General features: G+C 39.3%; 1 protein-coding gene and 1 pseudogene across 1 annotated transcript in view; both read right to left on the bottom strand.

The window, feature by feature from the left end:
• The window catches only part of Zfp950l14 (zinc finger protein 950 like 14), a 22,562-nt gene extending 15,752 nt beyond the window's left edge, over positions 1–6,810 (bottom strand). Inside the window, exon 1 of the mRNA XM_063280780.1 lies at positions 6,006–6,810. Coding sequence (XP_063136850.1) covers positions 6,006–6,008 — 3 coding nt within the window. The 5' untranslated portion in view covers positions 6,009–6,810. The remainder of the gene's footprint in view (positions 1–6,005) is intronic.
• A 41,826-nt stretch (positions 6,811–48,636) lies between these two features.
• Positions 48,637–57,270, bottom strand: LOC134484841 (vomeronasal type-2 receptor 116-like; annotated as a pseudogene).
• Positions 57,271–72,089: the final 14,819 nt, after the last annotated feature.

Genomic DNA, 72,089 nt, shown 5'->3' with positions numbered 1-72,089 from the left:
AGTCTATATCTGTGAAATCAGAAGTTGTGTTCTCAGCAATGTGAAATATATATCACGCAGGAAACAAAAGCAATCACTTTCTTGTGTTAGCGTTCACTAGTTTGGAGTGTGGAATTACAATGCTTTTCATTTCATTCCAAAAGAATACTCATAATTGTTCTTAAGAAAAACTAATTTTTCAATAACTATTCAAACAGAAATAAATGAGATGTTGCACAAAATCGCTACATTAACTATATTATGCATTAAGCCTAAATGAACCAATGTATAAAAATATTAAATGTTTAAACGCTTTCTCCAAAGCAAAAATGAAAGTGTTACCATCTAAGTTACATAAGGCAGAGAAAACAAAGAGCCGAGTCAGTTATCTAAGACTTGTACATGTTTGTTCAACTCTAATTTATCGTTAGTATTTAAATTCAAACAAAACAATCAATGTGGTTCTTTTTTTCTTTTCATTTTTTCAGAGCTGGGGACCGAACCCAGGGCCTTGCGCTTGCTAGGCAAGCACTCTACCACTGAGCTAAATCCCAAACCCCTTCAATCTGTTTCTTAACCTCGTTTTTACTTCTTCATGCAGTATGACTCATTGGCAGAGGGCTCTCATGCCATCCAAATAAAGCCACTTTCTGCATTTTTATAGCATACTACAATAGCACATTTGCTTCTCATCTATAACAACTCTTGCTACAGAAAACTTGATATTTCATTTCTCTTCTCCCCATAATGTTCTAAATAAACATTAGGAAAAAAAAAAAACCTTTGAAGGAGATTGTTTCAGCTGGATTCTCTGCTTTCTGCCCTTCTATACGAATTTGACGGGAATTTGACCATGGACTATGACTTAGGAAGTAGGTTCAGGTAAGAATATTTACATTTGGGCTAGTAACATTCCTTTTCTCTTATCAAACTGATGAGCCCCTAGAAACAATGATCACAGGACTTTGTGCCTTGTTTGTTCCTTGACCTATAATTGACCTTATTATTTGCTTGTACTAAAAATGGTAGAAAAGCAGACTAGGAAAAATAAACCCGCTTCAGCCTCAGCACTGGCTAGAATCATGCTATATATTGTCTAATTTTCTATTTCCTTCCAATCCTCACTCCCTCCCTTGAGACCCTGTTGACTGACTGAGTTGACTTGGTCACCCTTCATTTTCGAGTGCTACCTACAATGTTGACAACATGGTTCAAGCTCCCATATCCATCTGATAATAAGAGTGCATTAAAGGTTAAAATTATATGGGAGAAAGAAATGGGTTGATAATGCTTAAGCTATAATTACATGCTGTTTTATGACCAATAAACCACTGACTGTGAGAGTCTTTACAAGTGCATAATCCTTTATCCACTCCTTTAACCCAAGGCACCCTAGGTTGCCTAGAGGCACCTAGCTGGTCCTCAACAAATGAGCATTGATGTTATTTTCATATTTAGGCAAGTATGAATACAACTGCAAGAAACATGAGCATTCTGGTGCTTTTTAAAACTAATTTCAAGTGCATGGAAACTATACTGAGAAGACTGCTGGGATCCATGGCAATTCTGTCATTTTTATGAGAAGTTAGTGTTGGTATGAGGAACCGGCTTTATGGTTGCAGGTTGTCTCCAAACCCAGCGATAGCAGTGACATCACCCAGAGGTGAAAGGGACCTGTGCATCTGTTGTCATATATTTCCAGTGTCCTCCTAGTCCATCTCCCACCCTTGTTTGCAAGAAGTTATGTCCCTACCCAAATAAAAAGCCAACCCCTCCTGACCTTCACCCCTTCTTTCTCTTTTCCTCCTTTGTGCATCCCCCATCCCCAGCACCAATGAAAGTCTCTCCCGTGGAACCATACTGGCCAGGTGTGGTCTGTCTAGGCACGGGCCTCAATTCCAATACAACACTCCATAGGATGGGGATTGCTTGAGTGTAGGTATTATGTACACATGTATCAGAATACATATGTTAAACATGCACAATTTTATATCAACTATAGAAACACAGTCTTAACTAGTTTTAGTAGGTATCTATGGAAAATCCCAACCTACTGCTATCAGAGTTTACTGCTAAGACACAAGCCTGTGTCACATCCAGATTCATTGTCCAATTCTGGACCATGCTTTATTTTCACTCTTTTTGCTTTCTCAATTAAGTCATACTTATAAAGATCTAGTCTATGTGAGCCTAAGGATGAATTCTGTGTCACTAAAGTCTACACTAAATTCCTCTTTCTATGGCTTTGTACATTATTTCACATCAGTTTCAGTTTTGCACACATACTATATAGCTTGCTAAATGAATTATTATGTAGAATATCTTTTACCAAGTTATATAACTGTAAACAACACCATTATAGTGATGTTAAAAAAGGAATGTTGGGTATGTTCAATTTGCAGCAAAATTCAAAATTTAAAGAAAACGTCTAATAATATATAACAGGACAGCTGATTTCAAAGCTATTTGTCATGTGAAAAAAACCTCAGAATCATCAACAGGATTATGAAGAAACAGTACACATTTTGGCACAGTATAGATTCCATCTGTACTTATCAAAGAGCTACAACGATCAAAAGTTTTAGCACATTTGTGAAAAAAGGAGATGTAGAGAAAAAAAGGCAAGAACATAAGCCCCAAATTATAGTCAAGTTTTAATCAAAAGACCTGAGGAAACTCAGCCAGGAAATGTGTGAACTTGACCAATATTACCTATGATTGCATGTGTATTCAAATAGAAAAAACACAGATGTCCAAACTCCCACAAGAATAACTCAAACTGACCCCTAAACTGCTATATTTCTGACCCTCCGGCCACTACTGACCCCACGCTCTAGAGCTCTCTATGTGGAGGTGGTAAGAAAGGAGGGTTATGGCTCTGCAGCTCCCAATGCCCCGTGTGATCTCACACAAACCCAGCCCCCCAAACCCACACACAAACGAAGGTTGAAGAATAACTTAATGTCTGCTTCTACATGATGCCATGTGGATTTTAGTAATGATGTAGAATCTGCCCTGCCTACCTACACCCCACCCTGCACACCTGAGAAACCTCTGCATCTCAGAAACTCCTTTTGGACTCTGGAACTGAATTTCCCTGAATCACTCCATTCACTGTGACTGCTGATAGTGGAAAGGTAAAAGGATTTTAACCAAGTATTGCCAAAGGATGATTCTCATAACCTCATCCCTATGTTCTGTACGTATTTTGGAGAATTGTTTGTTAACTTGTAGCTTTGCATTCTATGGCACTGTGGGGAATAAAAATTATGAAAAACAAACTTGAGGCAGTTGTATTAACCAGCAGTCCCCCCAAATCTAACTCTTGGCTTTGCATATTCACTGCCCCCAGCAGAGACTGTTCGACTCATGCTGCTGGTTCGAGTACAAGGAACTAGATTCAAGGATCTTTTTCTCCTCCATGCTTGTTTCTCTCTTATCTGGTATTAGGGGGTGAAACGAGGTTGGGGGGGAGGGGGGCAGAGGAGGGGGATTAAGAGTGGGGAAAAAGAAACCACAAAGTAGCAAAGACTAGCACAGATCCAGTTAGCTGGGTCTAAAATGCTAAAAGAGGATCTAGCCTAGGTAGATTTTACAGTCCATGTATGCTGTCACCCTTAAGTTTCTTTTAGTTTCAGGTTCCAAGTTAAGTTTTTTTTTTTCTTAAGATTTATTTATTTTATTTATATGTTAGTACACAGTGGTTTTCTTCAGACACTTCAGAAGACAGCATCCCATTACAGATGGTTGTGAGCCACCATGTGGTTGCTGGGAATAGGATCTCTGGAAGAGCAGTCAGTGCTCATAACTGCTGAGCCATCTCCCCAGCCCATTTTTTTTTTTCAGGTTAAGTTTTGAACAATTTAAATATAAACTGGAGGCTACAAGTCTGGCCACTTAGATAGGCCATTTACACAGCAGACATTTCCAGGATGTTTCTTAAGTACACCTGTGCCCTAAAACAGTAGGTTAGCGACAGTGTCCTAAGTGGAAGGTCTCAGATGAAGAAAAACATAGGAAAAGGAGAAGCTAGAAAGTATAAAAACTGGGGTGGGGGTGGAGTGGTCTTAAGCTAAATAAGCTTAAGAAGAATAGCACCTTGCATATGGTTTAGAAAAGGTAAATGGAAAGAACCGGGAGACATCTATGAAGTCAGCAGAAAGATTAAACTATGAACTTAGCAGAAACATCATATTATGGGACACACTCAGGAAAAGTCTAATAAACAGTGCTGCACAAGGAACTCAGTGTATTTCAAAAATATTCCTTACCAAGCCTGTAGTGGCCTTGGGAACCATAGCCCCATAAGGTGGGAAGGGATGTTGTAAAAATGTAAAAATAAAGAGGGTATTGTTGGTCTTTTATCCCGCTAGGTCCAGCACAGCAGTGCTCCAAGATATCTGCTATGTATCTTGGCAGAATCACATCCCAGCCCCACACTTTCCTACACTGAAACCCCCACATAAAGAACACACAACACAATAATGTTAGATCCAATTGGTAAGATATAATTGCCGTCTTAAACATACACAGCCCCGGACCAACCATCCCTTAGGAACATTGATAACAACCTGTAAATACACAGAGCAGATTCTTAACATCACCTGCCATGGCTTTTCCCTCTCTCCTCTCTCCTGCCTCTTCCTTTCTGTCCTAGTCTCCTCCTCCTCTTTCAAACCTCTTCTGCCCATCCTTCCTTCTCCTCCAATGACAGGCCTCCTTCTGTCCTGTACCTGCCCCTCACCTGTACTTTACATATTCAATGGGGAGGTGGATCTGGTGAAGTCACCTGAGTTCTGAGTAGGTGACTAGGCAGCTGTCCTTGGGGCAGGGGAATTAGCATCAAAATACAGAAAACTTCAGGGCAAACCACAATAGGGAAGACTTGTTTTCTCAGAATCTTAAGCAGCCTCTCCCAAATGCCCTGGCACCAAGCATATTCCTGGTTTTAGGGAAACTGTTTTATCTCTATACCCAGGGGCCCAGGGAAAGCTCCCAATAACTAGGCCCTAGATGGTTACTGGCTCTGGCAAGCATGTCCCTGAGTCTCAGAAGGAGCTCCAACATGGGGATCTCAGGAAAAGGAGGGAAAGCTTAGCTTGATCAGGCCTGCACTCAATAAAACAGTGTTTTGTTGTTTTACCTTTTTTTTTTTTCTTTTTTTTTTTCGGAGCTCGGGACCGAACCCAGGGCCTTGCGCTCCTCTACCACTGAGCTAAATCCCCAACCCCTTGTTTTACCTTTTCTAATGGTTGCACCCAGTATCATCCTGCCCATGTGGCAGAATTATGCTTTTTTTAAGAAGAAAACTGAACCTTTATGGCACACCAGGCCTTACTGTTGATTGTGATCCTGTAATGCCCCACTGATCGGCTTGTTAGATGCCTGCTCTTTGATATGGAGATGGGCCTAGTGGCTGGTTGCAAATCAGGGTCTGGTGCCATATTTCTGGACAATCCTGGTGAACAAACTTGTGTATCCTAGCATCCTAATCTCTAACAGGCCTGGTTAGCTTACTACTTACACGTGAGGTGTTTGCAGGCAGTCCTCTCTCAGCTAAATTCTACTTGGTGTGCCTTGCTATCTCCTAACCTTTAGCAAATCCTTTACATCATCAATTCTACTCTTACATTACAGCTTGATATTGGATTGCTACCCAGCACATGAGATGCCTTCCACAACCTCCACAAAATAACTCCAAATGGATCTTACACCTTAATGTTAAATGCTATGAAGAGAACTTGTAGAAACCAGGCTTCTGAGTTTGGGATCATGCAAAGGATCTTTCCATACACAAGCCAAATGCTCTGCACAGTTCCACCCCTACAGGGAAGTTATTCAGAAACTGCCTCTGGGTCCAGTGAGTGGCTAAGACCCCACAGGTAGTGGCCAATTCCCACTCAGCCCCAGGAAAGACCCACCACACCAGCTCCCACTGCTCAGTCCCTGCCCGCCCCCGCCCCGGCGCCCGCCTGGCTGTCCCTCCATGTCTCCTGCCCCTTTGTGTGCCCTGACAATGTGCTCACCATGTCGCAACTTTGGAGCTTGCCTGAGCATGCCTCACAGAATCCAACCGAGGGACACAGAGCATAGCAACCAGGACCATTTAAGAAGGCTTGAAAACTAAGCGAATCCTGCAACAAGGCACCCGGAAATGCCCGCCTTCTATTCTGATTGGCACGTCCAGTGAAGACTCTGATTGGCCAGTAGTCTTGAGTGACTTAGCTCTCAGCCTAAGCTTCAAGCCCAGGGCCAGAACATTTCCAGATCTACAGGGATTTGCATTTCAGGAGCACTTGTGCCTGTCCTCCAATAGCATTCTCATCTGTCTCCCCCGCCCCCCCAGCCCTAGGAAGTACCCACCAGGCCACCTACCACTGCTCAGCCTATTGCTCCTCCCTTTTGTGGGCAGTGACCCTGTGCTCACCAGGTCCTCACTTCAACCTGAACTCAGCTCACAACACTCAGTAGGCTCTTTCCCTTCCTTCTCCTGGAATCAAGGTATACAGCTTTCATAACCTCCATACTCAACTTGCAGTGGGGTTATTAATCTGTCCCACAAGTGGAAGGGTGCCCAAGAGATTAACAATTAAAGAGAGATTTGAGGAAACAAGAGTTTTGTTTTGTGGCTGTTGGGATTCAAACCCGACAATCAGCTGACCTTCATATATTTAACACACCAAAGCTGTCTGGGCCTCCAGGTTCTCCCAGCACTCCTCAGTCCCCACCTGTAACAGGGCCTGTCTGGCATAGCCCACCTTGTACCTTGAACTTTACAGCGCAGGGGCCAAGCTTTCCCTTCCCCAGAAGCTCTTCCTATATAATCCAGAAATTTTGTACTCTTTGTCTTTCTGTTTCTCTGCCTCTCCCTCCCTCCCCCTCCCCTTTCCATCCTTCCCTCTCTTCCCTCCACTTTCCCTGTCACCACCCTCCATTACATCATTTTTCTCTCCCTGTTTGCCTTGCTTGCTCTTTCTCTCTTTCTCCCACCCTTCGTTATCCTTAATCCCCAATCGACTTTTATGACTTCTTTGGGACTAGTGAACTCTATCCTTGGGATCAATGAGCCCACTAGAGAATTGCCCCCAATAAATCTGAAAACACTCTAATTTGGCATGGGTTGAATCCCTAACCCTAACTCTAACCCTAACCCTAAGCCTAACCCTAACCAACCCTAACCCTAACCCTAACCCTAACCCTAACCCTAACCCTAATCCTGCTCTAAACTGTCCCTGTGTGTTAAAATAAAATTAATACCTTTTAAAGAGTAAAGACAGAGCATAACCATAATTTTTGGAAGACAAAGACTAACTTCTAATAACTGAAAACAATGTGATGCCTTCACAATTAATACCAAGTGGGTTACTATTATGTGACAAGATTTGGCTGTCAGGGCCACCAAGCGAGGTCCATTGTTTCTGCTTTTGTTTTTTCCGACCCATAACAGAGACGGCTGCCAGCCATGTGGCTGCCCTTAAGTCAGTGAAGCTATGACTCCCCCTTCTTTATCCCATAGTCAAGATGGCAAACAGCCCTGTGTCGTTTAAATCATGCCCTGCCAGCCTGGGCATAGCTGTCTGCCCAAGGTCTATGGCAAACCCAACTGGATTAATGTCTCAGCAGACACCTGACGGCATCTGGCAATCGAGGTTTAAACCCAAAAGTGTCCATTTTCTAGTCTTAGCTGGAACCCGAAGGCTCAGCTGCACATAAGCCTGGGGCTGTACAGTTGGGAATGAGGGTAGCCCGGGTCAAACATCCAATCATCTTGCCTCTGACTCCTGAATGCTGGGATTACAGCCATGAAAACCACCAAGCACAGCTCAAAAATGGAGTCCTGAATTTACATTTTTGGGTTTGCACATTTTCTTCTGCTTTTTTGTTTGATTGTTGTTTGTTGAGACAGGGTTTCTCTGTGTAGTCCTGGCTGTCCTGGAACTCTCTCTGTAGACCAGGCTGGAATTCACAGAGATCCTCCTGCCTCTGCCTCCCAAGTGCTGAGATTAAAGGCTTGAGCCACCACCACCTGGACTCTTTTTGAGGCTTTATTCCACCTCCTTAGAAACTCTCACATTCCATGCATTTACTGTTTGGATTGCTATATATTCCTAGTAATTAGCCTTTTCCTCCTGAGTAACATCATTCTTCATAATTTTATCTTCTGAGTTCTACTTGGTCCCACATTAGTATAGCGACTTCAGAATTCTATTGGTTAAGGTTTGCACCATAAACATTCTTGTAAACAGTACAAAGTTTAATTTGCTTTTCAACCAGTTCAATACTTGCTGTCTTTTAATTGGTGTGTTTAAACAATTCCTGATTAATGTATTTTTATGTGTTGAATATTAAAATCTGTGGCATTTCTAGTTATAAATTGGACATTTTTATTATTCACTTCATCATTACAGTTGGATTATTACTCATTCCTAGTTATTCTCTTTGAAAAGCATTTTGTTAACATTTAATGAATTTCTCTACATTAGACTTCAAGCCACCAAGAACCAGTGACTTAGGCTTACATTGCTGTGAAGTGATCCATGACCCAGGCAATCTTACAAAGGTGAACATTTAACTGGGACTGCCTTCAGTTTCAGATAATGTTCAGTCCATTATCATCTTAGCAGGAAGCATGACAGCTGGAGAAGGAGCTGAGAGTTCTTGATCTGAAGGCATCTAGGAAGGGACTGTCTCCTGCACTGGGCAGAGCTTAAGCATAAGGCGTCACAGCTCAGCTCTACAGTGACACATGTCCTCCAACAAGGCCAGACCTACGTCCCGGGTCAGCTCTACTCTGACTTCGCTAGAGGCTCCAGTGCTGTCCCTGCAGTAAAGGACCTCATGGTTCTAAAACCCCAGGTCTTCCTTGTCCTGGAGGGCATGTTGTGTTCATATGAAATCACAATTATGTTTAATACTTCTAGTTGTCCCAGGTTTTACAGTGTATGCTTTAATGAATCAGAGTCTACATTCAAATTATATGCACTATGAAGACCTTAGCACAATAAATTCTCAATGTTCCTTCCTAACTTTGTGGTGCTGTTATTAGCGTTAGCACATATTTTACCTCTGAGTCTTCTGTAAACAAATAGACTGTTGATACTATTTTTACCACTGCTAATTTTCTTTTAGAGAATGTTAAAATAGAAGTTATTTAAACGTTCATTTATGTGATTCTTAATATGTTTTCTGCACAGTATGGATCCTGGTTTCTCTCTGGTGTCATAGTCTTTCCTTCCTGGAAAACATTTTATCACGAAATTGATCCACTGATTGAATTGATTACACAGATGATGTGCACTCAGCATTTTTCTGCCTGCAAAAGTCTTCATTCTCTTTACTTTACTTTGTGTGTAGAATTATGGATTCATAGTTTCTTCCCATAGGCCAGGTTAAAGATACCTTCAAGCTACTACAAGTTCTGGTATGACAATGACTATAATTTTTATCTTCACTTTCTGCATTAATGTTGCTACTATTTCTCTGGTTGCCTTCAAAATCATTTCTTCTCAGAAATTCAAGTGTGACACAATGATGTGTATAGGTTTTTGACAGGCTTATTGTTTTGGTTACAGATGTAGCTGGTTGGAGTTATGATATATAAGGCTTTATATTTTTAATTTCCAGATCTATTTATCTTTTTAATATTTTATGAATTTTAAGTTATGTTGCTGGTATCAATCAATTTTTAAAATTTATCAGGAATTGCTTCTTCAAATATTTCCTTTTTTATATTAAAGTTGGCTTTATTGGGAAGATGCTTTCTGGTGGGCAAGTTCACTGGCCCCAAGGACCAAGGCCAAGGAAGTTGCCATGGGGAAAGGGGGTGAGTAGGAGAGAGGAAGGGGCACTGAGAGAAGAGAGGAGAAAAAGAGCTCTGTTTTTTTCAAATCTTTGTTCTGTTCCTTGTTTCTGCTCCTATTGTGACTTGTGTTATTTTAAAACATCTTCATCTAAACCAAGGAGATTACTGTGTGCTTTCAGCACCTACGGGGTGGTAACGAGCTGCCCCAGGTTACTTCCTAATGTCTTTTTAAGTGTGGATTTTCCAGTCATTCATGTTTGTCTGTATGTATGTGTGTGTGTATGTATGCATGTATGTATGAGTGTATGTTTGCATGTATGTATATATTATTTCTAAATTTTTATATAACTATAATCTACAAGAATATAAACTGAAAACACACTTTTGATAAGTTAATTGACCAATCTCTCTCTCTATTTGGGGAGGATGAACAAGGGACAGACTGACACCGGCCTCACCTCTGTACGCGGATCTGTGAGGAAGCAGCTCAACTCTCAGACAGGAGACCCGAGTGGCTTGTCACTCACTCTCATCGCCATGAACTCCTCATGCCTGATTCTGTCTTTATAATATTCCAACACCATCTTAAGTCTTACACAGAGCCTTCCATGTACAACAATTGTTCAATGTAGACCAGGTCACCTGTACTTTGGTGATAGGATAAACCTTACATTATGCATATTAAGCTGCCTCTAACTCTCAAAAACATTAATTTTATGTGGCTCAGTGTAACACTAAGCTACTAAAAGATATTATAAATCCCTTCTTGAAAGACTCCCAGGCTTAGGTCCAAGAATACGGAATTAAAAATGAAAAATTTAGTACTTATGATTGGAAGTTAAGAAATCAGATTTCCACCATCAGTTTATTCTTCAGAATTTTTTTTTTTTGGTCAACATTCATGTTCTGGCTAGTTTTATGTCAATTTGACACAAACTGGAGTCATCTCAGAGGAGAGAACCACAATTTAACAATGTTCTGTAAGACTGGGCTGCAGGCAAACCTGTAAGGCATTTTCTTCATCAGTCATTGATGTGGGAGGGCCCAGACCATTGTGGGGCCATCGCTGGGCTGGGGGTCCCTTGCGCTATAGAAAAGCAGGCTAAGCAGGCCACAGTGAACAAGGCAGTAAGCAGCACCCTTATTATATTATTATTATTATTATTATTATTATTATTATTATTATTATTATTATTATATTACGTTACCACTTAGGAGACTTGGTCAGCTTCATTTTCTCTACCTATTAGATAATCAAAAGGCTGGAAAAATCTTGACAGCCTGCTGGTGTAAGAATGTGGTATGCAAAACCTTTGTTTTAAGCTGCCACGCTTTTGTCTAAGGTCATCAAATTAGAGGGACAGAAGAGATGGCTCAGTGGTGAAATGATTTTTGTGCAAGCATGAGGACCTGAGTTCAAATGCCCAGAACCCACCTGCAAATTAGGCGTGGTGCCGATGTGTCTGTAACCTCAGTATCGTGGAGTATGAGGGAGACAGACAGATCTTAGAGCTGGCTGGACACCAGTCTCACAGAATCAATAAGGTGAATACAGGTGTGAGTGTGCAAGAGGTGTATGTGCTTGCCTTTCTGTATCACAGACACAAAGCTTGTGTTGCTTTTTGCACTGGCCTTTTTGTCCCAAGAAAGCTTCCTCATTTGTTTAGTTGTGTGACTGAATGCTATTTATCACCTGATCTCGTTGTTCCACCAGCTCTCAATGGGCCACCCTCTAGCTTTCTTGCCTGGCCCCTTTCTCCTGTTCTTAAGAATTTTATCACCTAATACACTGTGTTGTTTGACTTATAATTGCTCCCGTCCTACTAATATACATGTCCCAGATTCCCGTTGTAGAGGTTCTAATTCTAAAACAAGGGAACGGTGCATTCCCCTAAATATTAAATTTACCTCCACCGTTTGAAACCAGGATTGGACACATGGATATACTTGGGTCTTAGAATGTTTCAGTCAGATGCTGATACGAGGATTATATTTACCATAAAATTGTTAAAAGAGCCTGTACATTCCTACTCTCTGGCTTCTGGTCCTCTTTAAAACTTCAAAGCAGAAATACACAGGAAGGAGGTAATAAACATGCCTCATTTCACTAATCATGAGGCACATCATGATTTTGTGGATGGTGGGATTTCTTCTGGAATTGACCATCAATAGTTCAATGATGACCTTAAAAAATAAATGGAAACATAAAAAGGAATGCTAAAGTTTGTGGTGCTTGATAATCTGCAGTTTCACACCTGCAAAATACTTGCCGCAGAAAGCTGAGATCCTGGCCACCTTGAAGAACAGGAGGACCCCTAAACTCCATATATCCACAGGGTAGCTCTCATGTTCCTGTGCTTGCTAAAATTCTGGGGCACTGTAAGGAAGTGTGTCCCAGAAATCTGCTAGCTTCTGCCCAGGCCAAAATCACACAGCTTGGTGTTCCTACTGCTGTCGATTAACAGCTTGCTGGACTTTATGTCTCTGTGGAAAATTTGATGGTCATGGCAGTACTGCACAGCATGTACTATCTCGGCAAACATCTTTGAACCTTGCATAGAGACTTTCCTCTAAAGACCCCACCTTCAATGACTTGTTCTAGTATCTCTCCATCCGAGGCATTATCCTTCAACTGGTGGGTGTTTTCTCTTGTCTGACCATGTGAAACAGCTTGATAAAGTTAGGATGGTCAAGTGATTTCACATTGCTGATTTTCCTGCAGAAAAGCAAGACATATATCTTGACATTTTGGAAAATTTTTACAGCCACACAGGTCAGTGTGAGGACATGGAAAGCCAGTTAGACCTCTAAAAAGTTCCCTTCAACCAGGGTGGCCAACAACTTATAGTTAGTTGTGACATTCTCATCAATACAGGAGTAGGCCAGCTGGTCCTGCTCCATGATCACGCCCTTCATGATATGACTGGAACCAAAATTGCAATGAGGAATTAAAAATGGGACATTTTAAATCATGCACAAGACAATGTTTGTAGCTACAAATACCCAACAAGACAGGAGAAACAATTGAAAATACCTTTGATATGATATTTTGGAATCTTCATCGGACTATCCATAACAAATATTTTCATTTAATCATTACACACCATTATAGTTTGCAGTTAAAAATTGTGGTCCTTATATTTCATGCCACTTACAGTCCCTTACCATGATATTGCAGAACACTGTAGCAGTATCAAAAGAAAACTTTCTTGGAAAGTGGGGTAGTTGTCACAGCCACAAATTAATAAATATAATAAAAAGTAAAAAAAATGTCAGACAAGCTAGTCAAGCACATTGAATGCTTGAGAAGACAATGAAATACCTTCTAAAGCAGTAGATACAAACTGAGAGCCAGATCATGTTGACAGGGATCAACTGCAAACAAAGGCTCACAGACACTAAGAACTGTTCATTGAAAAGGACAGCCTTCCTCTCCCCTGATCTCAGCAATCACTGTGAACCAACACAGCAAGAAAATCAGGTTCAAGAGGAGTTGATGATACAACAGACACTTCAAAACTCACTGGGTCCAGGCTGGGGAGCTGGCTTTGGAGTCCACAATGTCTATGATTTCTGCAGAGGACCTGTATTTGGTTCTCGGGATACAGGTCAGGTAGTCCACAAGTACCCTAAATCCAGTTCTAGAAGGTCGTATACTTCTGACCTATAGGGCATCCATACACAGCACAGTCACAGGCACAATACGTCACTTTAAAAAGTTATACAAACCTTTTTATGTAACATTATTTATGACCTTTGAAGGACAGTACAGGGCATCAGATTTTCTGGAAGTGCAACTACTGGTAGTTTTAATAAGAGTTTGGGTTTGTTTAAAACCCCGATTATGGTAAGTGAACATGTTATTGTTTTAATTCTAGGTGTGGGATAGGAACTCACAACCATGTCCTATTCCAGTTCCAGAAAATCTGATTTCCTCTTCTGACCTACACAGAAGACACCAGGGACATGGTGCTCAAACATACATAAAGGCAAAATACTTATACATATAAATGAAAACAAAATTCTCTAAATTATCAAACATAACTTAAATTAAGAAAAAGTAGTTTGGAAGATAATAAAGAACATGGAAAAATGAAATGCATAAATCAAGACAGCAAATATGCAAATCACTATGAAAAAGGTAAATCAAAGTCACCAATGTGGAGATAAATGCACTATGTCAATGTGTAAAAGCTCCTGGAAGTTCCAGTAGAATCTTCCAGCAGCATCGGACTCTAGTAGTTTTTCAACCAAATGCCAACTTGAGTACTGTAAGGACAGGAGACAGTCGCAGGCAGATCTGTAAGTGAACAGGTATCTATGATGTCCTACGATGCTTCTTTGTGATGTCGGAGCAAAAATGGACCAATGGTGGCTGGGCAGAGCCCACTGGTTCTTCTGGCTTTCTGTTTCCAAGGTTCTTCCTCAGTGGGGCAGTAGAGGGCTGCTTACACTCAAATGTTTGTCTCCAATATTGTCCATTGATCCATTGTTTTTTTTCCTGTTAGGCCCACAGCCCAAGGCCCTTAACTTTCCTCAAAAAGTGACACTGGGTGGGAACAACATTCAAACACTGGACACTCTGTGGGAACTTTGACACTGAAACTTTAATACAGACAGTTTCCATGTTAAACATCAAACCGGATATCCTAAGAATGTCAATGAACTCCAGAGCTTTGTCTGTCCTCATGTATGGGCTCTGGTACACACTAGCTAGTAGATGGAGAGTGTTTTGTTTTCCACTTGGAATCCAGCTTTTACAACTTTTTAGTAATTCATGTCTATACTCAAAGTATTCAGTTTGTTATTTTTAAAATAAGATTAATGGATGGTAAAGGACGTTAGCTCCTTACTAAGTTGGGAGTTATGACAAAATATTGTTTTTTTGTAGTGCCCCAGGGTGTGAAACCATAATCTGTGGGGCTGCAAAGAAGAGGACACCATTCATCCCATGTCCTTATTAGGCCTGAGCCTTCTCACCAAAGCCCATGATCCATGGACAGGGGGCTGACATGTTTAACATGACCAAGGAAATACCTGTCAGCCAGGACACTATAAACAAGAGATGTGAAAGATGGAGCAGTATCCTGGCAACATAGGCCCTTCTACTCTCAAAATATGCTTTAGTTGTCTCCTTACAAACAACAGAAATTGCTTGCTTGTGCATCTTAATGTTGGCATGGCAAGAGCAAGGTAGCAGATTGCATAACAGAGTTGTTTTTAATTGGCACTGTAGAGGTATTCTAAGATAGTCAAAAAATAGCATGAAATCATTCTATAGATCCCTTTGCTAAAGGCCACATGTTCTGCACTGTAGCAAGTCTCTACTACTTGTGAGTTCCAAAATCTTGCTATTGCTGTATTGAGGTTGAAGTTTGACAAATCAGTTGGCCTAACACAGACATGCATACAACACATCTAGACACAATCAACTTAGCTGTGCCCTGCCTGATCAGAGCCCTCCAAAGTCAGCTTACACACATTTTTTAAAGGGGAAAATCAATAGAATCTCATAAAGATGAGCCCATACTAATTATAAAATTTTTGAAAGTGGCAGCATGATGAGCAACATTCAAGCCAACTTTGGCTATATAGTGATGGTGAGGCCAGCATGTGCTCCAGAAGAGCCTGTACCATGAAACCTAGAAGAAAAGCAAACAAAAGAAAAGAAAGGAGTGGAGTGCTTTTGTTTTGTACATGATCTATGTTCCCAATGCTTCAAAAATTATTGGTTGCTGTTATACATGGGCATAGCCACAGATGAGTGTCACATCAATGACTGAGGTGCAAGAGCTGTGGTCAACCTTTACCATGTACTTGAAGTTATGCTGCCAACAACTCCTATCACACGTCTTTAAATTTATACATTAATGGTACCTCAATGGACACACCCAGAACCAGCTACATGATAGATGCCAAGTCACTGAACTGTAGTGTATCAGAGTCCTAGGAGAACATTCTCTCTTAATAAAATGTTCACCGTCATTTAGACAGAGAATATGTTGGCAAATTCCACACTAAACAGTAGGTAGCAATTATAACAGGCAAAATCATTATACAATAAAAGGGAGACAGAGGTACTTTTCACCAATGAGCACCAAAGCCTTTCTTTCCAGTAGTCTAATCAGAAAGTCATATAAGATAGAAACACCCTCTCATCAACATCTTGGAGAACAGGAAGGAACCTGAAAAGGGATTTGCTGCTGTACCATGAAGTTTTTGCTCCCCACTCTCTCCCTTCTAACAGATGAAAAGCCTAAGATTCGAGGAAGAATTTTACTCAAGCCTAGGTTGTAAAGTTAGGGAGAATCATTGACATTATAATTTCCCTGTGTTTTTCCAAAGAGGCAGATGTTTGGAGGTGGATTCAGTGTAGTGCTAGGCAAATCATTCCAAAATTAGGCAATTTTTGTTCCTGGACATGTTCTTTGAGCTCCTTATCTAGTAGGAATCAAGAGCACAGGCATGATACTTTGGTTTAACAAAATCATTATTGCCTCTACCTCCTGTGCATAAAAACATACTAGCTTTAGTGCAGCATTCACCCTCCTTAAGGCAGACTATAGTCTCTGGAATGATAGCTACAGACAGATGTACCCATATAGATAGAGGGCCAGGCTACGGTGGAGCACCAAGGAAAGTTCTTCCTGGAAATAAAAAAAAAGGCTCTTTTTAGATTTAACTTTCTTCTGTCTTTGGATTCTTTATAGATGCCCACTTCCATAATTAGCATCAAAATAATGGGATTTGAGCATTGCCTTTGCCCCTTACATGGAATCATGCCTTTTGCCTTTTTGATCCTACAATAACCAGGTAGGAGGAGGCATTCTTCTGAAGCATAGAGACACAATGGTGACCTTGCTTAAGAGACCATCTAATAGTTCCTGTCAGTCTTCTGAGCAGGAAGACTTGGAGTAATTTGTATTGTACTTGGAAACTAAGTGAACAAAAAGAGGGAAACACTGAGGGAATTAGAAGATCTGGTCAAGAGCCAGTGTGATCAGGGATTGGAAGTTGGTCAAATTTCTTCATGTGCATGTATGGAAAAATCACTGTGAAATTGCTCATGTTGTGTAGTTAATATAAACTCATGTTCCTACAGTGAAAGAAATAAAATCAAGCAAAGTAACACATTTTAAATGGAGTCAAATTCTAATTAACAAAGAAAATAAAAATGTCTATATTCATACTTTAAAGTAAGAAAGGACAGGAAGAGAAAGGTTGTTTAAGTCCATAAAACAAAAACCTCCAAACTGAAACACAGAAATGTCAAGGAAACTCACTATGTTCAGACTCAACAATTCATGAAGAACCATATGCTGTGGCTCACGAGCCCAGAAATCCAAGTACTCTCCAACCAACAGCAAAAGCATTCCCTGTAAGGACAGGAAGTGTAAGTTGGAAGGTCAATGACCTCACAATGGTACTCTTTGAGGTTAGAGCTGAAATGGAACAATGATGGCTGGGTACAGCCCACAGTTTTTCTTTACATTGAGTCCTAAAGATCTGAAAAGATGTTCAGTGAAAAGGTAGAGACCTGAGCAAGATGGTTATACCTTGTTAGCAATCCCTAGATTCCCTATGACCAATTTCTTTCTGATAAGCTATATTTCCCAGATTTCCTACAACTTGCCCAAACAGGGCCACATGCCAGGGTTCAATCTTCAAATACATGACCCTTTCTTGGATAGTTGATAACCAAACTCCAATAAAGATTTCACCTTTAATAATACTAGGTGGAATCATTTGAATTGCAACAAGCTGCAGACTATTATCCTTCATTGTATAGTCACACAGTATTGTGTGCTTTCTCTTGCTGGAATTTAAAACACCATGACCAAACAGAACTTGCTAAAGAAAGGGTTTATTTAGCTTAAATATCCCAACATATTCTACCATAAGTAGAATTCATGGTAGAGTCATGGCAGGACTCTTGAGGCAAGAAACAAGGCAGTCACCATGGAATAAAGCTGCTTACATGCTTGCTGTCCTTGATGTTGCCTGTTTATGTATATATACATATATACAGCCATGACCTTGTACCTAGGGATATCAATCAATCATGATGCTCCACTAGAGACTATAAGCCAATTAAGATCCTTCTGCTTGGTCAGATTTCTGTAGTTTGTGTCAAGTTGCCAAAACCTAAATGACAAAAGATAACATACATATATTAGTGGATGGTTCACTTTCACTTGAACCCTAACATTGAGTTTTACCTATTGGTTTATAGAACCTACTTCATCCATCCTCATAAAAATTGGTTTATTTTTTTATTAGATCCAGAGTAAAAAGAGTAAAACGGTAGCTTCTGACTGACACTGCGATGCTGTGACAAAACATTCTGTTGCTTGGGACACTCCAGGGTAAGTGGGCTGAGACAGAGAGACTTTGTCACATTTTCACCATAAATTCTTCATCCATTTATTCAGCGCACAGAAAGCTAGCATCCCAGAAGGCAGTGGATTAATATGTTTGAAAAGATAGAGAAAAAAATATTTTGAACGATGTTCATTCTGGAATCTTCAACCTGGAAGGGAAAGTCACATATGATTTCCTCGATGAAACCTACTCTACTCAGGCACATTTTGAGAAAGTAGAGCAAAGCAAAAAACCAAACAAACAAAACATAACAAAACAAAAAAACCAATACACCTCAAACCAAACAGCAACCAAAATAATTGAGAATGTAAAAGATTTACTGTGTACTTATTGGCTCACACAACTCCAAAATGGCTTGTCAGGTCATATTTGGATAACTTTAGTTCCCAAGGCCCCTTTTATGATTTTTATCTCAATTTGTTCTTCAGTTATCCTGGAATATAAATACTAAAATAGTTTTTCTTTTCTCATCCTAATCCCTTAAAATCATCATGTTACTACTTCAGAATTATTAGTCATTGCCTTCAGCATCGATGCCATCTCCCACTATTAGGGCTCTTCTGGTTGTAATTTCTGATCTCCAGCCTCTCACAGACACTCTTTACCTTATAATATTTCTTATGCTTGTTAGGCACTGTCATCTTATGACCAATCAACAAGATCCCTTGTCTATTTGCAGCTCTGAGGAAGTTCTAGAGGATGACGTTTGATTCTGGTCAGTGATTTGACCCTGACTATCTCTTAGTGGTGATCTGTCAGATAGAGAGCATTAGTGAATGAATGACTGTTCTGAGCCATACTCATCTTAGAACAAGACACCTTTGAAGCCACCTCACAGAAGGCTGGATTTACCCCAAGACCCGGTCAACTTTATGTGTGACCAGAAGGGGTTAAACTTAACAAGACTGGCCCCAAACTATCTAGGGTGGTACCACCATTGTATAGAGTTAGACCATCTTGAAAACAATGCTCTTTATTGTGATAGCCAAGGGAAGAGTCACTTAAGGGACTGAAGGAGGTGAGTGGTCTTTTCTAACTTAGGGTCTTTCTTAAGTTAGGTTTTCTGAAGCTGTGGTAAACACCATACATAAAACTAAGTCAAGAAGAAGGACGAAAGGGTTCATTTCCTCCAACACTTTCCATGTAAAGTGACTTTAAAATGGGGAGCCAGAGCAGAAACCAAAGGTCAAGAACTGTAGCCAAGGCCACAGGTGAAGGTTGGTTTTTGGCTTGCTCCCTCTGGCATTCTACCTTCTTTATACTAAGATACTAGGAACTACCTGCCCAGGGATCACCCATAGTAAAGAGGCAAGGCATTCCTACCCCAATTAATAGTTAGGAATGTTCCCTATAGGCATGCATTCAGGCCAGTCTTGTAGGCAACTTTTCTTATTCTTATTCTTATTCTTTTATTCTTATTCTTATTCTTATTCTTATTCTTATTCTTATTCTTATTCTTATTCTTATTCGTAGTAATAGTAATCATGCCTGCTGAGTCCTGGGAGCCTCATTTACCCTGGTGTCTGGGAACCTCTGGTGGCTATCCCCAGTTCCTCATTCCTCCCCTGCTACACATTTTTTATTCGATTACCTGACCATCTGTAACTCTCGCATATCTCCTCGAGATCCTGATGCTGTGTAGCTTATTTCCCCCTCTATTCTCCTTCCCGATTCCACTATCACTCTACCTCCTACAGTCATCCTGTTACACACTCAGTGCAGGACTGAAGCATTTACACCCTGGTCTTCTCACATTTTATGCACAAAATGTTCTGTGGGTTGTATGTTGGGCATTGTGGGCTTCTGGATTAACATTTACTTATTAGTGAGTACATACCATGAATATTCTTTTGCATCTGGGTTACCTCACTCAGGACGATATTTTCTTATTCCATTTATTAGCCTGTGAATTTCATGAAATCATTGTTTTTATTGCTGCATAGTACTCCAATGTGTATATTTCTCACATTTTTCTGTATACATTATTTTGTTAAGGGACATTTGGGATGTGACCAGCTTCTGGTTATTATATATAAGGCTGATATAAGCATAGTAGAACATGTGTCCTAGTTATATGTTGGAGCATCTGTTGCGTACAGTCCAAGGAATGGTATAGTTATGTCCTCAGTAATAACTATTTCCAATTTTCTAAGGAACCACCAGACTGATTTCCAAAGTGATTTAACCAGCTTCCCGTCCCACCAGCAATGGAGGAGTGTTCTTGTTTCTGTGCATCCTCTCTAACATCTGCTTTAAATGGATTTTTTAACTTAGCAATTCAGACTGGTGTGATTTGGAAATTCAGGATCATTTTGATTGCATGTCCCTAATAATTAAGATGTTGAACATTTCTGTAGGTTCTTCTCAGCCATTTGAGATTTCTTGGTTGAGAATTCTCTAAGTATGTACTCTAATCTATAATAGGATTATTTGGTTCTCTGGAGTATACCTTCTTGAGTTATTTATTTTGGATATTAGCCCTCTATCAGATGTAGGGTTGATAAATAGCATTTCCCACCCTGTGGGCTGCCATTTTGTCCTATTGACAGGGTTCTTTGCTTTACAGAAGTTTCAGTTTTATGAGGTATATTTGTTGACGGTTGCTCTTAAAGCATAAGCCATTCAGGAAGTTTTACCATGTGCCCAAGTACTCAAGGCTGCTCATCACTTTGTCTTCTATTAGATTCAGCATATCTGGTTTTATGTGGAGGTCCTGGATATGCCTGTACTTGAGCTTTGTATAAGGATTTAAAAATGGATCAATTTGCATTCTTCTACTTGCAGACCACCAGTTGAACCATCACCATTTGTTGAGCATACTTTTCCCCCCACTGGATAGAACAGGTGACCATAAGTGTGTGGATTCACTTCTGGGTCTTCAATTCTATTCCATTAATCTTCTTCCCTGTATCTGTGCCAATTTCATGCTGTTTTTATCACTATTGCTCTACACTATAGCTTGAGGACAGGGTCTGGAGGATCCCAGAAATTCTTTCATTGATGGGAATAGTTTTTGCTATAATTAGATTTTTCTTATTTCAAATAAATTTGAGAACTGTTTATTCTAACTTTGTGAAGAATTGAGTTGTGATTTTAATAGAGATTGCATTGAATCTGTAGATTGCTTAGGTAAGATGACCATTTTGACTATATGAATCTTGCTAATCCATGAGCAGGAGATATCTTTTCATCTTCTGAAATCTTTTTTGAATTCTTTTTTCTGGGATTTGAAGTTCCCTTCCTGAAGAAATTTGATTTGCTTTGTTACAGTCACAGCAAGATATTTTATATTATTTGTGACTATTTTGAAGACTGTTGTTTCCTAATTCTTTTCTTTTATTAACTTGAGTATTTCTTATATACATTTTGAGTGTTATTCGCTTTCCCGGTTTCCGGGCAAACATCCCCCTTCTCCCTTCCCTTCTTATGGGTGTTCCCCTCCCCACTCTCCCCCCATTGCCGTCCTCCCCCCAACAGTCTAGTTCACTGGGGGTTCAGTCTTAGCAGGACCCAGGGCTTCCCCTTCCACTGGTGCTCTTACTAGGATATTCATTGCTACCTATGAGGTCAGAGTCCAAGGTCAGTCCATGTATAGTCTTTAGGTAGTGGCTTAGTCCCTGGAAGCGCTGGTTGCTTGGCATTGTTGTACATATGGGGTCTCGAGCCCCTTCAAGCTCTTCCAGTTCTTTCTCTGATTCCTTCAACGGGGGTCCTATTCCCAGTTCAGTAGTTTGCTGCTGGCATTCGCCTCTATATTTGCTGTATTCTGGCTGTGTCTCTCAGGAGCGATCTACATCCGGCTCCTGTCGGTCTGCACTTCTTTGCTTCATCCATCTTGTCTAATTGGGTGGCTGTATATGTATGGGCCACATGTGGGGCAGGCACTGAAGGTGTTCCTTCAGTCTCTGTTTTAAACTTTGCCTCTCTATTCCCTGCCAAGGGTATTCTTGTTCCCCTTTTAAAGAAGGAGTGAAGCATTCACATTTTGATTATCCGTCTAGAGTTTCATTTGTTCTAGGCTTCTAGGGTAATTCAAGCATTTGGGCTAATAGCCACTTATCAATGAGTGCATACCATGTGTGTCTTTCTGCGATTGGGTTAGCTCACTCAGGATGATTTTTTCCAGTTCCAACCATTTGCCTACGAATTTCATATAGTCATTGCTTTTGATAGCTGAGTAATATTCCATTGTGTAGATGTACCACATTTTCTGTATCCATTCCTCTGTTGAAGGGCATCTGGGTTCTTTCCAGCTTCTGGCTATTATAAATAAGGCTGCAATGAACATAGTGGAGCACGTGTCTCTTTTATATGTTGAGGCATCTTTTGGGTATATGCCCAAGAGAGGTATAGCTGGATCCTCAGGAAGTTCAATGTCCAATTTTCTGAGGAACCTCCAGACTGATTTCCAGAATGGTTTTACCAGTCTGCAATCCCACCAACAATGGAGGAGTGTTCCTCTTTCTCCACATCCTCGCCAGCATCTGCTGTCACCTGAGTTTTTGATCTTAGCCATTCTCACTGGTGTGAGGTGAAATCTCAGGGTTGTTTTGATTTGCATTTCCCTTATGACTAAAGATGTTGAACATTTCTTTAGGTGTTTCTCAGCCATTCGGCATTCCTCAGATGTGAATTCTTTGTTTAGCTCTGAACCCCATTTTTTAATAGGGTTATTTGTTTCCCTGCGGTCTAACTTCTTGAGTTCTTTGTATATTTTGGATATAAGGCCTCTATCTGTTGTAGGATTGGTAAAGATCTTTTCCCAATCTGTTGGTTGCCGTTTTGTCCTAACCACAGTGTCCTTTGCCTTACAGAAGCTTTGCAGTTTTATGAGATCCCATTTGTCGATTCTTGATCTTAGAGCATAAGCCATTGGTGTTTTGTTCAGGAAATTTTTTCCAGTGCCCATGTGTTCCAGATGCTTCCCCAGTTTTTCTTCTATTAGTTTGAGTGTGTCTGGTTTGATGTGGAGGTCCTTGATCCACTTGGACTTAAGCTTTGTACAGGGTGATAAGCATGGATCGATCTGCATTCTTCTACATATTGCCCTCCAGTTGAACCAGCACCATTTGCTGAAAATGCTATCTTTTTTCCATTGGATGGTTTTGGCTCCTTTGTCAAAAATCAAGTGACCATAGGTGTGTGGGTTCATTTCTGTGTCTTCAATTCTATTCAATTGGTCTATCTGTCTGTCTCTGTACCAATACCATGCAGTTTTTATCACTATTGCTCTGTAATACTGCTTGAGTTCAGGGATAGTGATTCCCCCTGAAGTCCTTTTATTGTTGAGGATAGCTGGGTTTTTTGTTATTCCAGATGAATTTGCAAATTGTTCTGTCTAACTCTGTGAAGAATTGGATTGGTATTTTGATGGGGATTGCATTGAATCTGTAGATTGCTTTTGGTAAAATGGCCATTTTTACTATATTAATCCTGCCAATCCATGAGCATGGGAGATCTTTCCATCTTCTGAGGTCTTCTTCAATTTCTTTCTTCAGTGTCTTGAAGTTCTTATTATACAAATCTTTTACTTGTTTGGTTAAAGTCACACCGAGGTACTTTATATTACTTGGGTCTATTATGAAGGGTGTCGTTTCCCTAATTTCTTTCTCGGCTTGTTTCTCTTTTGTGTAGAGGAAGGCTATTGATTTATTTCAGTTAATTTTATACCCAGCCACTTTGCTGAAGTTGTTTATCAGCTTTAGTAGTTCTCTGGTGGTACTTTTGGGATCACTTAAATATACTATCATATCATCTGCAAATAGTGATATTTTGACTTCTTCTTTTCCGATCTGTATCCCCTTGACCTCCTTTTGTTGTCTGATTGCTCTGGCTAGAACTTCAAGAAGTATATTGAATAAGTAGGGTGTGAGTGGGCAGCCTTTTCTAGTCCCTGATTTTAGTGGGATTGCTTCAAGTTTTCTCTCCATTTAGTTTAATGTTAGCAACTGGTTTGATGTATATGGCTTTTACTATGTTTAGGTATGGGCCTTGAATTCCTATTCTTTCTAGGACTTTTATCATGAAGGGGTGTTGAATTTTGTCAAATGCTTTCTCAGCATCTAATGAAATGATCATGTGGTTTTGTTCTTTCAGTTTGTTTATATAATGGATCACGTTGATGGTTTTCCGTATATAAACCATCCCTGCATGCCTGGGATGAAGCCTACTTGATCATGGTGGATGATTGTTTTGATGTGCTCTTGGATTCTGTTTGCCAGAATTTTATTGAATATATTTTCATCGACATTCATAAGAGATATTGGTCTGAAGTTCTCTTTCTTTGTTGGGTCTTTGTGTGGCTTAGTTATAAGAGTAATTGTGGCTTCATAGAAGGAATTCGGGAATGATCCATCTGTTTCCATTTTGTGGAATAGTTTGGATAATATTGGTATGAGGTCTTCTATGAAGGTCTGACAGAATTCTGCAATAAACCCGTCTGGACCTGGGCTCTTTTTGGTTGGGAGACCTTTAATGACTGGTTCTATTTCCTTAGGAGTTATGGGGTTGTTTAACTGGTTTATCTGTTCCTGATTTAACTTCAGTACCTGGTATCTGTCTAGGATATTGTCCATTTCCTGCAGATTTTCAAGTTTTGTGGAATATAGGCTTTTATAGTAAGATCTGAAGATTTTTTGAATTTCCTCTGAATCTGTAGTTATGTCTCCCTTTTCATTTCTGATTTTGTTAATTTGGACACTCTCTCTGTGTCCTCTCATTAGTCTGGCTAAGGGTTTATCTATCTTGTTGATTTTCTCAAAGAACCAACTTTTGGTTCTGTTGATTCTTTCTATGGTCCTTTTTGTTTCTACTTGGTTGATTTCAGCTCTGAGTGTGATTATTTCCTGCCTTCTACTCCTCCTGGGTGTATTTCCTTCTTTTTTCTCTAGAGCTTTTAGGTGTGCTGTCCAGCTGCTGACATATGCTCTTTCCTGTTTCTTTCTGCAGGCACACAGCGCTATGAGTTTTCCTCTTAGCACAGATTTCATTGTGTCCCATAAGTTTGGGTATGTTGTACCTTCATTTTCATTAAATTCTAAAAAGTTTTAAATTTCTTTCTTTATTTCTTCCTTGACTAGGTTATCATTGAGTAGAGCGTTGTTCAATTTCCACATATATGTGGGCATTCTTCCCTTATTGTCATTGAAGACCAGTTTTAGGCCGTGGTGGTCTGATAGCATGCATGGGTTTATTTCTATCTTTCTGTACCTGTTGAGGCCCGTTTTTTGACCAAGTATATGGTCAATTTTGGAGAAAGTACCATGAGGAGCTGAGAAGAAGGTATATCCTTTTTCTTTAGGATAGAATGTTCTATAAATATCTGTTAAGTCCATTTGGCTCATGAGTTCTCTTAGTCTGTCTATGTCTCTGTTTGATTTCTGTTTCCATGATCTGTCCGTTGATGACAGTGGGGTGTTGAAATCTCCCACTATTATTGTGTGAGGTGCAATGTGTGTTTTGAGCTTTAGTAAGGTTTCTTTTACATATGTAGGTGCCCTTGTATTTGGGGCATAGATATTTAGGATTGAGAGTTCATCTTGGTGGATTTTTCCTTTGATGAATATGAAGTGTCCTTCCTTATCTTTTTTGATGACTTTTAATTGAAAATTGATTTTATTTGATATTAGAATGGCTACCCCAGCTTGCTTCTTTTGACCATTTGCTTGGAAAGTTGTTTTCCAGCCTTTCACTCTGAGGTAGTGTCTGTCTTTGTCTCTGAGGTGTGTTTCTTGTAGGCAGCAGAATATAGGATCCTCGTAGCATATCCAGTTTGTTAATCTATGTCTTTTTATTGGGGAGTTGAGGCCATTGATGTTGAGAGATATTAAGGAATAGTGATTATTGCTTCCTGTTATATTCATATTTGGATGTGAGGTTATTTTTGTGTGCTTTCATTCTCTTTGTTTTGTTGCCAAGACGATTAGTTTCTTGCTTCTTCTAGGGTATAGCTTGCCTCCTTATGTTGGGCTTTACCCTTTATTATCCTTTGTAGTGCTGGATTTGTAGAAAGATATAGTGTAAATTTGGTTTTGTCATGGAATATCTTGGTTTCTCCATCTATGTTGATTGAGAGTTTTGCAGGATACAATAACCTGGGCTGGCATTTGTGTCTCTTAGGGTCTGTATGACATCTGTCCAGGATCTTCTGGCCTTCATAGTTTCTGGCAAAAGTCTGGTGTGATTCTGATAGGTCTGCCTTTATATGTTACTTGACCTTTTCCCCTTACTGCTTTTAATATTCTTTCTTTATTTTGTGCGTTTGGTGTTTTGACTATTATGTGACGGGAGGTGTTTCTTTTCTGGTCCAATCTATTTGGAGTTTTGTAGGCTTCGTGTATGCCAATGGGTATCTCTTTTTTTAGGTTAGGGAAGTTTTCTTCTATGATTTTGTTGAAGATATTTACTGGTCCATTGAGCTGGGAGTCTTCACTCTCTTCTATACCTATTATCCTTAGTTTTGATCTTCTCATTGAGTCCTGGAGTTCCTGTATGTTTTGGACCAGTAGCTTTTTCTGCTTTACATTATCTTTGACAGTTGAGTCAATGATTTCTATGGAATCTTCTGCTCCCGAGATTCTCTCTTCCATCTCTTGTATTCTGTTGGTGAAGCTTTTCTCTACAGCTCCTTGTCTCTTCTTTTGAGTTTCTATGTCCAGGGTTTTTTCCATGTGTTGTTTCTTGATTGCTTCTATTTCCATTTTTAATTCCTTCAACTCTTTGATTGTGTTTTCCTGGAATTCTTTCTGGGATTTTTGTGTCTCCTCTCTATGTGTTTCTACTTGTTTATTTATGTTTTTCTGGAATTCTTTCAGGCATTTTTGCGATTCCTCTCTGTAGGCTTCTACTTGTTCTCTAAGGGAGTTCTCCACGTCTTTCTTGAAGTCCTCCAGCATCATGATCAAATATGATTTTGAAACTAGATCTTGCTTTTCTGGTGTGTTTGGATATTCCATGTTTATTTTGGTGGGAGAATTGGACTCCGATGATGCCATGTAGTCTTGGTTTCTGTTGCTTGGGTTCCTGCACTTGCCTCTCGCCATCAGATTATCTCTAGTGTTACTTTGTTCTGCTATTTCTGACAGTGGCTAGACTGTCCTATAAGCCTGTGTGTCAGGAGTGCTGTAGACCTGTTTTCCTGTTTTCTTTCAGTCAGTTATGGGGACAGAGTGTTCTGCTTTCGGGCGTGAGTTTTTCTCTCAGGTCTTCAGCTGTTCCTGTGGGCCTGTGTCTTGAGTTCACCAGGTAGGTCACTTGCAGCAGAAAAGTTGGTCTTACCTGTGGTCCCGAGGCTCAAGTTTGCTCGCGGGGTGCTGCCCAGGATTTCTCTGCAGCGGCAGCAACCAGGAAGATATGCGCCGCCCTTTCCGGGAGCTTCCGTGCACTAGGGTTCCAGATGGTGTGTGGTGTTTTCCTCTGGCGTCCGAGATGTGTGTGCAGAGTGCAGTCTCTTCTGGTTTCCCAGGTGTGTCTGCCTCTCTGTAGGTTTAGCTCTCCCTCCCACGGGATTTGGGTGCAGAGAACTGTTTATCCGGTCTGTTTCCTTCAGGTTCTGGCGGTGTCTCAGGCGCAGGGGTCCTGCCGCTCCTGGGCCCTCCCCTACGGGAACCCAGAGGCCTTATACAGTTGCCTCTTGGGCCAGGGATGTGGGCAGGGGTGGGCAGTGTTGGTGGTATCCTCTGCTCTGCAGCCTCAGGAGTGCCCACCTGACCAGGCGGTGAGGTCCCTTTCCCACGGGGTTTGGGAGCAGAGAGCTGCTGCGTACAGAGTGATTTTAAATCTAGCCTTGACTAAGTGATAAACAAACAAGAAACAAAAAGAGAAGGTAGAATACAGAAGAAAAAGCGCCTGTTTATCAGTCATATGCATTTCCAAAATATTTATGTTTCTAATTGTCTACGGCCATACCACCCTGAACGTGCCCGATCTCGTCTAATTTTCAGGAAATAGTTGATCAGTGAGGGTAGCTGAGGTGGTTTTAGTAGGAATGACCCCATAGACACATGTGTTTGAATGCTTCATCATCAGGGAGTGTTATTATATTAGGAGGTGTGGCCTTGTTGGAGTAGGTGTGGCCTACATAGAGGAACTCTGTCAATGAGGTGAGCTGTTGTGGTTTGCCCTGAAGTTATCTGTATTTTGATGCTAATTCCACTGCCCCAAGGACAGCTGCCTAGTCAAGGACTCAGAACTCAGGTGACTTCACCAGAACCACCTCCCCATTGAATTTGTAAAGTACAGGTTAGGGGCAGGTACAGGATAGAAGGAGGCCTCTCATTGGAGTAGAAGGAAGGATGGGCAGGAGAGAAGTTTGAAGGAAGTGGAGGAGCCTAGAAGAGAAAGGAGGAGTCAGGAGGGAGATAGGGGCAGAGAAGCTGTGGCAGGACAAGATAGCAGGTGATGTTAAGATTCCTGTGTATCTACAGGTTGTTATTAATGTTCTCAAGGGATGGATGGTACCAGGCTTTGTATGTTTAAGTGGGCAATTATATCTTATCAATTGGGTCAAAGATTATTGTTTTGTGTTTTCTTTTATGTGAAGGTTTGAGTGTAGGAAAGTGTGTGGTGACAAGAGACACTGGGCCGCCGCAGAGTTGGGATGTGTTTCTGCCAAGATACCTTGGGCACCGCGGTGCGGACCTAGCGGGATAAAAGACAACCATACTTGTTTATTTATATATTTTTACAACAACAGTAAGTGTTGATCTTTCAAATGTTCAAAACTGTTCAAAACTCTTCTTGCTGCCTGATGATGTAGACATAGGACTCTCGTCTTCAGAACCTGCTCCTTACTGTGACTGAACCTCAGGAAACTGCACCAATTAAGGGCTTTCCTTTATATTAGTTGTAGTCATCATGGTATCACTTCACAGCAATAGAACAGTGACTAAATCAATCTGGAGGAAGAGTTCATGGAGAAATATTCCTATTGGCTTGCTCTCTTTGGTCTGCTATCCCTATGCTCTTATAGAACCGAGGACCCCCACTTAGAAGTCACTCCAGGCACTCTGGGTTGCACACAGGAAATTACTTAAGAGACTTGCCCAATTGTCAGTTGGATGGAGACAATACCTCATTTAATGCTTCTTCTTCTAAATTCAACTCTAGTTGATATTAGGTTAACAAAGACTAAACAGAATACACATTTAACATTTTGTGAATTCTTGTCCTTTGAGCTTTTAAGTTTGATACTGCTGATTTCTATCCCAGAAGGTCTTGAGCTTGTCTTTGCATGGCTAACTTAAAACGATACTTTTAAATTCCTTAAAGGGCCTGGAGAGATCACTTACCCATTAAATCATTGACAGTTCTTCTATAGGTCCCAAGTTCAATTATTAACACTCACATGACAGCCAACAACTATCTGCAATTGAAGAAGCAGGGAGTCAGATCTCTTTTCTGTCCTCTTACATACCAGGAATATGTGGTACATATTCATCCATATAGAGACAGGCAGACATTTTTGCACATATAAATAAGTTTATTTTACTAAAATAATAAAAATAAATTTCATTTACTTTCAAATTTTTATTTATTTTATGTGAATGAATTGTGTCAGTCAGAAAAGGATGTGGAATCCACTGGAACTAGAGTTACATTTAGCATGTTGGAGTTGAGCATCAAACCTGAAGAACATCTAGTGCTCTTAACTGTTATACCTTGTCTGCAGCTCCAAAATAAATGTTAATAAACTTTGCTTTCATCTATGTGGAGGTATCAGTGCATGCTTTTCATCCCACCACTTAAGGCACATGGCTTTCTTGAATTTGAGACTAGCTTGATCTACAGAGTATGTTCCAGGACAGCCAGGGCTACGCAGAGAAACCATAACACAGACAACCAAAAGAAACAAGAAAAAAGAAAAAAAAGTTCCTACATCCTGTAAGTCTAGAAATAACAGCCCTGTATAGGATTGTGATTTATTTTGAGGAGAGGCTAATGTTTCTCAGGGTGACCTAGAACTTAATATGTACCTGAGGCTGGTTATATCATCTCATGGTGAATCTGACCCAACTTCTCAGCTTTCTAACTACTGGAATTTCAAGCAATATTCCTAAGCCCTACCTTTTGGCTACATCATTCAAAAGATGTACAGAGGGGGCTGGAGAGACATAGGAGTAGTTAAGAGGAGCTGACTGTGCTTCCAGAACACTAGGGTTCAATTCCCAGTACCCAAATGGAAAGCCTCTGGCATTCACTATGCATAGCACACACATACTGCATATATATATATATATATGTATATATATATATATATATATGTGTGTGTGTGTGTGTGTGTGTGTGTGTGTATCTGTGTATGTGTGTGTGTGCCACACACACACACATATACATGCAGGCAAACAACAACCAATCAATAAATAAATAAACAAACACATACATACACAAATACATAAATACAAAAATAAATAAATATGATGTAAAAAAGAGATTTTAAAAAGATATATGAGGGCTGGAAAGATGACTCAATGTTAAGAGAACTGACTAGTTTTCCAAATGGTACCTAGCTCAGTTTGCAGGAACCGTGTGGTAGCTCAGAACAAGGTTTAATGGGATCCAGTGTCCTATTAGTCTTATTCTGCTGTATCTGAAGAGATCCATAGTATACTCAGATACACTAAATAAGTAAAATATTTTTGAAATATGATTCGAACAAGACTCTCTATACTTACTTTCCTTTAAGAGATTTCCCTTTCCCTGTTTTTTTTTGTCTATATAGTTAAAGTTTGTGCCTATTCCTGTGTGACTGACTGTATAGTTTGACATGCCTGTCCATTTCTTTTCTTTTTTCTTATCTTTCATTTTGTTTGTTTGTTTGTTTTATGTTGCTTTTGTTTTCTGTTTGTTTGTTCGTTTGGTTTTTAGATGGGGTTTCTCTCTGTGTTGATCTGACTGTCCTGGATCTCATTCTGTTGACTAGAGTGGTCTCAATCTGAAAGAGTCCCATTCCTCAGCATTAAAAGGATCCCTCATGCAGGGATTAAAGGATTCACAGCTGCCTGGATAATACAGGATTTCTCTCTGTGTAGCCTTGCATGTTCTCGAACTTAGTTTGTAAACCAGGTTAGCCTGAAACTCACAGAAATCCACCTGCGTTTGCCTCTGGAGTTCTGGGATTAAGGCAAGCACCACGACTGGTGAGCAACAACTAGCATTTTTAACGTGGGTTCTGGGGTTTACACTAAGCAAGCCTTTCACTGAGAGGGTGTAGGCTATCTCTGTACCCCACCCCCTTTTGTCAGTATTGTCTTTTGTCTTGAGACAGAGTCTCATATAGTCCACCTGATCTTGAACTGATTATTTTATTTGAAGGTTTTTCCACTACTTTTATAAATAAACTTACAAATTCAAAAGTCTACTGATAGAACTAAGTAGTTTTAAATATACAGTTCTGCAGTAAGGGAACCCTGGCATAGAGAAAAGGCATAGATGCCATGTTGGGAATGATGCCCTTGAAGCCCTCCATTGTTGATGTTATTATTATGGTTAGAATTAAGTATGACTGGGTTCATGGAAAATCCCCAGCCAGCTGCAGAAGACTAATACAAATCTGGTGGTCAAGAAAAATAATAATATGATAAAGATATCCTGCTGACTAATAGATAAAACAAACCTGTGACCTTTCTGACATCCTGTCCTAACCCTGACCACAGGAATATTGTGTCCTTGGCCTGTGTAACTGTTTCTTACTCTCCCCCTCCCTCTGTTACCCATGTTATGGTATACATTCAGCCTTGGGAAAAAATAAAATTGTCGCCTGGATCAGACTCTTGTCTTGGCTTCCTTCTTCACATCCTTTGTCCCCTATTCTCTTCCAGGTACACCCCTGGACCAGTCGTTTACAAATGGCGCCCAGTGTGTGGCTGTTTGGAGGTCTCCTGGAGGAGAATGTCATCCCCAGTGAATAGGCAGGCCTGTCTTTCTTGTTTCTCAGAGCCTTTGCTCCCCCTCAGAGCTTTTGCTCCTCCTTGGAGCCTTTGCTTCCCTGCTTCTGGCAACCATGGACTACCCGACCTTGGTTCAGAGGCTTGGTGTGTGTTTCTCTATGGATGACACAGATCTCAGTGGTGAGTGATGGGACAAGCATTCTACAGTTACCTTTTGTGACAGGACTCAGGGAGTCATTCAAGATGCGAAGAATAGGGATTTAAAAAAAAGAAAAGAAAAAAGAAAAAAGTAAAGAAAAAAATTTAAAAAAATGCTTAGATTTTGTAGAAATATTTGTCCATAGTTCCCCCAGGAGGAAACAATTAACACAAAAGATAGTGCAGAGTTAGTGATTGTTTTTGTTGCTGAAATATGCCCTCTGTAATGAATAAAAATTGTGTGCTTTTTGGGTTTGAGGTTGCCTCTTCCTGTATGGTTGGGCACCCCCACGTACCTGGATTAAAAACCTTATACCCTCATGCTATTTCAGCGGTCACTTTGTCAATCTGTGCTCTGTGGGTGGCACTCCTGAGGTAGGGCCACTATGGGGTCTTACAACATTTTGGTGCACCTGCCAGGAACTGTGCTCCCCCAGACTACAATTGTTGAGGATATCGGAGGTAAGCTCTAGCAAATCTGTGTTTTGTGTTCTGTGTTACTTTCTGTTTTGTCTCTGTGTCGTGTCTCGTCTTTGTTTCATGTTGTCTTGTGTTTGTCTTCGTCTGCTGTCTGAAGAGTTTGAGTCCCCCCTGGAGAGAAGTTAGAGTCCCCTTGGTGGTTGCTGTGGGTCCTGTGAGGGGCTTATGTCTGTGACAGGCAGATGTGCTAGTTGTCACAGGCCACAGGCCCTAAAGGATGCTCTAGGAGGAGAAATAATCTAGAGGACACTCCGGTATCTCGTTGGGAGGTGGGATCAGAGATGGTCCTCCTCTTCCTGAAAGCAGCTAAGGTTAAGCTGCAGTTTGGGCCAGGTACTGAAGGTATCAGGCATTTGTGGAAATTGCTTATAGGATGCCTTGTCTTGGTCTTGTTTGTCTAGTTTGTTTTCTGCGGTATTGTCGAGTATCTTTTTGGCTTTTGCTTCACTTTTGAACTTGGACTGATGACTGTGTTTGAAAGCATGGACTTAAGACTGTGTTTGAAATCATGGAACTGTTTGTTTTGTTTGTCAAGGAATTTTACTTGGTCCTCTTGGTGCTTAACTTGGAAATGATTTGCTTGAAAGAAATTGTTTTCTGCCAGGGAGTTTTGTCTTTCTCTCTTGAGCCTCCTCCCCAAGAAGAGATGCCCCTCCTTTTGATCCCCTTGCCCAGTCTAGCAGATGTTAACAGTTTATCACACATGTATATGAAGGACTCCAGGTTAGCGAATGATCTTGTCTGAAGTAGGCATTAACAAGAACCTGAAAGCTTTGCCTTGGATCCTGAAGAAAGGATCTCCCTATTGCTTAGACATTCACAGCTTCTAAGAAAGGGAAGCACAGAGTGAGGAAGTGTGGGGCTGAGGGTGGCAGCTAGCAAGCGAACTGCAGGCTGCACACAGGCAGCTGCGCAGCTCAGGCCAAGTCAGCATAAGAGGAGTTTCAAGGTGATGAGCCCGGCTGGGGTTGAAGCTTTAACAGCAAAAAGATAGATTATTATGAGACTTTTGGCCCTGAAAAAAAATTGCAGTTGCTGCCTTCAGTGGCCAGACCTTCAACACTTGCTCACAGAAGGAGAGCATTCATTAAGAGAAGTTCTTTAAGGGAGCCTGCCTTATCTGCTGGCCCTATTCCAGTAGAGGAGTTGATCTCCAACATTAAGTTACCTTCCCCGTTAGTCATCATTGACATAGAGAGTGCCTCTGATCCTAACCCTGCAGCAGTCAGTTCCTGCCCCTGTGGTCAAAATGCCCCAGGTTGGGGGTCAGGGGAGCCCCTAAAGTATTTTCATAAAGAGTGTGCAGCAGACTGTGAATAACTTTGTTTTGCCAGACAGAACAGGCTTTACTCTAGGATGATAAGAGGAGAAAGTCTTGGCACTGGCTCTTCAGCTTACTCCAACTGGAGGCTGTGGCCAAGGTCAGGATCAATGTTTTCTTTTCCATGGTCCTCTAAGCCAGTAAGACAGCTTGGTGAAGGACTGTTACTGAAGTCCTGGGAGGGCTGTAGTTCTATTAAAGATCAGTATTCCAGTGTTAGCAAACTCTATATTGGATATAAGAGGCAGGAAGCCCAACTCAATTGTGAGCCTGCCTCAGGAATGGCAACAGAAAGAGTCCTTATAGTCAGTTATCTCTAACTATAGCTTACTCTCTGATACCTGAGGCTTCAATCGGATAACACCCTCCTGGGCAAGTCCCCCTTCAATACTCAGATGCTAGTCTCTCCTGGTCTCTTGGCTCAAGTTTGCCAGGCACGTCTGACTGCCTGGAAGAAAATTCCCCCCTAAAGTGGATGAGCCATACAATTCTTTTGTCAGCTGCTTGGCATCTAGCACCCAGGTCCTAACCATCTCTCCATCCTTTTGTTATTAGTTCTTACTGGAAGCCTAGTGATGTTTGGAGACTGGATCTCTTGAGAGGCAGAGCCACCGAGCTGACACTGAAGGGAGGTACTCCTTAAGCAAAATCTAAGTCCAGAGAGACAGCCGGTAACAGACCAGCTGCCCCTCTGCTCACCGTTCTGTTTCACAGGCACAAAGCTTGCATTTGTATTTGCAATGGCCTTTTCATTCCAAGAAAGCTGCCTTGTTTGTTTAGCTGTGTGACTGAATGATATTTGTCACCTGATCTGGTTGTTCCACCAGCTCTCTCCAGGCCACCCTCTAGCTTTCTTGCCTGGCCCCTTTCTCCTGTTCTTAAGAATTTTATCACCTAATACACTGCATTGTTTGACTTATAATTGCTCCTGTCCTACTAATATACATGTCCCAGACTCCCGTTGTGAAGGTTCTAATTCTAAAACAAGGGGATGATGCATCCCCCTAAATATTAAATTTACCTCCGTGGTTTGAAACCAGGATTGGACACATGGATATACTTGGGGTCTTAGAATGTTTCAATCAGGTGCTAATACAGGGATTATATTTACCATAAAATTGTTAAAAGAACCTGGACATTCCTACTCCTCGGCTTCTGGGCACTGATCCAAAGAAGGAGCCCAGGGAGGCACTGAACATGGCACAAGGTACACACGACTTCATCTACAGCCTGCACTTCACTGAGAGGAGCTGCTTGCTCAAAGAAGTGCACCACTTCGAGACCATTGCCATCGCAGAAGAAAAATTGGATGCCCTACCACCCCACTCCAGGACAGCTGTATTCTTCTACAATGTGATACCTTTTGTAGGGTTGACTTTTTGGATAATGCAATTATGATTGTTACATGAAACCAAATTGAATTGTCTATTGGAATTATTTTGTGAATGTCAACAATGGCAGTCAACATGTTATTTTTCCTTCTATATATCAACATATTATTTAACTTTCAGTTATTGATACTGTACTGTACTGAGTTGGGGGTTTGCTTTTTTCTGACATAACATGCATAGGATAACTATTAATGTCTTTATTTTTTCCCTGATGGTTATAATTCAATGTTGAGGTTTCTCCAAATTATTTAAAATGTTTAATATCAGTTAAAATTGTAATTCTCTGCCTGGTGGCATCCTTTCTGTGATATTTTATGAAATTCTGGTTTGTGAGAGAAAGTCAGTGCTTAGATATTTCCTGTGTCTTAGAATATGGTTAAAGAAAACATGAAACAAGTCAGAAAAGGCTTGGAAGAGAGAAAATGTGAAAGAGAAAAAGCTGAGAACTGGTATCAAAATTGGTCTCTGTTGGGTCCCCCAGTAGGTCTTCTTTTGCTTGTATCTTTTGGCCCTTGGACATTTAATTGTTTAACCATCTTTGTTAAATAACATGTAGATAATATAGCAGCAAAACTTATTCAGGTATATTGTCATAGGCTAGCTATGGAGGATGCTTTGATGATGGCCAAGCTCACCTACACATCTCCTCCCAGCCCAGGCAAGGACATTTTTTGTCCTTCAGCCAAATGAGGCCAACATTCTTTTCTGCCTGCTGTCCTGATGCCTTTGCTGAAAAATCAACAAATCGTCACCCCTGCGTGCTGAGCTGGACAGTCAATGATGGATAAGAGAGTGATATATTCAAGAATAAAGGGCCTAGACAGGAGGGCCGCCATTAGCTGTTGCCTTATCCCATGACGGATCCTGGCCACAAGATTCTCTTGGCCATGTGACAAATATTACTCCAACCTAAGACAGACACAGTTCCCGAGGGGCTCATTCCAGGACATCACGGCCATTTGGCCACCTTTTCATTTGACTATAAGGAACGGGGAGATGTTGGGAGCGATGCCCTTGAAGTCGACCATTGTTGATGTTATTATTATGGTTAGAATTAAGTATGACTGGGTTCTTGGAAAATCTCCAGTCAGCTGCAGAAGACTAATACAAATCTGGTGGTCAAAATTAAAAATAATATGATAACATTTGACGTGTTAAGATACCCAATGTGATGACCTGTAAAGTTTCTGAAAAACCAACATCCTGCTGACTAATAGATATGACAAACCTGTGACTTTTCTGACAACCTGTAAACATCAGCCTACTCCCCCACCATACGAATATTGTGTCCTTGGCCTGCATAAATGTTTCTTACTTCCCCCCTTCCGCTGTTACCCATGTTTTGGTATAAATTCTGCCTTCGGGAAAAATAAAATTGTCACCTTAATCAGACTCTTGTCTTGGCTTCCTTCTTTGTGTCTCTTGGCCCCCATTCTCTTCCAGGTACACCCCAGACCCTTCATGTATAACATTTGATCCAGTTGATAAGATATAATTGTCCACCTAAACATACAAAACCCTGTACACATTTATAACATCCTGTAAGTTACAGTGTGGAATCAACATCAGCCTCCATATTCTATTTTGGTGGCTTCTCTCAGTCTCCTGCTCTCTTGAGTTCCTGGTTCCTTCTCTTCCTTCAATCTTTTCTCCAACCCATCCTTCCTTCTCATCCAATGACAGGCCTCATTCTATCTTGTGCCTGCCTCACCTGTGACATCACCCCACACAGGGAGGCTCTAAGATGAATGACCATAACACAGTTTTCACAGTATTTTGAATTCCCCTATACAATGTCTAGAAATACAGTTTCTCCTACATGATATGGAAATTCATATTAGAGTGTCTATGGATCTTGGAAGACTGCTATCAACTGAAGTAACACAAATATTTTGAAAAATACAATGTTAACATACATACATTAAAATATTTTGTATACCTAATTCTAATTTTAATTTTAATTACACTTATTGTATTTTTAATTTTTATGTTGGTTATTTTACTTATTTACAATTCAATCGTTATTCCTCTTACAATATTCCCTTCCAAAAAACCCTCAGTCCACCTGGTTCTATGAGGTGCTCCCCCATCAATCCACGCATTCTTGCCTCACCACACTAGATTTCTGGTAAGCTATACATCAAGACTTGACAAGACCAAGGGCCTATCTTTCCATTGATGCCAGATAAGGCCATCCTCTTCTACAAATGCAGCTGGATCCATTGGTACTTCCGCGTTTATTTCTTGGTTGGTGGCTTAGTAACTGGTAGGTCTGGGAGTTCTGCTTGAATGATATTGTTCTTCTTATTGCCTTGCAAATACCTTCAGTTCCTTCAGTCATTTCCCTACCATGTCCATTCCTGCCCCTGTGCTATATCTGATGTTTAGGAACAAGCATCTGCTCTTTAATGATAAGGCTTTGGCAGAGCCTCTCAGAAGACAGCTATATCAGTCCCTGTTAAGAAGCACTTCTTGACATCAGCAAGAGTGAGTGGGTTTGGTTGCAGCATACGACATGGATCCTCAGGTGGACCAGTCTCTGAATGTCCTTTCCTGCAATCTCTGTTCCCCTTTTTGTCATTGTATTTCCTTTAGACATTAGTGATATTGGTAAAAATGCTGAGAAGTGTGAGTGGTCTCATTCCTCAATAGGAGGGAGTGCCTTATCTCTCCAAATGGTCTCTACAGGTTCTCTCTCCCTTTGTTGAGTCTTTCAGCTAAGGTCATTCCTATTGCATCCTGGAAACTTCTTGCTTCCATGGAATCTGGGACATTCCAGTAATTACCTTCAGTTTCCAATTCACCATTCCTTTATACCTCTGTTCAAAATCCTTTCCCTTTTGCTTTCCCACCCTTTTTTTTCATCCTTATTAAATTGGGTATTTCTTATTTACATTTCAAATGTTATTCTCTTTCCCAGTTTCCATGCCAACATCAACCTAACCCCTCCCCCACCCTTCTCTATTGGTGTTCCCTCCTCAGTACTCCCACAATTACTGAACTCTCAAACAAGACTCCTGTTCACTGAGAGTCCAGCCTTAGCAGGACCAAGGGCTTGCCTTCCACTGGTGCACTTACTAAGCTATTCATTGCTACTTATCTATTTGGAGCCCAGGATCAGTCCATGTTTGAGATTCTTCCCCACTTTTTCTTCTATTAGTTTGAGTGTATCGGTTTGATGTAGAGGTTCTTGATCTACTTGGACTTAAGCTTTGTACAGGGTAATAAGCATGGATCAATCTGCATTCTTCTACATGTTGACCTCCAGTTGAACCAACACCATTTGCTGAAAATGCTATCTTTTTTTGATGGGATGGTTTTGACTCCTTTGTCAAAAATCCAGTGACCATAGGTGTGTGGGTTCATTTCTTTTTTTTTTTTTTTTTGGTTTGGACTGGCTTGACTTCTTGTTGCCAGGATGACATAATAACCTCTTCACTACCTTTCAGAGTTGGCTGTATCAAATGCCATTTTCAACCAATCTCTCCCTCCTTTAGAAGGTTGTGTTCTTCCCTACATGATACCTTCTTTCTAAGTTGATTATTTTGTTTATTCTTCACACAACCTCCCAAGAAAGGAGTGTATGGAGAGGGAGAAACCATCCACTGCTGCCCCTTCCCTGCTGCTTCCTTAGTCTGTTTCAAGCTCACATGCTGCATGATACAATCTTCTGTGACTTAGTGTAGACATGAACTTTGGTGCCCCTGAATTTTTTCTCTTTTCCTTAGTCTGGATATGACTCTTATTCATGCTTCTACCGGATAAAGATGGGTCTTCAAACCACGTTTGCAGGAAATAAGATGTGTGGTCTCTGCTTTTCATCAGTGTGAGTTTAACAAATTATTAAGGGTTAACCTTTCTCAAGTGGATGTATGGGAATTGTGAGGATTGGGTTATACGTTGTTTATGACTTTTGGAATGAGCTAGAGTATAATTCATTAAGAAAGAGGATTAGTAGTATTTCCACAAGGTGATACTTTTCAGTAAACAGAAGGCTTCAGAAACAGGCAGGTGAGAGTGCTGACTCTCTGAAATGGGCACTACAATGGGGCTGTTCTTAGATACCAGCTCCCTTTCCAGGGCTATGTGATAAGTTACCTCAAATGGACAGAAAACCAGTTATGGCTATTCACTCAGTTCTGAAAGCCAACAGTCTGCAATAAGTTGCCAGCCGGACTAGACTTGGTCAGCTCTATGGGAGAATTCTTTTCTGGCCTGGTCCAGTCTCTGCTGGTTGCCAGCTTTGTTGTCTTGTGGACACATCTGTTTGCATCATCTTTATCCCACCTTTCCGTCTGTGTGTCTGTCTCCTCTGTGTCTTCTCTAAGGGCACTCTTGATTGAATTTAGGGCCCATTTTGATAATCCAGGGTGCTATCTTCAAAGCCGATAAGTTAGTTACATTTATTTATTTTATTAACTTGAGTATTTATTATATACATTTCGAGTGTTATTCCCTTTCCCGGTATCCGGGCAAACATCCCCCTCCCCCTCCCCTTCCTTATGGGTGTTCCCCTCCCAACCCTCCCCCCATTGCCGCCCTCCCCCCACCAGTCTAGTTCACTGGGGGTTCAGTCTTAGCAGGACCCAGGGCTTCCCCTTCCACTGGTGCTCTTACTAGGATATTCATTGCTACTTATGAGGTCAGAGTCCAGGGTCAGTCCATGTATAGTCTTTAGTTAGTGGCTTGGTCCCTGGAAGCTCTGGTTGCTTGGCATTGTTGTACATATGGGGTCTCGAGCCCCTTCAAGCTCTTCCAGTTCTTTCTCTGATTCCTTCAACGGGGGTTCTATTCTCAGTTCAGTGGTATGCTGCTGGTATTCGCCTCTGTATTTGCTGTATTCTGGCTGTGTCTCTCAGGAGCGATCTACATCCAGCTCCTGTCGGTCTGCACTTCTTTGCTTCATCCATCTTGTCTAATTGGGTGGCTGTATATGTATGGGCCACATGTGGGGCAGGCTCTGAATGGGTGTTCCTTCAGTCTCTGTTTTAATCTTTGCCTCTCTCTTCCCTGCCAAGGGTATTCTTGTTCCCCTTTTAAAGAAGGAGTGAAGCATTCACGTTTTGATCATCCGTCTTGAGTTTCATTTGTTCTAGGCATCTAGGGCTAATTCAAGCATTTGGGCTAATAGCCACTTATCAATGAGTGCATACCATGTATGTCTTTCTGTGATTGGGTTAGCTCACTCAGGATGATGTTTTCCAGTTCCAACCATTTGCCTACGAATTTCATAAAGCCGTTGTTTTTGATAGCTGAGTAATATTCCATTGTGTAGATGTACCACATTTTCTGTATCCATTCCTCTGTTGAAGGGCATCTGGGTTCTTTCCAGCTTCTGGCTATTATAAATAAGGCTGCAATGAACATAGTGGAGCACGTGTCTTTTTTATATGTTGGGGCATCTTTTGGGTATATGCCCAAGAGAGGTATAGCTGGATCCTCAGGAAGTTCAATGTCCAATTTTCTGAGGATCCTCCAGACTGATTTCCAGAATGGTTGTACCAGATTGCAACCCCACCAACAATGGAGGAGTGTTCCTCTTTCTCCGCATCCTCGCCAGCATCTGCTGTCACCTGAGTTTTTGATCTTAGCCATTCTCACTGGTGTGAGGTGAAATCTCAGGGTTGTTTTGATTTGCATTTCCCTTATGACTAAAGATGTTGAACATTTCTTTAGGTGTTTCTCAGCCATTTGGCATTCCTCAGCTGTGAATTCTTTGTTTAGCTCTGAGCCCCATTTTTTAATAGGGTTACTTGTTTCCCTGCGGTCTAACTTCTTGAGTTCTTCGTATATTTTGGATATAAGGCCTCTATCTGTTGTAGGATTGGTAAAGATCTTTTCCCAATCTGTTGGTTGCCGTTTTGTCCTAACCACAGTGTCCTTTGCCTTACAGAAGCTTTGCAGTTTTATGAGATCCCATTTGTCGATTCTTGATCTTAGAGCGTAAGCCATTGGTGTTTTGTTCAGGAAATTTTTTCCAGTGCCCATGTGTTCCAGATGCTTCCCTAGTTTTTCTTCTATTAGTTTGAGTGTGTCTGGTTTGATGTGGAGGTCCTTGATCCACTTGGACTTAAGCTTTGTACAGGGTGATAAGCATGGATCCATCTGCATTCTTCTACATGTTGACCTCCAGTTGAACCAGCACCATTTGCTGAAAATGCTATCTTTTTTCCATTGGATGGTTTTGGCTCCTTTGTCAAAATCAAGTGACCATAGGTATGTGGGTTCATTTCTGGGTCTTCAATTCTATTCCATTGGTCTATCTGTCTGTCTCTGTACCAATACCATGCAGTATTTATCACTATTGCTCTGTAATACTGCTTGAGTTCAGGGATAGTGATTCCCCCTGAAGTCCTTTTATTGTTGAGGATAGCTTTAGCTATCCTGGGTTTTTTGTTATTCCAGATGAATTTGCAAATTGTTCTGTCTAACTCTTTGAAGAATTGGATTGGTATTTTGATGGGGATTGCATTGAATCTGTAGATTGCTTTTGGTAAAATGGCCATTTTTACTATATTAATCCTGCCAATCCATGAGCATGAGAGATCTTTCCATCTTCTGAGGTCTTCTTCAATTTCCTTCTTCAGTGTCTTGAAGTTCTTATTGTACAGATCTTTTACTTGCTTGGTTAAAGTCACACCGAGGTACTTTATATTATTTGGGTCTATTATGAAGGGTGTCGTTTCCCTAATTTCTTACTCGGCTTGTTTCTCTTTTGTAAAGAGGAAGGCAACTGTTTTATTTGAGTTAATTTTATACCCAGCCACTTTGCTGAAGTTGTTTATCAGCTTTAGTAGTTCTCTGGTCGAACTTTTGGGATCACTTAAATATACTATCATATCATTTGCAAATAGTGATATTTTGACTTCTTCTTTTCCGATCTGTATCCCCTTGACCTCCTTTTGTTGTCTGATTGCTCTGTCTAGGACTTCAAGAACTATATTGAATAAGTAGGGAGAGAGTGGGCAGCCTTGTCTAGTCCCTGATTTTAGTGGGATTGCTTCAAGTTTCTCTCCATTTAGTTTAATGTTAGCAACTGGTTTGCTGTATATGGCTTTTACTATGCTCAGGTATGGGCCTTGAATTCCTATTCTTTCCAGGACTTTTATCATGAAGGGGTGTTGAATTTTGTCAAATGCTTTCTCAGCGTCCAATGAAATGATCATGTGGTTTTGTTCTTTCAGTTTGTTTATATAATGGATCACGTTGATGGTTTTCTGTATATTAAACCATCCCTGCATGCCTGGGATGAAGCCTACCTGGTCATGGTGGATGATTGTTTTGATGTGCTCTTGGATTCGGTTTGCCAGAATTTTGTTGAGTATTTTTGCATCGATATTCATAAGGGAAATTGGTCTGAAGTTCTCTTTCTTTGTTGTGTCTTTGTGTGGTTTAGGTATAAGAGTAATTGTGGCTTCGTAGAAGGTATTCGGTAGTGATCCATCTGTTTCAATTTTGTGGAATAGTTTGGATAATATTGGTATGAGGTCTTCTATGAAGGTTTGATAGAATTCTGCACTAAACCCATCTGGACCTGGGCTCTTTTTGGTTGGGAGACCTTTAATGACTGGTTCTATTTCCTTAGGAGTTATGGGGTTGTTTAACTGGTTTATCTGTTCCTGATTTAACTTCAGTACCTGGTATATGTCTAGGAAATTGTCCATTTCCTGAAGATTTTCAAGTTTTGTTGAATATAGGTTTTTATAGTAAGATCTGATGATTTTTTGAATTTCCTCTGAATCTGTAGTTATGTCTCCCTTTTCATTTCTGATTTTGTTAATTTGGACGCACTCTCTGTGTCCTCTCGTTAGTCTGGCTAAGGGTTTATCTATCTTGTTGATTTTCTCAAAGAACCAACTTTTGGTAAAGTTGATTCTTTCTATGGTCCTTTTTGTTCCTACTTGGTTGATTTCCGCTCTGAGTTTGATTATTTCCTGCCTTCTACTCCTCCTGGGTGTATTTGCTTCTTTTTGTTCTAGAGCTTTTAGGTGTGCTGTCAAGCTGCTGATATATGCTCTTTCCTGTTTCTTTCTGCAGGCACTCAGCGCTATGAGATTTCCTCTTAGCACAGCTTTCATTGTGTCCCATAAGTTTGGGTATGTTGTACCTTCATTTTCATTAAATTCTAAAAAGTTTTTAATTTCTTTCTTTATTTCTTCCTTGACCAGGTTATCATTGAGTAGAGCATTGTTCAATTTCCACATATATGTGGGCATTCTTCCTTGATTGTTATTGAAGACCAGTTTTAGGCCGTGGTGGTCTGATAGCACGCATGGGATTATTTCTATCTTTCTGTACCTGTTGAGGCCCGTTTTTTGACCAAGTATATGGTCAATTTTGGAGAAAGTACCATGAGGAGCTGAGAAGAAGGTATATCCTTTTGCTTTAGGATAGAATGTTCTATAAATATCCGTTAAGTCCATTTGGCTCATGACTTCTCTTAGTCTGTCTACATCTCTGTTTAATTTCTGTTTCCATGATCTGTCCATTGATGACTGTGGGGTGTTGAAATCTCCCACTATTATTGTGTGAGGTGCAATGTGTGTTTTGAGCTTTAGTAAGGTTTCTTTTACATATGTAGGTGCCCTTGTATTTGGGGCATAGATATTTAGGATTGAGAGTTCATCTTGGTGGATTTTTCCTTTGAGGAATATGAAGTGTCCTTCCTTATCTTTTTTGATGAATTTTAGTTGAAAATTGATTTTATTTGATATTAGAATGGCTACTCCAGTTTGCTTTTTCTGACCATTTGCTTGGAAAATTGTTTTCCGGCCTTTCACTGTGAGGTAATGTCTGTCTTTGTCTCTGAGGTGTGTTTCCTGTAGGCAGCAGAATGCAGGGTCCTCGTTGCGTATCCAGTTTGTTAATCTATGTCTTTTATTGGGGAGTTGAGGCCATTCATGTTGAGAGATATTAAGGAATAGTGATTATTGCTTCCTGTTATATTCATATTTGGATGTGAGGTTATGTTTGTGTGCTTTCATTCTCTTTGTTTTGTTGCCAAGACGATTAGTTTCTTGCTTCTTCTAGGGTATAGCTTGCCTCCTTATGTTGGGCTTTACCATTTATTATCCTTTGTAGTGCTGGATTTGTAGAAAGATATTGTGTAAATTTGGTTTTGTCATGGAATATCTTGGTTTCTCCATCTATGTTAATTGAGAGTTTTGCAGGATACAGTAACCTGGGCTGGCATTTGTGTTCTCTTAGGGTCTGTATGACATCAGTCCAGGATCTTCTGGCCTTCATAGTTTCTGGCGAGAAGTCTGGTGTGATTCTGATAGGTCTGCCTTTATATGTTACTTGACCTTTTTCCCTTACTGCTTTTAATATTCTTTCTTTATTTTGTGCGTTTGGTGTTTTGACTATTATGTGACGGGAGGTGTTTCTTTTCTGGTCCAATCTATTTGGAGTTCTGTAGGCTTCTTGTATGCCTATGGGTATCTCTTTTTTTAGGTTAGGGAAGTTTTCTTCTATGATTTTGTTGAAGATATTTACTGGTCCTTTGAGCTGGGAGTCTTCACTCTCTTCTATACCTATTATCCTTAGGTTTGATCTTCTCATTGAGTCCTGGATTTCCTGTATGTTTTGGACCAGTAGCTTTTTCCGCTTCACATTATCTTTGACAGTTGAGTCAATGATTTCTATGGAATCTTCTGCTCCTGAGATTCTCTCTTCCATCTCTTGTATTCTGTTGGTGAGGCTTGTATCTACAGCTCCTTGTCTCTTCTTTTGGTTTTCTATATCCAGGGTTGTTTCCATGTGTTCTTTCTTGATTGCTTCTATTTCCATTTTTAGTTCCTTCAACTGTTTGATTGTGTTTTCCTGGAATTCTTTCAGGGATTTTTGCGATTCTTTCAGGGATTTTTGCGATTCCTCTCTGTAGGCTTCTACTTGTTTATTAATGTTTTTATGTGTTTCCCTAAGGGAGTTCTTCATGTCTTTCTTGAAGTCCTCCAGCATCATGATCAAATATGATGTTGAAACTAGATCTTGCTTTTCTGGTGTGTTTGGATATTCCATGTTTGTTTTGGTGGGAGAATTGGGCTCCGATGATGCCATGTAGTCTTGGTTTCTGTTGCTTGGGTTCCTGCGCTTGCCTCTCGCCATCAGATTATCTCTAGTGTTACTTTGTTCTGCTATTTCTGACAGTGGCTAGACTGTCCTATAAGCCTGTGTGTCAGGAGTGCTGTAGACCTGTTTTCCTCTCTTTCAGTCAGTTATGGGGACAGAGTGTTCTGCTTTCGGGCGTGTAGTTTTCCTCTCTACAGGTCTTCAGCTGTTCCTGTGGGCCTGTGTCTTGAGTTCACCAGGCAGCTTTCTTGCAGCAGAAAGGTTGGTCTTACCTGTGGTCCTGAGGCTCAAGTTCGGTCGCGGGGTGCTGCCCACGGGCTGTCTGTGGCGGCAGCAACCAGGAATACCTGTGCCGCCCCTTCCGGGAGCTTCAGTGCACCAGGGTTCCAGATGGCCTTTGGTGTTTTCCTCTGGCGTCCGAGATGTGTATGCAGAGTGCAGTCTCTTCTGGTTTCCCGGGCGTGTCTGCCTCTCTGAGGGTTTAGCTCTCCCTCCCACGGGATTTGGGTGCAGAGAACTGTTTATCCGGTCTGTTTCCTTCAGGTTCCGGCGGTGTCTCAGGCAGGTGTCCTGCCGCTCCTGGGTCCTCCCCCACGGGAGCCCAGAGGCCTTATACAGTTTCCTCTTGGGCTAGGGATGTGGGCAGGGGTGGGCAGTGTTGGTGGTCTCTTCTGCTCTGCAGCCTTAGGAGTGCCCACCTGACCAGGCGGTGAGGTCTCTTTCCCACAGGGTCTGGGCGTGGGTTCATTTCTGGGTCTGCAATTATATTCCACTGTTCTATCTGCCTGTCTTTATACCAACACCATTCAGTTTTTATCACTATTGCTCCATAATACTGCTTGAGTTCAGGGATAGTGATTCCTGCGGAAGTCCTTTTATTGTTGAGGATAGTTTTAGGTATCCTGGTTTTTTTGTTATTCCAGATGAGTTTGCAAATTGTTCTGTATAACTCTCTGAAGAATTGGATTGGAATTTCATTGGGGATTGCGTTGAATCTGTAGCCATCTTTGGGTAAAATGGCCATTTTTACTATATTAATCCTGCCAATCCACGAGCATGGGAGATCTTTCCAACTTCTGAGATCTTCAATTTCTTTCTTCAAAGGCCAGAAATTCTTATCATACAGATGTTTCACTTGCTTGGTTAAAGTTACACTGAAGTACTTGATACTATTTGGGACTGTCATGAAAGGTGTCTCCCTAATTTCTTTCTCTGCTTCTTTGTGTTTTGTGTAGATGAAGGCTACTGATTTATTTGAGTTAATTTTATACACACTTTGCTGAGGGGATTTCTCAGGTTTAGTAGTTCTCTGGTGGAACTTTTGGGATCACTTAAATATACTATCATATCATTTGCAAATAGTGATATTTTGACTTCTTCCTTTCCAATCTGTATCCTTTAATCTCCATTCGCTGTCTGATTGCTCTGGCTAGGACTTCAAAAACTATATTGAATAAGCAGGGAGAGTGGGCAGCCTTGTCTAGTCCCTGATTTTAGTGGGATTGCTTCAAGTTTCTCTCCATTTAGTTTAATGTTAGGTACTGGTTTGCTGTATATGGCTTTTGCTATGTTCAGGTATTGGCCTTGAAATCCTGTTCTTTCCATGATTTTATCATGAAGGGGTGTTGAATTTTGTCAAATTCTTTCTCAGCATCTAATGAAATGATCAAGTGGTTTTTACCTTTCAGTTTATTTATATGCTGGATTAGGTTGACCGTTTTCTGCATATTAAACCATTCCAGCATACCTAGGATAAAGCCTACTTGATCATGATGGATGATTGTTTTGATGTGCTCTTGGATTCAGTTTGCAAGAATTTTATTGAGTATTTTTGCATCGATATTCATAAGGAAACTTGATCTGAAGTTCTCTTCCTTTGATGGATCTTTTTGTTGTTTAGGTATAAGAGTAATGGTGGCTTCATAGAATGAATTCGCTACCACTCCATCTGTTTCAATTTTGTGGAATAGTTTGGATAGCACTGGTATGAGGTCTTCTATGAAGGTCTGATAGAATTCTGCAGTGAACTCATCTGGATGTGGGCTCTTTTTGGTTGGGAGACTTTTAATGACTGCTTCTATTTCTTTAGGAATTAAGGGGTTGTTTAAATGGTGTATCTGTTCTTGATTTAACTTTGGTACCTGGTATCTCTCTAGGAAATTGTCCATTTCCTCCAGATTTTCAAGTGTTGTTGAATATAGGCTTTTGTGGTAGGATCTGATGAGTTTTTGAATTTCCACTCACTCTGTTGTTATGTCTGCCTTTTCTTTTTGGATTTTGTTAATTTGGACACACTCTCTGTGTCCTCTGGTTAATTTGGCTAAGGGTTTATCTATCTTGTTGATTTTCTCAAAGAACCGGCTTTTGATTCTGTTGATTCTTTCTATGGTCCTTTTTGTTTCTACTTAGTTGATTTCAGCTCTGAGAATGATTATTTCCTGCCTTCTACCCCTGGGTGTATTTGCTTCTTTTGTTCTAGAGCTTTTAGGTATGCTGTCAAGCTGGTGACATATGCTCTGTCCTGTTTCTTTCTGCAGGCACTCAGAGCTATGAGTTTTCCTCTTAGCACAGCTTTCATTGTGTCTCATAAGTTTGGGTATGTTGTACCTTCATTTTCATTAAATTCTAAGAAGTCTTTAATTTCTTTCTTTATTTCTTCCTTGTCCGGGTTATCATTGAGTAGAGCATTGTTCAACTTCCATGTATATGTGGGGATTCTTTCCTTACTGTTATCGATGACCACCTTTAGCCTGTGGTGGTCTTATAGGATGCATGGGATTATTTCTATCTTTCTGTATCTGTTGAGGCCTGTTTCAGACCGATTATATTAAAAAAAAAAGATTTCTTAAAAACACATCTCTAAAAATCAAAGCGATCGTAGCCTCTTCTTAGTGGAGATCTCCTGTTCTCAATATGTTTAGGTTTGTGAGAGCTCATTTGCTACCAAAACTTACTAATTGGTATTGCTTTATGCAGTGTTGTCCTGTGGTACAAATACTATCACTAGATATTACTTAATTTTATTTGATGATTTATGAACACTTTTTTATGACGAAGCAAAATAGACATGTTGGCACCATCTAACATTTTAAAACTATCAAATGGTCAATAAATCAATTTATCCTTTTATTTCTGAAGAACATTTAAATCTGGTCGAACTAAAAGAACATAACACTTTTGGAAAAATATGCACCCTAGCAACCCTGCATTAGAAGCCAAGATGGAGAAAAGCTCCACAATAACCATACCCTTCCCCCTGGTGCTGTGGTAGACAGGAAGGAAGGTGATCCAAACACTGTAGAACACCAACATGCTAATTGTTAGGAACTTGGCGTCATTGAATCTGTCAGGAAGGTTCCTAGCCAAGAAAGCCACAGTGAAGCTCCCCAGAGCCAAGGAGCCCAAATATCCCAAGAATAAGTGGAAGGCAATGACTGAGCCTTTGTTGCAAATGATGATTATCTTTCCATGTTCAGATTGTGTATCTCTGTCAATAAATGGAGGAGATGTCACCAACCAGATTGCACAGAGAACAAGTTGGATTAGGGTACAAATGGGAATGAGCAAGTTAATTGCCCCTTTTATCATCATCCTTCTTATCCTTCTCCCTGGTGTAGTGAGCTTGAAAGCTGTGACCACAGTTATTGTTTTGGCCAGCACAGTAGAAATAGCAACTGTGAAAAATATTGCAAATGTGGTCTGCTTCAGGATGCAGGTGGCCTTGTTGGGATGTCCAATGAAGAGCAATGAGCAGAGAAAACAGAAGACTAGAGATATGAGCAGGATGTAGCTGAGAATGCAGTTATTGGCTTTCACAATGGGAGTATCCCTGTACTTCACAAAAGTGACTAGTACTAGAGTTGTGATGGCTGAGAAGGACAGGGCCATGCAGCCTAGAGCCATCCCCAGTGGATCTTCATAAGCGAGAAATGTCACAGCTCTTTGGAGGCACTTGCTTTGTTCTAAGTTGGCGTATGAATCATCTGGACACCGCACACACTGCTCCATATCTACTGGCAAAGAACAATAATCCCTTATAAGATATCATGATCATGTAGTTAATAATCATATATTTGTTTTATTCAGAGGATATATTAATAAATAGCTTGGTGTTGAGAATACATTTTGTTCATTATTGCTCTAGGGTCTACTAACTTAAGATTGCTGTCAATTAACCTATGCTTTGTGAGGGAACAAATCGTTATCATAGAAAATGGAAAAGTTATCTCTTAAACAAAAATGAAATAAAAATATGATGATTACTAATATGCATAATCTCAGTTCATTTTATTTCTCAAACTATAAATTTGCTATTGCCGACATATTTTTTGATGCCGGTTGATGAAAACCATTAGGTATTGTGTTTGCTCTGGGAATTGTGCACTTTGTCTGTATCTATACATAGGCTTGTGAACATACAATTCCTCATCCAAATCCTGTTTGTGTAAAGGAATATTCTCAGTTTTGAAGCCGTATTGCTCATAAATTTATGCATGTCCCTCTTATTGTGGCATCATTTCCTTTCCCCCAACTAAACTTTCCATGATTATGGATATAGAAAGTTATGGCATGAAGATTATTGATATTGACATTCATTCTGCTTTCCTTAGTTAGGCTTTAATTAATGATAAGCACTCTCCCATTTCTTGTGGCATTCTTTAAATCATCACTCTTTTCCTAATTCTTTGATAGGAAATGCCTAATCCTTTATGACATGTACGTTCTTAAAATATGTTTCAATAGAGAACACTTGTTGTTCTGAGCATCTTGTCTCTGTCAGGGACTAAGCTGGGTGACACAAAGATAGTAGACAGTACATGTAGTCAAGATTCTTTGTACAAAGAATGAAAAAAGAGCAAACATCTGCTTAGGCTACACCTAAAATTATTTTTTAAAAATTGTAACACATGTATGTCCCACTAAATATTTTCTGCATAATATAAAACCATTAAGCATTGGATTGTGAGAGACATGAGTTGTTTGTAGAAGATATTGCAGGTAATTTACTGGGTCCAAGAGAAAATGATATTACTTAACTAATTAAATTCTGAAACATGGAGATTTTTGGGCTGTAGTTTCCATCTAGGTCATATCATACTTCTAGTTTATAAAGAGAAGGTATTCAAATTCATCATATTTTCTTCTGCATGCAAGCATGTACCTGTATCATTGGCAATCTCATTTTTTTGGCACTGTACACAATCAAAGCAGCCATCGGCTGTTTGTTTCTGATGACTTTTTCTGAATCCTGCAGTACATGTCACACTACACACTGAGGAGAGAACCTGAGGCAATACACATACAGACACACAGATACAAAGACATCCAGACATACACACACATAGACACACACACACAGACACACAGACAGACAGACAGACACACACACACACTTATATAAACATGAACTATGCACATTTTATATGATATATAAATATGTATTTAATTTGTATGTGTGTGTAGTTCATGATTGCATCATATGTAAAATGACACACAGATTAATATATGGGATATTAACAGATATATTCCTCTGATAATTTATTATTTTGTATCACCCGGCAATGCACTGAATGTCATACAATAATTACTTTGTCATGTAATATTATATATGTAACATTTCATGTGTCAGAATCTAAATTTTGTCCTTGCTAAACTTGTTAATTCAAATGGAACATTTTTGTGGCATCAGTTTTTCTCTCAAGATTTAGAAATATGATAATAGGAACACTGAGTTGTAAGGAGAGAGAAGGTAGGATATATCAAGAATTGTTCAGTGAGTAAGAACAAAGAATTTCATATAAGACTCTCATACAATTAATGATATTTGTCTAAGTGTAAAAGAAAACTTTAATCCCTATTCCATCCCTCCCCCTGCTTCTATTAAAGAGCTTCTCCAACAAATTGGACACCCTGGCTTCATTGATCTAATATTCTTATATTCTGTGGCATGCACCCTCCACAGGACCAAGAGCCTCGCTTCACTCTGATGCCAGATAAGGCAATACTCTGCAGAGGAGGGGAAACTGGGAAGGAAGATAACATTGAAAAGTAAATAAATAAAATTAATAATAAAAATCTATAAATTAGAAAAAGAAAAGTTTGAATCTGGAAAATTACTTCTCTTAATCAATCCATTCTATACTCAATTGGGCTACAACTATGTTCATATAATCAGATAAATTCATTGTTTATATATATATATATATTGCTATAAATTTAATAAATATATTTCTGTAGTATGGGGTAAATAGTCACATAGATGCAATTGAACATGGGATTCAGAGTCCTTTGATCCCTATGACCAGATTTCATGAATTTCAGTGTTATTAAATTTTGGTGCTTGTAACTGAGAATGGTCATTTGCAAGTGTATTAATTGGTCTTAACCACATGGATGTTATTTGAATGTTTGCTATTTTAAAATTCAGACATCTTTAAAAAATAAAAATTGTAATATACCTACCAATGTTTCTCCTGTGACCCATTCCCAGTCTTCACATATATGAAGTTGTTGACTCTGTGGTAAACAAGGAAAATAGCTTCCTATTTTCACTTTTAATCCAAGGCCTTGTGGAAAATTCCAAATGATGAAAATGTCATACTTGGCACACTCATTTTCCTTATGATTCATGTTCACCAGTTCTCCAACAGGGATAGTAAATACCCTAGTTTTAAGCAAAGAAGCCACCTAAAGGAGATTAATCATTATATGATTATATATGCATATCAATACAGAGAATGCCAAATTGAGAATGTCCCATAATCTTTTAATGTCTTTCAGAAAAGACAGGTGTGTTAAATTAATCCCATGTAGTAAAGTACATGATACTGCATTATTACAAGTTATAATTACATGTTATACTGTATAATTAGAAGTTAATATACTTCAAATAAATGTTTGATGGTTAAAAAAGCTAGAATAAATGATTATCACAGAACAAATCACATGGTATGTGTGTGTATGTGTACACATGTCTGTCAAAAATTATATTTAAAAGCTGGCTAAATAAATATGTAAGAAATAAGGGGAAGTTATAACTCTGGAAGTTTTGGAAGTAAAGAATGGTATGGGATCAATCATGTACATACTGCATATATGTATGAAATAATCATTAACTTAATGAAATGTGCACTCTTAATCATATGTGTTGTTATAAATAATTATTAATTTAAATGAATAGCTATTATTGGAGCACATGTACTTATTTTTGAGAAATTCTTTTTGAGAAAAATATTCTAGTCTATTCATCACTTAAGGATTTTATGATAAGACTCTTGGCTCCTTTTGAATTTTGACCTCATTCGGTTAAATGTTGAAACACATTTTCACATAATTCACTTATATTTATAAAAATGTATTGTCTCCTATTAAAACTATCACTGTGCATGATATATACCCATATAAAAAGGTCATTTTGGAGTTTTTCAGTATAGAAAACTATACACTGAGAGATAACCTCTAACAAATGTATGTGAACTTCTCAGCAGCCTGAAAGGTCACATTGCTATATCTAGGCATAATGAAATGTAAGAAACGTTACCTGCTGACAGTCAGTATATAGTCCTTTGGGTTTGGCCATTTCCTGAGACTCTATTTGTTGAAAAATGAGTTCATGGTAGGTGTGGGCCACAGCATACACAGCATTATACAAATTGTAACCTTCTTCACTCAGGACCATGTCGAATGTGTGCTGCGTTAACCATTCCAATGGGTTGCTGAATGTAAAACAATCCATTTTCTTCTTATTCTTTGAGATTGAACAGTTAAAATGATTCCACTGCAGCATAGACTGTGAAATATCTACTGGATACATAGATGTGTTTATTGTTTCCATAAAATTTCTAAATATAGCGATGTCATTGTGGTGGTGGGCAAAAGTGACAGTCCCGTGGGAGAAATCAAGACTGAAATCTTTTTTGTTTGTGATGACATCCCATTGTGAGGTTGTGATCCAGATTCTCTGTGCACCTAAATATGCCCATCTTCTAAAGCTGAATTCTAGATTGGAGTTCATTTCGCCATAAATGATAACAAACTTTGCTGAAGATGTCATAAGTTGTTGGTCATATATCTTAACTCTTGTCTTGAATATCTGCATGGTTTCTGGGATCATATTCACAAAAGCTAATATTGCATGCCTTTCCATTTCTTCTCTCAAGTCTGAGAGAAACTGAATACCTTGGTCATCATTTGAGATGACCAGTCCTATCCAAGTCCATCCAAAATGAAACATCAAGGAGACCATGCCACGGAACAAATATGTGTCCTTGGTGGCTATCTGATAGATATAGGGAAACTGGTCATGATCACTCAGGTTAGGGTTAAATGATCCAAAGAAAATCTGAAGAGTATAGAAGAGAGGATGAAACATCCACATGAGGAATATGATTGTTAGGAGGTTTAGACATATATACAAGTAAAGTTACTCACCGTTCAGAACTCAGATTGAGGGTCGTAAAATTAAACTGTAGATATCATATATTTTTCATATTATATTCTAGAATATTCCTGACAAATCTGAATGTTCTATAGAACAGTTTTTCCTGTTTGCCCAGGATAGCTATACAATCTGATTATTTTATTGTGTGTGTGCGTGTGTGTGTGTTTGTGTAGCAGTATACCCACAAATGCATGGGGTCCAAGTTTTCTTGTAGGCACATGTAAATGGAATTTAAAAGTTGGTAACCTGTCCAGTGTCACACATTATTACCTTTGGTGTCCTTGAATAAATTGACAGTTTTAAGGAAGTTGTCCATGATGGTCCTGTCAGGTGTACATCACAACGTTGCTTTATTCCACAGAAATAATTAATTCGTTTGAAATTGTTGCTTTGATGTGAATATGCTTCATCCAGAACTCCCATTGTATCTTCACACAGGCCAAAATGATAGTAAATATCAAAACATGTTGGATAAAAGATAAGGATTCTTGTTGATCTCATCGGTAGCAAAAAACAGTACCAGAAAAAACTCATATTTTCTTGCTGGTATCCTAAAACCAAGCATAATGATGATTAAGGGAGATGTATGAAAAATAAAATTTCAGTTGCAGTTAAGTTTGTACCACAAGACATTCTAAATCTCTGTCTAAATGTCATGAATTAAGTGTCATAAGTTAGAGATCTTAAGATTTGAATACAATTTAAGAATTCATAGACCTAGGACACTAACATATGATAATTTTTTTAATTGTGAAAGTCAATAAGGGGACTATTTTATCACTGAACACCATCTTCAAACTACATTAGAGCCCAATTGAGTAAAACTGTTATAGTATAACCATGGATATGTAATTCCACAAATACAAAATTAGAAGCATGACTTAAACTACATATGAAATACGTAACACATTTGCATTATATTTTTAGTGTTTAAATGTACTTCATATTCAAATATGTTAATAATATTTAATATTTTTTGAATAATATATTACATCAAAAATTTTGTTCAACTTTTATATTCATACACTTTTGCATTAATATCATTAATGCATATTTTATAATGTCTATTACTCATGATCCTATACCTAATGTTGCATACTGACTTGTTTCAAAACTCAAAATATCCTTTGAGTATCAAGCAGAGTAAAAGAGCATAAAATATTAAAAAGTGAATCATTTAGAAATATTTTCAAAAGGCTTTATATAATAATTCCTAACATAGAGTAAGTGTTTGCAAAATGAATTATGTATCTGTGTAAATTATCTAACAGTCAGTTTACTTCGAAAAGCGTACCAGTGTTTTTAGGAGAGAATTTATAGTATCAGTAAGGACATTTTTCAAATTTCAAATTAGCGAAAACTCTTTCAAGTCAAACATTATGAAAATGCTAATTTTATGCATAGTGAGAAGCATTATCAATAATATTTCCTGGTCCATAGAACATGCATTTAATAGTTTTAACTGTTAGTATTCAATAAACAATAAATATTCAAAGATATATTCCACTTAAATTTATTTATTCATTTCAAGTACATAAAATGATACAATACACTATATAACCTGAGTAATATCTTATAAGCTCCATTACACATCAACTTAAAGTTACTTTTCAGTGTGTTGTTACTATTTTAATTTTGTAAAAGTGGATTGAGATTTCTCTTAACACTTCAGGCTTCTTAATTCTTTAAGATTCTTTAAGAGTTGTCTGAGCAGTAAGATCTTCTTTCACTTGGAATGTGTTCCTCTGCCCAAGCACAGTTGGCAATTCATCTGTTCATCTCTTACTATTAGCAATTACCTCTCATCAGGAGTAAAACACCAAACATGCTCTTTTGCTGAAATTAGCACTTTTCAATTAAATGTTTGGAGCTAAGTTTTCCTTTCTAAACCGTAAAAGTGTATTGACGCAATTCACATATTTGTAAACTTAAATCTTACTATCACTTATGGAAGTGTCAGTAATGAGAATGTCCACTATTTTTTCCAATGAGATCTGGAATGATAAAGAATGCATCAGAAATGAAATTTCTACTGACCTAACACAGAATTACAATACTGTGAAGCCACAACTACTATTACAGTGTACATAGTATACTGTGGCTATCAATTCAAAAATACTTTGTTTAAATCCCAAAGCCACAAGAATTGAATAAGAAATGGGATGAGAGTCAGTGATATAAAAGTGCAGGAAACTTCAGTTTATGAAAGAATGAAGTCCCAAGCACATTGATTAGCTAAAATTTGAATGATTTTAACACCCCTTCTCTCATGATCTGCAGCCACTAATGATAACATCTCACACTTGGAATCTAAGAAGTATGTATCCACATTGAGAACAGCTTCTTATCCACAAGAAGTACATTTATTCTCCTAGATGTTCTCTAATGTTACATATTTTTAGAAATTAAGAAAAATATTGAATATCTATATAATGCAGATAATAATTCTAATATGTGCATAAGTGTTTGCATCACTGGATGAAAAGATATTCTGGTAACAGTATAAGAATTCTGGCAGGCTTTTCCATATTCAGTGAGAGCCCCAGAATGACAGGAGAGGCTCATTTAAAGACTATTTTATAATGCAAAGCATATATATGTGATCATAATATATATGTAATAATATACATTTAATCATATATAGTAGACATCCTTCCACCACCCCACCACACATATTTCAATGTATAAGTGTATGCCCAACTTTTAGAGGCCAAAATTAGATAACCATTTTATTGAGGCCTTTACATGCATGCTTATACAGGAATGGTTGGCAGAAAGTTGAAGAGAGACAGTGATACAGTCACTAGCCATAAGTGGGAATTATGAATTCAAGGTAAAAATAAAAACATATTTCAACATATGATATCAAAAAAAAATTAAGTGATAGAATCCAGGCTCTCTCATTTTCCAGCTTTGTGAACTAGCGCCAATGGAGTAAACCTAAGGTAAACTGTGACATATTTGAAAATATTAAAATAGTGATTGAAGTTATAATTAATTTTCTGTGGTTCCTAAAGTTACAAGGAGAAAAAAAGGACAGAATCTCACAGGTTGTGTACACAGTGACATCTTTCTAATTCATAAATTGAAGCAGGAAATAATGTTAATAATTTACCTAAAATTAATAATGCTATTATAAAAATTTTCTTCAATAGGGCTCTCGAGTGTAAAAAGGACAAAACCGCAGTTACTTTGCAAATCTCCATCATTATCTTCACTCCTCTTTATTCTCCAAAAGCAATTGGGTTCAGTCAAGCTGCACAAGATGAAAGAAAACTTCAGGGAAAAAAGGCAATAGTGAAAGCACACAGCTTCTTCATGTCTGCTAGGATCTAGGATGGAGCAGTTGTGAAACCTGATTCTTATGTAGGCAAACATAACACACACATTTACACCAGTTTGTATATTTTAAGGCTTCTGCTCTCTGGAGATCCACTTAATTACATTCAACAGCTTCTTTCCATTTATCATATGTTCTGCTCCCTGGATACAATGGAAAAATTCTGGCCTCAAGCTGTACATCTGAGGTCTGAAAACTTTTGATCAAAACATTTCCAAAAACATGTTTGGAGATAATGTTCTCCATCCACAGCTGTCATGATTTCATTAACATCCATGCCATAAATATTCCAAAGGGCAATTTTCTCTTGAACAGCTACAATAGACCATGTGTCAACAGCAATACATATGAACCCAATAGATTTCCTCAGAATTTTTATATAAAGACACGAGTTGCAATGGCATAAATGTTCCATATCATTTGGACTTTGAGTTGAATAATGACACATTATGTCTTTCATTCCCTGGTGTAGGGAAGGGAAGTTTCACATTCAACATTGAGCCAGGAATTGAGAATTTTACAAAATCTCCTCAGATTTCCCTTGATTCTTATCATCTGGAGAATATGTCATTATGCTAAATCCAAAAAATCCTGGAATCATATAGATTCAACACCCATCCTGTCCAATATCAGTTCCTATGCAGACATTTTATGAGCTGTAATGCTGATCACTTGCCTGATAATCATTCCTTGACACTTAAAGACATTTGGTAAATATTTTTTTCTTTGTTGTTTGTTCACACCTCATTAAGATGGTTGGGAACAAATTTATATTTTTTATTTAAAGGAATGAAAGTATATAGCTGTCGTTTATGAGGGAGAATTTTATTGCTAATGTTAGCATTTAACATTTATTTTTTATGTCTAGTTGGTATTTGTTTTGAAATGGTATTGTCTCTGTTTACATTGCAACAAGACAGATGTATGTCTGATATGTAGGTTGTTGTCTATAGGTAGGAGAGGACTGGTACCAGTTAGGTCAATGCCATGATTGTACAGTAAAAAAATAAGATGAGAGACACCGCCCGGACATGAAGGGACCAGATCAATGGATCTCTGCACCCAAATTGCGTGGGAGGAAGAGCTAAACCTTCAGAGGAGCAGACAAGCCAGAAGAGAATACACTCTTCCCACATTTCTGAATCCAGAGGAAAACACCTAATGCCATCTGGGACCTCGGTACACGGGGGCTCCCAGAAAAGGCATTGCAGGCCCTCCTGGTTGCAGCCCTCACAGAGAACTCAAAAGCAGGCCCCCATGAGCAACTTGAGCTGTGGGATCACAGGTAAGACCAACGTTTCTGCTCCAAGCAACCTGCCTGGTGGACTCAGGACACAGGTCCACAGGAACAGCTGAAGATCAGTAGACAGGAAAGACTACACACCCGAAAGCAGAACACTCTGTTCCCATAACTGGCTGAAAGAAAACAGGAAAACAGGTCTACAGCACTCCTGACACACAGGCTTATAGGACAGTCTAGCCACTGTCAGAAATAGCAGAACAAAGTAACACCAGAGACAACCTGATGGCGAGAGGCAAGCACAGGAACCCAAGCAACAGAAACCAAGACTACATGGCATCATTGGAGCCCAATTCTTCCAAAAAAGCAAACACTGAATATCCAAACACACCAGAAAAGCAAGATCTAGATTTAAAACCACATTTGATCATGATGCTGAAGGACTTCAAGAAAGACATGAAGAACTCCCTTAGAGAAATGCAGGAAAACATAAATAAACAAGTAGAAGCCTGTAGAGAGGAATCACAATAATCCCTGAAAGATTTCCAGGAAAACACAATCAAACAATTGAAGGAATTAAAAATTGAAATAGAAGCAATAAAGTAAAAACACAGGGAAACAACCCTGGATATAGAAAACCAAAGGAAGAGACAAGGAGCCGTAGATACAAGCATCACCAACAGAATACAAGACATAGTAGAGAGAATCTCAGGAGCAGAAGATTACATAGAAATCATCGACACAACAGTCAAAGATAATGTAAAATGGAAAAAGCTACTGGTCTAAAACATACAGGAAATCCAGGACTCAATGAGAAGATCAAACCTAAGGATAATAGGTATAGAAGAGAGTGAAGACTCCCAGTTCAAAGGACCAGTAAATATCTTCAACAAAATCATAGACGAAAACTTCCCTAACCTAAAGAAAGAGATATCCATAAGCATACAAGAAGCCTATAGAACTCCAAATAGATTGGACCAGAAAAGAAACTCCTCCCATCACATAATAGTCAAAACACCAAATGCAAAAATAAAGAAAGAATATTAAAAGCAGTAAGGGAAAAAGGTCAAGTAACATATAAAGGCAGACCTATCAGAATCACACCAGACTTCTCACCAGAGTCTATGAAAGCCAGAAGATCTTGGATGGATGTCATACAGACCCTAAGAGAACACAAATGCCAGCCCAGGTTACTGTATCCTGCAAAACTCTCAATTAACATAGATGGAGAAACCAAGATATTCCATGACAAAGCCAAATTTACACAGTATCTTTCTACAAATCCAGTGCTACAAAGGATAATAAATGGTAAAGTCCATTATAAGGAGGCAAGCTACACCCTAGAAAAAGCAAGAAATTAATCATCTTGGCAAAACAAAGAGAAGAAAAGCACATAAACATAATCTCACATCCAAATATGAATATAACAGGAAGCAATAATCAGTATTCCTTAATATCTCTCAACATCAATGGTCTCAACTCCCCAATAAAAAGACAAAGATTAACAAACTGGATATGCGATGAGGACCATGGATTCTGCTGCCTAAAGGAAACACACCTCAGAGACAAAGACACACACTACCTCAGAGTGAAAATCTAGAAAACAACTTTCCAAGCAAATGGTCAGAAGAAGCAAGCTGGTGTAGCCATTCTAGTATCGAATAAAATCGATTTTCAACTAAAAGTCATAAAAAAAGATAAGGAAGGACACTTCATATTCATCAAAGGAAAAATCCACCAAGATGAACTCTCAATCCTAAATATCTGTGCTTCAAGTACAAGGGCACCTACACACATAAAAGAAAACTTACTAAAGCTCAAAACACACATTGCACCTCACACAATAATAGTAGGAATTTCAACACCCCACTCTCATCAATGGACAGATCATGGAAACAGAAATTAAACAGAGACATAGACAGACTAAGAGAAGTCATGAACCAATGGACTTAACAGATATTTATAGAACATTCTATCCTAAAGCAAAAGGATATACATTCTTCTCACCACCTCATGGTACGTTCTCCAAAAGTGACCATCAAATTGGTCATAAAACAGGTGACAACAGATGCAGAAAGATAGAAATAATCCCATGCGTCCTATCAGAGCACCATGGCCTAAAGCTGGTCTTCAATAACAATAAGGGAAGAACACCCACATATACATGGAAGTTGAACAATGCTCTACTCAATGATAACCTGGTCAAGGAAGAAATAAAGAAAGAAATTAAAACTTCTTAGAATTTAATGAAAATGAAGGTACAACATACACAAAGTTATGGGACACAATGAAAGCTGTGCTAAGAGGAAAACTCATAGCTCTGAGTGCCTGCAGAAAGAAACAGGAGAGAGCATATATCGGCAGCTTGACTGCACACCTTGAATCTCTAGAACAAAATGAAGAAAACACACCCAGGAGGAGTGGAATGCAGGAAATGATCAAACTGAGAGCTGAAATCAACCAAGTAGAAACAAAAAGGACTACAATAGAATAAACAGAACCAAAAACTGGTTGTTTGAGAAAATCAACAAGATAGATAAACCCTTAGCCAGACTAACCAGGTGACACAGATGTGTCCAAATTAACAAAATCGGAAAAGAAAAGGGAGACATAAAAACAGAATCAGAGGAAATCCAAAAAATCATCAGATCCTCCTAAAAAAAGTCTATATTCAACAAAACTTGAAAATCTGCAGGAAATGGACAATTTCCTAGACAGATACCAGGTACCAGAGTTAAATCAGGAACAGATAAAGCATTTAAACAACCCCGTAAATCCTAACGAAATAGAAGCAGTCATTAAAGATCTCCCAACCAAAAAGAGCCAAAGTCCAGATGGGTTCAGTGCAGAATTTAATCGCACCTTCATAAAGACCTCATACCCATACTATCCAAACTATTCCACAAAATTGAAACTGATAAAGCACTACTGAATTCCTTCTATGAAGCCACAATCACTCTTATACCTAAACCACGCAAAGACCCAACAAAGAAAGAGAACTTCAGACCAATTTCCCTTATGAACATCAACGAAAAATACTCAACAAAATTCTTGCAAATCGAATCCCAGAGCACACCGAAATAATCATCCATCATGATCAAGTACGCTTCAACCCAAGTATGCAGAGATGGTTTAATATACAGAAATCCATCAGCATAATCCACTATATAAACAAACTCAAGGATAAAAACCACATGATCATTTCATCAGAAGCTGAGAAAGCACTTGACATCATCAACACCCCTTCATGATAAAACTCCTCGAATGAACAGCAATTCAAGGCCCCTACCTATACATAGTACAAGTCATATACAGCAAACCAGTAGCTAACTTTAAACTAAACTGAGAGAAACCTTAAGCAATCTCACTAAAATCAGGGATTAGAAAAGGCTGCTCATTCCCTCCCTACTTATTAAATATAGTTCTTGAAGTTCTAGCCAGAGCAATCAGACAACAAAAGGAGATCAAAAAAGTAGAGATTGGAAAGGAAGAAATCAAAATGTCACTATTTGCATATGATATGATTATATACTTAAATGATCCCAAAAGTTACACCAAAGAGCTACTAAACCTGAAAAACACCTTCAGCAAACTGGCTGGGTATAAAATTAACTAGAATAAAATAGTGTCCTTCCTCTATACAAAATAGAAACAAGCCAATGCAGAAATTAGGGAAATGACACCCTTCATAATAATTCCAAATAATATAAAATACCTTGGTGTGACTTTAACCAAGCAACTGAAAGATCTGTATGATAAGAACTTTAAGCCTGTGAAGAAAGAAATTGAAGGTCTCAGACGATGGAAAGATCTCCCATGCTCATGAATTGGCAGGATTAATATAGTAAAAATCGCCATTTTTACCAAAAGTGATCTACAAATTCAATGTAATCCCCATCAAATTTCAAATCCAATTTGTCAGAGATAGACAGAACAATTTTCAAATCCATCTACAATAACAAAAAACTCAGGATAGCTAAAACTATCCTCAACAATAAAAGGACTTCTGGGGGAAATCACTATCCCTGAACTCAAGCCGTATTCCAGAGCAATAGTGATAAAAACTGCATGGTATTGGTACAGAGACAGACAGATAGACCAGTGGAATAGAATTGAAGACCCAGAAATGAACCCACTCACCTATGGTCCCTTGATTTTTGACAAAGGAGACAAAAATATCCAATGGAAAAAAATGGCATTTTTGGCAAAAGGTGCTGGTTCACTAGGAGGTCAGCATATAGAAGAATGCAGATCGATCCATGCTTATCACCCTGTACAAAGCTTAAGTCCAAGTGTATCAAGAACTTCCACATCATCCAGATACACTGAAACTAATAGAAGAAAAAGTGGGGAAGAACCTCAAACACATGGGCACTTGAGAAAATTTCCTGGACAAAACACCAATGACTTATGCTCTAAAATCAAGAATCCACAAATGGGGTCTCATAAAACTACAAAGCTTCTTTAAGGCAAAGGACACTGTTGTTAGGACAAAACAACAACCAACAGATTGGGAAAAGATCTTTACCAATCCTATAACTCATAGAGGGCTTATATCCAAAATGTACAAAGAACTCAAGAAGTTAGACTGCAGGGAGACAAATAACCCTATAAAATATGGGATTCATAGCTGAATAAAGAATTCACAGCTGAGGAATGCTGAATGGCTAAGAAACACCTAAAGAAAGGTTCAATGTCTTTATTCATAAGGGAAATGCAAATCAAAACAACCCTGAGATTTCACCTCACACCAGTGAGAATGGCTAAGATCAAAAACTCAGGTGACAGCAAATGCTAGTGAGGATGTGGAGAAGGAGGAACACTCCTCCATTGTTGGTGGTATTGCAGATTGGTACAACCATTCTGGAACTCAGTCTGGAGGTTCCTCAGAAAATTGAACATTGAACTACATGAGGATCCAACTATACCTCTCTTGGGCATATACCCAAAATATGCCCCAACTTATAACATAGACACACGCTGCACTATGTTCATAGCAGCCTTATTTATAATAGCCAGAAGCTGGAAAGAACCCAGATGCCCTTCAACAGAGGAATGGATAGAGAAAATGTGGTACATCTACACAATGGAATATTACTTAGCTATCAAAAACAATGACTTATGAAATTCATAGGAAATGAATGGAACTGGATAATATCATCCTGAATGAGGTTATCCAATCACAGAAAAGCACACATGGTATGCATTAATTGATAAGTTGCCATTAGCTCAAATGTTCGAATTACCTAGATGCACAGAACACATGAAACTCAACAAGGATGACCAAAATGTGAATGCTTCACACCTTCTTTAAAAGGGGAACAAGAATACCCTTGGAGAGTTTAGGGAGGGAAAGTTTAAAACAGAGGCTGAAGGAACACCCATTCAGAGCCTGCCCCACATGTGGCCCACACATATACAGCCACCAAACTAGATAAAATTGATGAAGCAACTAAGTGCAGGCTGACAGGAACTGGATGTAGATCGCTCCTGAGAGACACAGCCAGAATACAGCAAATACATAAGCGAATGCCAGCAGCAATCCACTGAACTGAGAACGGGACCCCTGTTGAAGGAGTCAGAAAAAGGACTCGAAGAGCTTGAAGGGGCTTGAACCCCATATGGACAACAATCCAAACGAACCAGAGCTTCCAGGGACTAAGCCACTACCTAAAGACTATACATGGACTGACCCTGGGCTCCAACCTCATAAGTAGCAATGAATAGCCTAGTAAGAGCACCAGTGGAAGGGAAAGCCCTTGGTCCTGCCAAGACTGAACCCCCAGTGAACGTGATTGTTGGGGGGAGGGCAGTAGTGGGGGGAGGATGGGGAGGGGAAGCCCATATAGAAGGGGAGGGATTAGGGGGATGTTGACCAGGAAACCGGGAAGGGGAATAACAATCGAAATGTAAATAAGAATATTCAAGTTAATAAAGATGGAGAAGAAAAAAGCCTGTGTATTCAACAAATGATGCTGGGTCAAGTAACAGTATGCAAGGAGAAAAATGCAAATAGATTGATTCTTTTCTCCTTGTGCAAAATTCAAGTAAAATTGATACAGATAATATAGTACACTTTCACAATAGCGTACTATTCATCTATTAAAAACAATGACGTCATGAAACTTGCAGGCAAATGGATGGAACTTGAAAATATTATTTTAAGTGAGGTAACACAACCACAAAAGAACACACATAGTATATACTCACTGGTAAGTGGATATTAGGGGGAAAGTCTACAAATATCCAAAGTACAACTCAAAAAACATATGAAACTCAAGAAGCAAGACCAAAGTGTGGATGTTTCAGTACTCCTTTGAAGAGGGAAAAAATAATCATCATTGGTAGAGAAGGGGAGGGAGTTGGGAGAAAGAAAGAAGGGAAAGGAGAAAAAGAGGGCAGGATCAGGTATGTAGGACTCAGGGGAGATGACATGGAACAGAGGTTTGTAGCAAAGGTGGATAAGGAACTTGAGGTACCCACCAGAAAAAACAGATGCCAGAAAAGATAGAGGTTGCTAGAATGCAACAGGGATAACAATAGATGAAATACCGAACAAATAAGAGAAAGGACTTCGGAGCTAGAGAGATGACTCAGTGGTTAAGAGCAGTGACTGCTCTTCCAGAGGTGCTGAGTTCAATTCCCAGCAACCACATGGTAGCTCATGACCATCTGTATTGAGGTCTGATGCCCTCTTCTGGTGTGTCTGAAGACAGTTACACTGTACTCATAAACAAAATAAAATCTTAAAAAAGGGGAGAGAGAGAGGGCTTCTAGAGAACATAATGAAATGTTAGTCACGGTCTCTGTTTAAGGGATGGGACCAAACACCCATCTCAAACATATTAACCCATAATTGCTCCGGTCTAAAGGAAATACAGGGACAAAGAGTGAAGCAGTGACTGAAGGAAAGGCCATCCAGAGACTGCCCCACAAATGGATCCATCCTATATACAACCACCAAACAAAGACGCTATCACTGATGCCAAGAAGTGCTTGCTGATAGGAAACTGATATAGCTATCTCCTTATCAATACAGATGCACAGGCTTGTAACCAACCATAGGACTGAGCAGAGAAACCACAATGAAGGAGTTGGAGGAAGGTCTGAAGGATGAAGGGGCTTGTATCCCTATAGGAAGACGACAATATCAACCAACCAGAACCTTTAGATGTACATGACACTAAAACACAAACCAAAGTATACACATGGAGAGACCTTTGGTTCCAGCTGCATATGCAGCAGAGTATGGCCTTATCTGGAGACAATGGGAGGGAGGCCCTTGGTCCTGTGAAGGCCAGATGGCCTAGCATACAGGAATGCATGGTGGTGATGCAGAAACATGTGGGTGTGGTGGGGAGCATCCTTATAGATACAGGTGTGAGGAGGTAATGGGATAGGGGATTGTGAAAGGGAAACTGGGAGGAATAATATTTGTAATATAAATAAAAAATAAAAAATCAAACAAAAGGCTAGGACTGGTGGAAAGCATCTGGGCTGGACTGGTGGATAAGCAGAGAGGCCCCATGGACATATGGAAGCCTTCCTCTGTGATGAATTAATGCCAGAGCCATCAGACAGCAAGGTTACAGCACTCCTATATAATACTGATTTCTAAAAATTCAATGAAGACTCTGCCTTCTGCCTCATGAAAAATAATGTTGTAAGACACGGACTTCATTTAGCTCAACAAAGGATCCTTTAAATATTAAGTGTACAATTTCGTTCTCTCTCTGACTTTTATTAGAGTAATTCTGGTGGTTAGTGTTAGAATTTCTTTAGTGAAACAGAAAGACTGAAGGAAATTAGGATTTATTTTGCATTACATTTCCAAGAACCATCCATCACTGAGGGACATTGGGTCAGGAATAACACTGGAGCCTGGAAGCCTGATCTGAGATCAGGAAGGATTGAGCCTCCAAACTTACCCCAAATGTTTTTGTCAGTTTGCTCCTTTATAAATCCCAGGCCCCTGATTCACCCTTGACTATGAATCATTAGTTATGAAAATGCAGGTGTGCATGTAGCACCTGCATTTAATCCCATTATTTGGGAGGCAGAGGTAGGTGGATCTCTAAGGTCAAAACCAACCTGGTCTATAGAGCAAGTTCTAGGAGAATTGGGGCTACAGACAAAAACCCTATTTCAAAACATTAAATAAAATTGAAGAGAAAAAAAGTAAGAAAATGCCTTAGAGCTGAATATTATGGAGGCATTATCACAATGAAATTCTTTCATGCATGTTTATCTTATTTTGAAACAAAAAACAAACAAACGAACATGGCAAGCACAAACTGTTGAATTAAAAATGGGAAATTTTTTTTCGTCTTACTAAAAAAATTTAAAAACTCCTAATGTTACTACCTTGAAGATCTGGTAGAACTCTATGCTGAGTACTTCTAGCAAAGGGCTTTTTTGTTTATATATTTGTTTGTGTGCTTTTTATTGTTTTGTTTTGTTGTAGAGTGCAGTTTGTAAAATCATTTACATCTCATTGGCTGTTATGTAACATCTATACACATAGACACCCACAAACACACACACACACACACACACACACACACACACATTTTCTCATTTCTCACACACTTTCCAATTTAGTGGACTTCAGATGATTCAAATTATATCCTTAAGACATTTAATTTCTTCTATCTATTGTAATGTTTTTCTATTTGTAATTTTATTTTTTCTTCAACATTTTATTTATTTACATTTTATCCCTTTTCTCCCTCTTTAATACCTACACCCCCACCCGGGTTTCATTGAAGATGCTCACTGTCTGACAGGCACACGCTCTAAACTCAATACCCTGGCATTACCCTACATTGGGGGAAAGGAGCCTTCACAGCAAAAAGGACTATTCCCCCTCAGGATGCTGGACAATGCCTTCGACTGTTACAATACTGGCTGGAGTCATTTGTCCCTCCACGTGTACTAATTAGTTAGTGGTTTAGTCCCTGTAATTTCTGGTGGGTTCTGGTTGGTTGATGTTGTTCTTCCTAAGGTGTTGCAAACCCCTACATCTCCTTCAGTATTTACTCTAACTTCTCCATTGGAGTCCCCTTGTACAGTCCAATGGGGAGCTGCAATCATTCTTATCTGTATCACTAAGTCTCTGTCAGAGCCTCTCAGGAGACACCCATATCTGTTTTTTGTCAGCATGCACTTCATGGCATCAGCAATAGTGACTGGTTTTGGATTCCCCTCATAAAGGATGGATCCCCAGGTGTGGTAGTCTGTGGGTGACCATTTTTCAATCCCCTCTCTACTCTTTGTCCCTATATTCCATTTCATGAGTGTTTTTCTCCCTTCTAAGAAGGACTGAAGCATCTACATTTTCGGCTTATTTGGTCTTCAGCTTCATATGGTCTGTGAATTGTTTCTTGGGTATTCAAAGTTTTGGGTCTAATATCCAATTATCAGTGAAAGCATAATAGGTGTGTTCTTTTGTGACTCAGTTACCACACTCAGAATGACATTTTCTAGTTCTATCCACTTGCTTAAAAATTTCATGTAGTCATTTTGATGACTTTGTACTACCCATCCTGTAAATGTACCACATTTCTGTACCCATTCTTCTGTTGAAGGACATCTAGGTTCTTCCCAGCTTCTGGCTATAATAAATGAGGCTTCCATAAACACAGTGGAGAATGTGTTTTTGTTATAATTTGGGGCAACTTTGGGTGTATGCCAGGTAGTAGTATAGCTGGGTCTTCAGGTTCTCCTATGCCAAATTTTTGGAGGAACCACCATAAAGATTTCCAGAGTGGTTCTAGCATATTGCAATCTCACCAACAGTGTAGGAGAGTCCCTCTTTCTCTACAACCTTGACAGCATCTGCTGTCACTAAAGATCTTTTCCCCATCTGTTTGTTGTTGTTTTTTCCTAAGAACAGTGTCCTTTGCCTTACAGAAGCTTTGCAGTTTTATGAGATTCCATTTGTCAATCCTTGATCTTAGAGCATAAGCCATTGGTGTTTTGTTCAGGAAATTTTCTCCAGTGCCTGTGTTTTCGAGATGCTGCCCTAGTTTTTCTTCTATTAGTTTGAGTGTATCTGGTTTGATGTGGAGGTCCTTGATCCACTTGGACTTAAGCTTTGTACAGGGTGATAAGCATGGATCGATCTGCATTCTTCTACATGTTGACCTCCAGTTGAACCAGCACCATTTGCTCAAAATGTGATCTTTTTTCCATTGGATGGTTTTGGCTCCTTTGTCAAAAATCAATTGACCATAGGTGTGTGGGTTCATTTCTGGGTCTTTTATTCTATTCCACTGGTCTATCTGTCTGTCTCTGTACCAATACCATTCAGTTTTTATCACTATTGCTCTGGAATACGGCTTGAGTTCAGGGATAGTGAATCCCCCAGAAGTCCTTTTATTTTTGAGGATAGTTTTAGCCATCCTGGGTTTTTTTGTTATTCTAGAAGAATTTGTAATTGTTCTGTATAACTCTCTGAAGAATTGGATTGGTATTTTGATGGGGATTGCATTGAATCAGTAGATTGCTTTTGGTAAAAGTCCATTTTTACTACGTTAATCCTGCCAATCCATGAGCATGGGAGATCTTTCCATCTTCTGAGGTCTTCTTCTATTTCTTTCTTCAGAGGTTTGAAGTTCTTCTCATACAGATCTTTCACTGTCTTGGTTAAAGTCACACCGAGTTATTTTACATTATTTGGTACTATTATGAAGGGTGTCGTTTCCCTAATTTCTTTCTCGGCTTGTTTCTCTTTTGTGTAGAGGAAGGCTACTGATTTGTCATTTTGCTGAAGGTGTTTATCACGTTTAGTAGTTCTCTGGTGGAATTTTGGGATCACTTAAATATACTATATCATCTGCAAATAGTGATATTTTGATTTCTTTCTTTCCAATCTGTATCCTTTTGATCTCCTTTTCTTGTCTCATTGCTCTGGCTAGGACTTCGAGAACTATATTGAATAAGTAGGGAGAGAGTGGGCAACCTTGTCTGGTCCCTGATTCTAGTGGGATTGCTTCAAGTTTCTCTCCATTTAGTTTAATATTAGCTATTGGTTTGATGTATTTGAGGTATTTTATATTATTTTGGACTATTATGAAAGGTGTCCTTTCCCTAATTTCTCTTTTCTCTAATTTCTGGGTTGTTGTTTTTTCAGGAAATTTTCCCCGGTGTCCATGTATTCGAGACAATTCCAAAATTTTCTTCTATTAGGTTGAGCATATCTGGTTTGATGCAGAGCTCATTGATCCACTTGGACTTAAGCTTGGATTAAAGTGGTAAGGGTGGCTTCATTTTCATTCTTCTAAATGCTGACCTCCAGTTGAAAGAACACCATTTGTTGAAAATGCTATATCTTTCTTACACTAGAGGGTTTTAGATCCTTTGTCAAATATCAAGTGACCATAGCTGTGTGTGTTCATTTCTTGGTATTCAGTTCTATTCTACTGATCTTCCTGCCTGTCTCTGTACAAGTACCATATAGAATTTTATCACTATTGCTCTGTAATACAGCTTGAGGTTAGGGATGGTGATTCCCTCAGAAGTTCTTTTCCTATGGAGGATAGTATTCACTATCCTGGGTTTTTAAATTGCTCTTTCTAACTCTAGGAAACACTCACTTGGAATTTTCATGGGGATTGCACTGAATCTGTAGATTGCTTTTGGCAAAACATCCAATTTTACTATATCATTCCTGCCAGTGCATGGACATGTGAGGTCTTTCTATATTCTGAGATCTTCAATTTTGTTTTTCTGACACTTGAAGTTCATTTCATAAAGGTCTTTCACTTACTTGCTTAGAGTCACACCAAGGTATTTTATGTTATTTGTGACTATTGTGAAGGGTGTTGTTGCCCTAATTTCTTTCTCAGTCTGTATACCCTTTGAATAGAAGATGTCTACTGATTTGTTTGACTTAATTTTGTTCCCAGAACTTTGCTGAAGTTGTTTATCAGGCTTAGTAGTTCTCTGGGGGAACTTTTGGGGTCACTCAAGTATACTATCTCATCATCTGCAAATAGTGATATTTTGAAATTCTCCTTTCTAATTTGGATCTCTTTGACATCCTTTTGTTTTCTTATTGGACGTGCTAGGATTTCGAGTACAATATTGAATAAGTAGGGAGAGAATGGACACCCTTGGCAAGACCCTGATTTTAGTGGGATTGCTTCAAGTTACTCTCCGTTTATTTTAATGTTGGCTACTGGTTTACTGTAGATTACATTTACTATGTATGGGCAATGAACTCCTGAACTTTCCAGGACTTTTATCATGAAGGGATGTTGATTTATCAAAGCTTTCTCAGCTTCTAATGGAACTATCATGTTTTTTTCCCTTTGAGTTTGTTTATATAGTGAATTACATTGATGGATTTCCACATAGTGATCTATCCCTGCACCCCTGGGATGAAGCCTAATTGGTCATGACAGATGAATTTTTGGATGTTCTTGGATTATGTTTGCTAGATTTTTATTGAGTGTATATGAGTCAATATTCACAGCGGAAACCGGTCTGAAGTTCTATTCCTTTGTTGGATCTTTGTGTGGTTTAGACATAGGGACGAGTGTAGCTTCATTGATGGAATTGGTTAATGTTCCTTCTTCTATTTTGTTGAATAGGTTGGAAACTATTGGTTTTATGTCTTCTATAAAGGTCTGACAGAATTCTGCATAATGCTATCTGGTAGTGGGACATTTTTGATTGGGAGAATTTTAGTAATTGCTTCTATTACCTTAGGAGTTGTGGGAATGTTTAGGTGATTTATTTGGTCCTGATTTAACTTTGGCCCCTGTATCTTTCTAGAAAATGGTCCATTTCATCGAGGTATTTCCAGTTTTGTTGAATATAGGCTTTTGTAGTACAATCTGATCATTTTTTGAATTTCATCAGATTTTCTTGTTATGTCTCCCTTTCATTTTTGATTTTGTTAATTAGGATACTATCTCTGTGCCCACTGGTTATTCTAGCTAAGGGTTTACCTATCTTGATTATTTTCAAAGAACAAGCTCCTGGTTTTACTGATTCTTTGTAAAGCTCTTTTTTTATTATACTTGGTTGATTTCAGCTGTGAGGTGGATTATTTCCTGCCATCTACTCCTCTTGAGTTTATTTGCCTCTTTTTGTTCTAGACCTTTATGTATACTGTCTATCTGCCAATGCATGCTATCTCCTGTTTTATTGTGGAGGCACTCAGTGCTATGAAACTTAAGATATCTAGCAGATATTTGGGATACCACAGTGCCAGACATTGACTGTTTAAAAGACAGCATTTTATTTTTTATATTTTTACAAAAACATCCCAGAATCTATGCCCTTTTTCTGAATGCACCTTATACTTCAGCTACAGAACATAGAAGTACTAATGTGAAACTAACCAGGAAGTTTCCATTCTGAGAAAAATAATTCAGCTTTACTGAAGAAGTTATAAACTTTTCTGATAGTGAAATCAAATTCAGGTCCTACCCAGTTGTTGAAACATCACAAAGCCTAGAAAGAATACATATATTTTACTAGAGCTGTGGTAAATATAACTTCTAATATACTCTTAACTCTTGAGGGCTCAGAACCTATCAGAGAACCAC

Source organism: Rattus norvegicus, chromosome 1, assembly GCF_036323735.1.
Source record: "Rattus norvegicus strain BN/NHsdMcwi chromosome 1, GRCr8, whole genome shotgun sequence".
NCBI classification, from domain to species: Eukaryota; Metazoa; Chordata; class Mammalia; order Rodentia; family Muridae; genus Rattus; species Rattus norvegicus.
The sequence above is the reverse complement of the archived record's forward strand: the minus strand, read 5'-3'. Positions and strand labels throughout refer to the sequence as shown.